General features: G+C 33.3%; 1 protein-coding gene and 1 non-coding gene across 2 annotated transcripts; one reads left to right on the top strand and one right to left on the bottom strand.

The window, feature by feature from the left end:
- Positions 1 to 1,205: 1,205 nt before the first annotated feature.
- Positions 1,206 to 1,309, bottom strand: LOC130937814 (small nucleolar RNA R71). Its single transcript, XR_009069012.1, has one exon. It is a non-coding gene; the product is annotated as a small nucleolar RNA R71 (small nucleolar RNA).
- A 27,670-nt stretch (positions 1,310 to 28,979) lies between these two features.
- LOC130933917 (cation/H(+) antiporter 15-like) lies at positions 28,980 to 32,441 on the top strand. The gene is made up of 3 exons (XM_057863518.1): positions 28,980 to 29,174; positions 29,486 to 30,490; positions 31,170 to 32,441. Exons 1-3 carry the CDS (start codon positions 28,980 to 28,982, stop codon positions 32,439 to 32,441), a joined length of 2,472 nt encoding a protein of 823 aa, XP_057719501.1.
- The last annotated feature ends 39,648 nt before the right edge of the window (positions 32,442 to 72,089 follow it).

The raw sequence follows: 72,089 nt of genomic DNA, 5'->3' as shown, positions 1-72,089 counted from the left end.
GATTCAAAAATTTGAAGTTTGTTACTTTCTTGTTAGGAAAGGTTTAATCTTTAAATTCTAGAATTTTATCTTTTAGTTTCTTGTTAGTTAAGTAATTTTAAAAATTAAATATTTTTCAAACATATCTTATCTTATCTTCTTATCTTATCTTTTTATCATATCTTTTTTTAAAATTTTATCTTTTTCAAAAATTTGATTTTAAAATATCTTATCTAACTTCTTATCTTCTTATCTTTTTAAATTTGATTTTAATATCTTTTTCAACTAACTATTTGACTTTGTGTTTGTTTCTTATCTTTTTCAAAATCACCTAACTACTTCTCCCTCTCTAATTTTCGAAAATATCTCACCCCTTTTTCAAAAATTCTTTTTAATCAATTAATTGTTTTAATTTTAATTCTATCTTATCTTTTATTTTCGAAATTACTAACACATTTTTTTAAAAAAAAATTATTATTTTCGAATTTCTCTCCCCCTCATCTCTTTCTATTTATTTTATTTATTTACTAACACTTCTCTTCATCTCTTATCACCTCCCCTATCCCTACTCTTTATACAGACTATTCATTCTTTTTCACTCTTCCCCCCTTTCTTCTTCTACTAACATAAAGGAATCTCTATACTGTGACATAGAGGATTCCTCATTCTTTTCTTGCTTTCTTCTCTTTCATATGAGCAGGAACAAGGAAAAAAACACTCTTGTTAAAATTGATCCAGAACCTGAAAGGACTCTGAAGAGAAAATTAAGAGAAGCTAAGTTACAACAATCTAAAGGTAACCTTTCAGAAATATTAGAGCAAGAGAAGGAGATGGCAGCCGAAAATAATAATAATGCAAGGAGAATGCTTGGTGACTTCACAAAGCCAACGTCCAAATTTGATGGAAGAAGCATCTCTATTCCTGCCATTGGAGCCAATAATTTTGAGCTTAAGCCTCAACTAGTTGCTTTAATGCAACAGAACTGCAAGTTTTATGGACTTCCATCTGAAGATCCTTATCAGTTTTTAACTGAGTTCTTGCAGATTTGTGAGACTGTTAAGACGAATGTAGTTGATCCTGAAGTCTACAGACTCATGCTTTTCCCTTTTGCTGTAAGAGACAGAGCTAGAATATGGTTGGATTCACAACCTAAGGATAGCCTGGACTCTTGGGATAAGCTGGTCACAGCCTTCTTGGATAAATTCTTTCCTCCTCAAAAGCTGAGCAAGCTTAGAGTGGATGTTCAGACCTTCAAACAAAAAGATGGTGAATCCCTCTATGAAGCTTGGGAAAGATACAAGCAGTTGACCAAAAGGTGTCCATCTGACATATTTTCAGAATGGACCATATTAGATATATTCTATTATGGTCTATCTGAGTTTTCGAAAATGTCATTGGACCATTCTGTAGGTTGATCTATTCACCTAAAGAAAATGCCTGAAGAGGCTCAAGAACTCATTGACATGGTTGCAAATAACCAGTTCATGTACACTTCTGAGAGGAATTCCATGAATAATGGGACACCTCAGAGGAAGGGAGTTCTTGAGATTGATGCTCTGAATGCCATATTGGCTCAGAACAAAGTGTTGACTCAGCAAGTCAACATGATCTCTCAAAATCTGAATGGATGGCAAAATGCATCCAACAGTACTAAAGAGGCAGCTTCTGAAGAAGCTTATGATCCTGAGAACCCTGCAATGGCAGAGGTCAATTACATGGGTGAACCTTATGGAAACACCTATAATTCATCATGGAGAAATCATCCAAATTTCTCATAGAAGGATCAACAAAAGCCTCAACAAGGCTTTAACAATGGTGGACGCAATAGGCTGAGCAATAGCAAGCCTTTTCCATCATCTTCTCAGCAACAGACAGAGAATTCTGAACAAAACACTTCTAATTTAGCCAATCTAGTCTCTGATCTGTCAAAGGCCACTTTCAGTTTTATGAGTGAAACAAGATCATCCATCAGAAATCTGGAGGCACAAGTGGGCCAGCTAAGTAAGAAAGTCATTAAAACTCCTCCCAGTATTCTCCCAAGCAATACAGAAGAGAATCCAAAAGGAGAGTGCAAGGCCATTGATATAATCAATAGGCCGAATGCACAAGGGAGGAGGAGGACGAAAATCCTAGTGAGAGAAAGCTCCTGGGACGTCCCTCAAGCAAGAAGGAGTTTCCTATTAAGGATCCAAAGGAATCTGAGGCTCATATAGAGACCATAGAGATTCCATTAAATCTCCTTCTGCCATTCATGAGCTCTGAAGACTATTCTTCCTCTGAAGAGGATGAAGATGTGACTGGAGAGCAAGTTGCTCAATATTTAGGAGCTATCATGAAGCTGAATGTCAAGTTGTTTGGTAATGAGACTTGGGAAAGTGAACCTCCCTTGCTCATTGGTGAACTAGACACCTGCATTCAGAAAATTTTACCTCAAAAGAGACAAGATCCTGGCATGTTCTTAATACCTTGTACCATAGGCACCATGACCTTTGAAAAAGCTCTATGTGATCTAGGGTCAGGGATAAATCTTATGCCACTCTCTGTAATGGAGAAGCTGGGGATCATTGAGGTACAACCTGCCTTGTTCTCATTATAATTGGCAGACAAGTCATTGAGACAAGCTTATGGAATAGTAGAGGACGTGTTAGTAAAGGTTGAAGGCCTTTACATCCCTGCTAATTTCATAATCTTAGACACTAGGAAGGAAGAGGATGAGTGTATCATCCTTGGAAGACCTTTCCTAGCCACAGCAGGAGCTGTGATAGATGTCAACAGAGGGGAATTAGTCCTTCAATTGAATGGGGACTACCTTGTGTTTAAGGCACAAGGCCATCCCTCTATGACAAAAGAGAGTAAGCATGAAGAGCTTCTCTCAGTTCAGAGTCAAGAAGAGCCCCCACAGTCAAACTCTAAGTTTGGTGTTGGGAGGCCACAACCAAACTCTAAGTTTGGTGTTAAGACCCCATATCCAAACTCTAAGTTTGGTGTTGGGACTATACAATATTGACCTGATCACCTTGTGGCTCCATGAGAGCCCACTGTCAAGCTATTGACATTAAAGAAGTGCTTGTTGGGAGGTAACCCAATTTTATTTATCTAATTTTTATTTTATTTTATTTTATTGTTATTTTGTGTTTTATTAGGTACATGATCATGTGGAGTCACGAAAAAAATATAAAAATTAAAAACAGAATCAAAAACAGCAGAAGAAAAATCACACCCTGGAGGAAGGACAGACTGGCGTTCAATGCCAGTAAGGAGCATCTGGCTGGCGTTCAACGCCAGAACAGAGCATGAATCTGGCGCTGAACGCCAGAAACAAGCAACATTCTGGCATTTGAACGCCAGGAATGTGCCTTGAGAAAAGCTGGCGCTGAACGCCAGTAACAAGCATGGAACTGGCGTTCAACGCCAGAAACATGCTACATATGGGCGTTGAACGCCCAGAACATGCTTTACATGGGCGTTGAACGCCCAGAACGTGCATCACCTCGGCGTTTAAACGCTAGAATGGTATGCAAAGGCATTTTACATGCCTATTTGGTGCCGGGATGGAATTCCTTGACACCTCAGGACCTGTGGACCCCACAGGATCACCTTAGGATCTGTGGACCCCACAGGATCCCCACCTAACATATTCCTACCTTACCTCCTAATCCTATTACACTCTCCCCCATGTCACATTTCCCAAAACCCTTCACCAATCACCTCAATCTCTCTTCCCCATCACCTCTTCACCACTCACATCCATCCACTCTTCCCCATAAACCCCACCTACCTTTAAAATTCAAAAACACTTTCCCACCCAAACCCACACTACAAGAAAAAGGCACATTTGTAACAAAAAATATTGATACAAAACGTCAAAATTTTGAAACAAAAGTTTTTTGTAACAAAAAAAGGGTCCATTGCAGTAAGTCCCGTTACAAAAACTTTTTGTAACGAAAAATGGAACTGTTACAATTCAATACCATATTTTGTAACAATTTTTTCTGATACAAAAAACCAGAAGCCGTTACAAAAGTGGTAACAAATTTTGATTTTGAAGGTATTTTTCGTGACGGTCAATTTTTTTCCTATCAAAAAATTTTGTTACAAAATGTAACATGATTTTGTAACATTTTTTTTCTTTAGTTATAAAAGCAAATTAATTATTTTATAATAACTTTTTTTATTACAAATTACATGCATAATTTACTAAATTATTTTTTAAATTAACTAATATATTAACGATTTTAATAAGCAAGTTTACATGTATATAATATGCAAAAACATACATAAGTCAAACAAGATCCTTTTAGCTAAAATTGTCTTGAAACAAAATAACATTAACTAGTGAGTACATTGATTAGTTCAACCAAAACATAAAAGTTCTAACATAAAAGTTCAACCAAAACATAAAAGTTCTAACATAGATTAGTGTCTCTATGCATCAAAACATTCTTGAGCCCTCAAAGTAGCATATGGTCACCATTTCAGCACTCCTGTAAATAAGAAAAACCGAAACAAAAAAGTTAGAAACAAGATATAACACTAATTATTATTTTTTCACTAAGTTTTATCTAAAATGTTTAGAAAAATTTCGGCAAAACCTCCCCTACAACTTGGATATTTCCACCGTCCACGGTTCCAACAAACACAACCAATTCACAACTTATGTCTCAGCCATACCCAACCAAATTTATCAAACCAAATAATAGGACATTTGTCATTTTTCAACCATGACACAAGTAAAATGTGATAAATAGATCCATATACAAATTAAAATATACTAATATAAAATGGGAATCATCTACGAAAATGTATTAAAACCATAAGCAACTTTAGGAGTACCTTTAAGGTCTAGTTTGTTTCATTGTCAAAGCATGCTATGAGAGAGTTCACAACAGCTTGTTGAGCTTCCAATTTAGCTTTCACTCGAGCTTATTCTTCCTTTTGGCGTGTTTGTTGCTTTTTAAGTTTTTCTTTGAGCACATCTATTTCCTTTGTTAGCTCCTCACGGTCTTGCATTGCCTCTTGAAGTTGTACTTGAATCCTTAACTTAGATTTCTAAGCCTTTATGCCATAACCTAGCATCACAGCGACTATCACTTTCAAAGGGCTCTATGTAAACTAAATTCCAAGGCGGTTCTCTATAACTCCACAATACAAACTATCCTAATTCAATGCATTGTAAAAAACACAAAATCAATAACAAAATTGAATTAATATTTCTATGTTAATAATGATGATGTAGTTACCTAAAAACACAAAAATTTAAGAAAACAAAAAGTATCAAAATCATCAAAAAAATACAAAAAATAGAATCAAAATAATAAGGCACTAGAGTAAATAATAAGGCACCATAGAATTGTCAACTTTCTGTTAAAACATAATTGAAACAACAGAAATTGAAAATTCCATCAGGCTTAAAAAATTGACTACTGATAGTAAATGCTCCGAGTGGTTCCAGAACCTTTTTCTGATTAATTATCAAAACGAAACATCAAATATTAAGTTTGGAGAAAGAGTCAAATGCACATTGCACTTCAGCATTAGGCCCATTGCCTACATCAACAACTATATGGAAACCACCTAATGGCTTCTCTGTCAGTAGACAATGCAATATAAAAGATTAGCAAATAGGATCAGAACATTCAAAAAAATGACAGAAGAAAAATTGTAAATGCTACAATAAAAATAATAACACATAATGTATCCCAATTAGAACTCCATTATTAACCACTTCATTTACCAAACAACTATTTATTATCATACCAATATCAAGCCATACCTATGCTTCCTGCTGCTTTGCGAACTGCCTTTACTAGGTTAGATGTATATACATTCATGTAATCAACTTGCTTAATAGATGATGAAGCCTTTCTCTCAGAATTTGCTAAACTTTCAGCTGTAAATTGATTGTATATATCAGCAGCTCGCTCTAATACGTCTTTGATATCAGTCTTTCCAAGTCCACCAGCATTTGTAAAAATTTTGAATGCATTCCGGTTGAAGGACAGATAACTCACTGTTCACATATAGAGATGTTTCATAAACAATTAGTGAGTTAAATATTCAAAATTTCATTTTATCCATGAGAAATTATTTTTCAATTACCAAAACCAAACTAAAATAACATAAAAGTGTCTGTCAAAACCCATGGATGTTAATTATTAACAAACAGGAAATAGTAAAAACAATTCATGACCACCAATACAATAACAAGCTAGTAAGGAAAACCACTCAGTCTAACAGCTAAGGGTTAAGGCATAAATAGTAGTTCCTTGACATAGTATACCAGGTTTCATGGCTAAGTGATTTTGTTTGAACCCTCCTTTTAACATTCTCCAAGATTCATTATAGTTTCACAAGAAGAAGCATGTGCAATACCAATCTCTACAGATAACTCAAAAGGGCTTTTGCATTAAAGAGCATGTTACAAACAAAATCTAAAGCTTTCAAACAACTATGATGTCTTACAGTTAGAAGAGTGACATTCAGCTACAACCTCATCATGTACCTGTTATCATAATGGATCCATCAACAGGACACAAGAATGCTTCATCCTTTGTGAGTGTGTTATTGAACATGGTTGGTGTTGATGCTAATCTGAAAAGAGCAAACAATGGTATTAACTGACTAGGCCATTAGAATGATCTTATCCATGGTGAAAACTACTAAATTAGGCAAGCAAAAGAAAGACAACCAATTAGTATCATGTCTGACCCAATGAACAAATAAGGAGAAAAAAAAAAACACACACACACACACACACATCATTTGCAGACATTGCTGCTGGGAACCTAGGACAAGGTGGAACTACAAAAAGCAAACACAGTTCAAGGCGCGGTCAACTCACTGTAAAAAGAAGAATGACAGAAGTGGAGCGGCGGCTCCGATGGCGACCTCCAGCAGCGGCGACGGAGACAGCTTCACAGACGGCGACGTGGTTTGGCGATGGGCGGACCCGCGGCGACAGATCTGATGCGCGTCTCCTCTCTCCGTGGCTGAGCTCCCTCGAGGTTCTGTTTCCTCCCTCGTGCATCCTTCTCTTGTGACGAACAGTGGCGGCGACGGCATGGAGCACGGTGCGGCGGTGGTGACGAGGCATGGTGAAAACCGGCAACGATAGTAACGACGCGACTGGCGGCGATGGCTTCACGGACTGCAATGGCTTCATGGACGGCGACGCGGCTGACGGCGTGACTCCCTCTCCTCGCGATTCTGGCGGTGGCAGCAGCGCGGCCCTCTCTCATCGTCGGATCTCCTTTCTTCTCTCTCCCCTTTCTCCCTCTTCGTGCTTCCCCTCTTCCCCTTTCTTTCTTTTATTTCTTTTCTAATTGTTGTTAGGTTTCTTTTTGTGTGTATTGAGTGTGAGTGTGTGACCGCAGGTGAGTGAGTGAGGGGTGTGGCTGCTGTGTGGCTGCTGTTTGTGTGTTAGAGGGTTAAGGTAGAAAATTAGGTTTAAGTAAAATTGGGATTAAGTTAGGGTTTAATGTTTTGGGAGTGTAAATTAAAATTTTATTTAGAGTAAAATTATTAATAAAATAATAAAATAAAGTAATAATTTAAAACTAAAAAATATAAAATAATTATCTTTGAAATGCCATTTAATTACTAACTTAAAATATATCTTCGAATAAATACTAATTTAATGAAAATTTATAATAATTAAATTAATTCTCTTTTATTTATAAAATAAGGTTAAAAATCTAAATATTTAAAAGTAAGATATATAAAATATTTATTATTTATTTATTTTCTTTTATAAAAAAATTATATAAACAAATTTTTTTAGCGTGTTTAACATTTTGAAAAAAAAATTGTTATAAAATATATTTATATTTTGTGATAAACAAATAATTTATTACAAATAATGTTAAATTTGTGACAAATTAATTTTTTGTTACAAAACAATTGGAGTTTTTGAAACAAAAAGATATTTTGTTACAAAATATTACGAATTTTTGTAACTTTTTTGTTTTTTGTTACAAAATATTATAATATTTCGTAACAAAACAAAGGTTCGTTACAAAAACTAACATAATTTGTAACAACAAAAGTTAGATTGTTACAAAATATTAGCATGTTTTATAACAACTTGTAATGTTATTACAAAAAATTATTCTTTTGTAACAATTACTAATTATTATTACAAAAAATTGTTTTTTTTGTAACAATTTTAAATTTGATACAAAATTTTTGTTACAAATGTTCCATTTTCTTGTAGTGCCACCCTAAAATGGCCGAACCTACCCTCTCCCCTTTCCCTATATAAACCCCTCCATTCCACTTCATTTTCACACAACACAACACCCTCTTCTATACCTTGGCCGAAACCCACCCTCCCCCTTCTCCTCAAGATTTTCTTCTTCTTCTACTTCTTCTCTTCTTTCGTCTCTTGCTCGAGGGCGAGCAATATTCTAAGTTTGGTGTGGTAAAAGCATAAGCTTTTTGTTCTTCCATTACCATCAAATGGCACCTAAGGCCGGAGAATCCTCTAGAAAAGGAAAAGGGAAGACAAAAGCTTCCACCTCCGAGTCATGGGAGATGGAAAGATTCATCTCCAAAAGCCATCAAGACCACTTCTATGATGTTGTGGCAAAGAAGAAGGTGATCCCTGAGGTCCCTTTCAAGCTCAAGAAAAATGAGTATCCGGAAATCCGACATGAGATCCGAAGAAGAGGTTGGGAAGTCCTAACCAACCCCATGCAACAAGTCGGAATCTTAATGGTTCAAGAGTTCTATGCCAATGCATGGATCACTAGGAACCATGATCAAAGTATGAACCCGAGTCCAAAGAATTATCTCACAATGGTTCGGGGGAAATACTTAGATTTTAGTCCGGAAAATGTGAGGTTGGCGTTCCACTTGCCCATGATGCAAGAAGATGTACGCCCCTACACTAGAAGGGTCAACTTCAATCAAAGGTTGGACCAAGTCCTTATGGACATATGTGTGGAAGGAGCTCAATGGAAAAGAGACTCCAAAGGCAAGCCAGTTCAACTAAGAAGACTGGACGTCAAGCCTGTGGCTAGAGGATGGTTGGAGTTCATTCAACGCTCCATCATTCCCACTAGCAACCGATCTGAAGTTACTGTGGATCGGGCCATCATGATTCATAGCATTATGATTGGAGAGGAAGTAGAAGTTCATGAAGTCATCTCCAATGAATTCTACAATATAGCCGAAAAGCCCTCCACCATGGCAAGGCTAGCTTTTCCTCACCTTATTTGCCATCTATGTTACTCAGCTGGAGTTATCATAGAAGGAGACATCTCCATTGAAGAGGATAAGCCCATCACCAAGAAGAGGATGGAGCAAGCAAGAGAGACCCTCCACGGTTCTCAAGAGATGCATGAGGAAGCTCATCATCAAGAAATCCCTGAGATGCCTCAAGGGATGCACTTTCCTCCCAACAACTATTGGGAACAACTCAACACTTCCTTAGAAGATTTGAACCACAATGTGGAACAATTAAGGGTGGAACATCATGAGCACTCCATCATTCTCCATGAAATAAGAGAAGATCAAAGAGCAATGAGGGAGGAGCAACAAAGGCAGGGAAGGGACATAGAAGAGCTTAAGGACATTGTTGGTCCTTCAAGAAGAAGACGCCACTAAGGTGGATTCATTCCTTGTTCTTATTTCTTTCTGTTTTTCGGTTTCTATGTTATGTTTATCTATATTTTGTGTCTCTACTTCATGATCATTAGTATGTAGTAACCATGTCTTAAAGCTATGAATAAAATCCATTAATCCTTCACCTCTCTTAAATAAAATATGCTTTAATTCAAAAGAACAAGAAGTACATGAATCTCGAATTTATCCTTGAATTTAGTTTAATTATATTGATGTGGTGACAATACTTTTTGTTTTCTGAATGAATGCTTAAACAGTGCATATTTTTGATCTTGTTGTTTATGAATGTTAAAATTGTTGGCTCTTGAAAGAATGATGAACAAAGAGAAATGTTATTGATGATCTGAAAAATCATGAAATTGATTTTTGAAGCAAGAAAAAGCAGTGAAAAACAGAAGCTTGCGAAAAAAAAGAAGAAGAGGTGGCGAAAAAAATATTGAAAGAAAAAGAAAAAGCAAGCAGAAAAAGCCAATAGCCCTTAAAACCAAAAGGCAAGGGTAAAAAGGATCCAAAGCAAAAGAGTGTGCTTAAGAGCTCTGGACACCTCTAACTGGGGACTCTAGCAAAGCTGAGTCACAATCTGAAAAGGTTCACCCAGTCATGTGTCTGTGGCATTTATGTATCCGGTGGTAATACTGGAAAACAAAATGCTTAGGGCCACGGCCAAGACTCATAAGTAGCTGTGTTCAAGAATCAACATGTTTAACTAGGAAACTCAATAACACTATCCGAAAATCTAAGTTCCTAGAGAAGCCAATCATTCTAAACTTCAAAGGAAAAAGTGAGATGCCAAAACTGTTCAGAAGCAAAAAGCTACAAGTCCCGCTCATCTAGTTATAATTAATATTCATTGATATTCTGGAATTTATAGTATATTCTTTTCTTTTTATCCTATTTGATTTTCAGTTGCTTGGGGACAAGCAACAATTTAAGTTTGGTGTTATGATGAGCGGATAATTTATACACTTTTTGGCATTGATTTTAGGTAATTTTTAGTAAGTTCAAGCTACTTTTAGGGATGTTTTCATTATTTTTTGTGTTAAATTCACATTTCTGGACTTTACTATGAGTTTGTGTGTTTTTCTGTGATTTCAGGTAATTTCTGGCTGAAATTGAGGGACTTGAGCAAAACTCTGAAAAAAGGCTGACAAAAGGACTGCTGATGCTGTTGGATTCTGACCTCCCTGCACTCGAAATGGATTTTATAAAGCTACAGAACTCCAAATGGCGCGCTCTCAACGGCGTTGGAAAGTAGACATCCAGAGCTTTCTAGAAATATATAATAGTCTATACTTTATTCGGAAATTGATAACGTAAAGTGGCGCTCAACGCCAAGTACATGCTGCTGTCTGGAGTTAAACGCCAGAAACACGTCATAACCCGGAGTTGAACGCCAGAAACACGCTATAACTCGACGTTCAACTCCAAGAAAAGTCTCAGCTCGTGGATAGATCAAGCTCAGCCCAAGCATACACCAAGTGGGCCCCGGAAGTGGATTTATGCATCAATTACTTACTCATGTAAACCCTAGTAGCTAGTCTAGTATATATAGGACTTTTAACTATTGTATTAGACGTCTTTTGACCACGTTACATCTTTGGTCTCAGTTTTGTTTTATTCTTCATCTTAAGAGGCTATTGATCACGTTTTAGGGGGCTGGCCATTCGGCCATGCCTGAACCTTTCACTTATGTATTTTCAACGGTGGAGTTTCTGCACACCATAGATTAAGGGTGTGGAGCTCTGCTGTACCTCAAATTTCAATACAATTACCATTACTTTCTATTCAATTCTCTTTTATTCTTATTCCAAGATATACGTTGCACTTCAACTTGATGAATGTGATGATCCGTGACACTCATCATCATTCTCACCTATGAACGCGCGTGATTGACAACCACTTCCGTTCTACTTTAGGCCGGGCACATATCTCTTAGATTCCCCAACAGAATCTTCGTGGTATAAGCTAGATGGATGGCGGCATTCATGGGGATCCGGAAAGTCTAACCTTGTCTGTGGTATTCCGAGTAGGATCCCGGGAATCCGGAAAGTCTAACCTTGTCTGTGGTATTCCGAGTAGGATTTCGGTATTGAATGACTGTGACGAGCTTCAAACTCCTGAAGGCTGAGCGTTAGTAACAGACGCAAAAGAATCAATGGATTCTATTCCAACCTGATTGAGAACCGACAGATGATTAGCCGTGCTGTGACATAGCATTTGGACCATTTTCACTGAGAGGATGGGATGTAGCCATCGGCAAGGGTGATGCCTCCAGACGATTAGCCATGCAGTGACAGTGCATAGGACCATTTTTCCGAGAGGATGAAAAGTAGCCATTGACAACGGTGATGCCCTACATACAGCTTGCCATGGAAAGGAGTAAGAAGGATTGGATGAATGTAATAAGAAAGTAGAAATACAAGAGGAGCACAGCATCTCCACACGCCTATCTGAAATTCCCACTATTGATTTACATAAGTATTTCTATCCCTTTTTATTTATCTTTATTTATCCAATCTAATCACATTTGACTTTATGAGTCCACTTAACTGGGATTTACAAGGTGACCATAGCTTGCTTCATACCAACAATCTCTGTGGGATCAACCCTTACTCACGTAAGGTATTACTTGGATGACCCAGTACACTTGCTGGTTAAGTTGAATGGAGTTGTGATCATAAATTCCAATAGAGCCAATTTTTAAATTCCATACAAGTACAAGGAGTACAACTTTAAGGATCACAATTTCGTCCACCAGACACTCTAATGCACAGTAGATGGTACAGCTCTAATTTCGTGAATCCAGTCCCAACCCAGTAAAGCATTATAACTTGCCCTCGAAGACACCACCAAAAAACAGTGTTTCGCTCAGAGGACCCCACTTTCACCCCCAAGGTAACCAGACCTTTCGCAGGAGTAGAAACACCACTAAAGTCTGTTATAGCAATGTTAGTGGGGACCAAATCATCAGGATACTTACCAACTTTCATCAGCATCCTCTCCGGTAAGAGATTTATTGCTGCTCCGCCATCAATTAAAACTTTATTTACTTTAATTCCGCTTAAAGTAGTAGTAATATGAAGTGGACGAAGATGAGATTTTTATTTTTTAGAAGGCCTCAGAAAATACCCTGGTTCATCCTCATATCGGATGAAAGAGAAAGCTTCTTCAGCATCCATGTCGTAATCTTCTTCAGGGTTGCCTTCATACTCACCCAAATATTTAGTTGGAATAATTGAAATAGTTACAACTATTTTATCATCTCCTTTTTCGAAATACTCTTCATCCACGTCGGCATCCCTGTCTTTGTCAGCTGCTGGAGTATGAGCTATCGCCTTGCCTTTATCCAACTTAGCAGGGGAAGAAAACCCTTTGGGCATGTTTCCCCATCAGAGGAAAAAATTATTCGGGAGTGCACCGAAGATGTTGCCCCCTTGCCTTTATCAGACTGAGGCTTCTTAATCTGAGGTAGACTCCTTCTTCTTCTACCCCTTGGGTATCCTCTGGCCCGACCACATTGATAGGGATATTGATTTCGAGGAGGCCCTCAATGTCCCCATTGTGGGTTCCGTCGGTATTGGGCATATCGACTCTGAAATTCTTGACAATTTCAAATCCATTGAACTCTTATAGCCTGAGAATGGCTCATCGATGTAATAGCATTCTACTAAGAAGCCCTGGAACTTTGTCACTCCACTCGTCTAATTGGTTGCTTTTGACGAGCCTGCTCCTCTCTATGAGCCAACTCCTTTTTCATCCTCTCTTTCTAAAAAATTGTTGTAGCTTCAGCATCAAACACAGTATTGCATCGAGGACACAGAGATACGTCCCGATCTTTAAGTTTTTGTTGCATAAGGAACTCTAATAATCCATCCCTTACACCAGGGTATACAGATCGGACTTGTGATTCGAAATCACCTAAAGCCACGTCAAAATCATAAGACATTCCAACCATATTTACTCCAAAATATGGTTAAACAAAACTAGCTTCAGCATCGAAAGGATCTGCATCAACTTTCATCTCTTTCTTTCCATCATCAAACTTCAAACGTCCTTCCATAATGGCCTCCTAAATCAGATCCCTGAAACGAACACAACTGTTAGTCGAACGAATGGTTGCTTGGTGAAATTTACAATAAGGTTTTTCTTTTAAATCTTTCACCGAAAGTAAAGTTCTCCCCTCAGGCAGAATTCACTGTTTATCTTTAAGCAACACATAAAAAATCTAATCAGATTCTGAGATATCAAAACTATATTTCTTTCCACTCTTTAGTTTTGAATCATTCTACTTTTCATTACTAGGGAGCTTTTTAAGTAAATAACAAACATATGGAGGACCTTTCTTAAGTTCATCCAAATCAACCTCCGCCTCAAAATCGAACTCCTCTTCCGAGGAATCCATGGCCTCATAAGTAACCTTTTCCTTTCGAGTAAAAGGTTTATTCTTTAACCTTTGTTCATTCTTATATTTCTCCTTTTCCTTCTTCATAAGTTCGACCTGACGAACTCTTTTAGCCAAATGGGCTAAGTCAGGTATATGCACATTAAGCAGTTTTCGACGCATATAGAATCCTAACCCCATAACTACTATTTTCACTACTTCACTCTCAGGTAATGACACATAACATCTACTTCTAGCATATTTTAAACGTATCATATTGATAAACCCCATTTGTAGGGATTATCTTGTGCTTGATTTAGGGGATTTTATAACCTTTTACCCACATTTATCCATTGAAATAGCATGGTTTTATAACTTCTCCTTTAATTGTGCTTAAGAGTGAAAACATACTTTTTAGGTCTTAAAATAGTTAAATTTAATTCACCTTGATTCCATTAGATGCCTTGATATGTTTATTAAGTAATTTAAGGTTTAGGAGGCAAAGATTGGATCAAGGAAATGAAGAAAGAAAGCATGAAAAGTTGGAGAACTCATGAAGAAATGAAAGAACCGGAAAGCTGTCAAGCCGACCTCTTCGCACTTAAACGACCATAACTTGAGCTACAGAGGTCCAAATGATACGGTTCCAGTTGGGTTGGAAAGCTAACATCCGGGGCTTCGAAAAGATATAAGATTTGCCATAGTTGCTACACGTATGGTGGCGCGCACACGCATAGCACGCGCACGCGCCGTTGCTGCCACCTGGTTCACTTAAAGCAAAACGTGGCCAGCGAATTCTAAAGCCTTGTGGGCCCAATCCAACTCATTTCTGATGCTATTTAACCCAAGGAGTGAAGAGGGAAACATATGTTAGTTACCATTAGTTTAGGATTAGTTGAGAAGTAGTTTCTAGAGAGAGAAGCTCTCACTTCTCTCTAGGATTAGGATTAGGATTAGTTCTTAGATCTAGGTTTTAATCTTTGCTTTCTTATACTTCTACCTTTCAATTCTTTGTTGTTACATTCATTCTTCTTCCATTCTTTTGTTGTAATTTCCTTTATGTTGTTCTTGTATTTTATTGTAGATCTACTTTTGTTTCTTCTACTCTCTTTCAATTCAATAAGAGGTAATTCATAATAATTGTGTTCATTTGATTTGTTGATGTTTAATTCCTTGCAATTGAGTAGTGTAGATTTACTTTTCTTACAATTTTACTATGCTTTCCTTTTATGCCTTCCAAGTGTTTGATGAAATGCTTGGTTGGATTTTAGAGTAGAATTTTATTGTCTTGGCTTGAAAAGGTAACTTAGGAACTCTTGAGTTACTAATATCCAAGTAATTGATGATTGGGACCCATTGACTCTAGTTATCACTAATTGAATTAGTGGAGAGTTAGGACTTATGTACTAGGATTGATATAGCTCATTTGACTTTCCTTTACTACTAGTTAGAGGATGATTTAATGAGATTAATCCTTGCCAATTCTCATATTGTGGTTAGTGATTAGGATAGAGATCCTTGACCACCAACCCTTGCCAAGACTTTTTTAGGCCTTAGTTTACTTTCTTGTCATTTATCTTTCATGCTTCTTATCAAAACCCCAAAATAACTCACAACCAATAACAAGACACTTTATTGTAATTCCTAGGAAGAACGACCCGAGGTTTGAATACTTCGGTTTATAAATTTTAGGGGTTTGTACTAGTGACAAACAACTTTTTGTATGAAAGGATTATTGATTGGTTTAGAAACTATACTTGCAACGAGAATTCATTTGTGAAATTCTATACCATCAAAAATCCCAGTCATCAAAATGGCACTGTTGCCGGGGATTTGCAATGGTGTTGTGTTATTGGTTATTGTATATATGTGAATATTGTGAATAGCTTGATTTTTTGATTGCTTGTTAGTTTTTGCTAGTCTTAGTATTTTGTTTCATTATTTCTTATTAGTTTTTATTTCTTATTTGCTCTTGCTATCATGAATTCTCACCTTGGCTATGAGTTTGGTTATAAAAATGTTGTAGGAAATGAGGACTATAATGAAGATGTGTATCAAGGATGGGACACTCAAAGGTGGGAGGAGCCATATGCTTATGATCAATCCTCATGGCAACAACCCCCACCAATGCACTATGAAGAAGAGCCATTGTATGATGTATATCAATCCAATGGCTATGGTGAATCACCTTATGACTTTCAAGAACCACCACCATATGCCTATGAACCATATCCTCAACATAACTCTCACCCACACTCACAAGCCTCTTCTCACCAAACACCTTCATATGACCCTAACCTATATCCATCCTACCAACAACTATATGAGCCATATGAACCACACATAGAGCCACTACCACTCCAACATCAATATTTTCAAGAGCCACTCCCTCCATATTATTACCAAGATGAACCACCTCTAATATATGAAAATTTCCAACCACAAGATGAATACTACTTTCCACCACAACCTCCCATGGAAGAATACTTATGTCCTTCAATCCAAGAGCCCTATGATCCTACTCATGACATGCAAGAGGAACAAGAGTCAAGGGATCATCTCAAGGAATCATTGGATCAATTTCAAGCAACGATGGAGTGTGTTGTGCAACAAGTGGAAAGAGTGGGAAACATTGAACCACCACAACTCTACCAAGAAGAACCACCTTCCTATTATGAACCCTTCCCCCAAAATGATGAACCCTTCCACCCACCCCAATCTCTAATGGATGAAACCCTTGGTGTTCTTGTTCAAGAGCAAGAAGAGATGAAAAGAGATGTGCAAAATTTCATGGCCGCCTTAGATGCGGTAACAAATCAATTAGCCTCCCAATGCTTGAACACTCAAGGAACTCCCATGGCTACATGTGGAGAATCAAATGAAGAACATAGCATGAAGGGGAGATTGGAAACTCCGGTGGGAAATGAGGGAAGTTGCTTTGTGTTAGAACAATTGGAGGAAGCTTTAATTGTTGAAGACAAGGAAGAAGTGGTAGAAGACTTAGGAGATGCGGAGCTTCCATGGGAACATAGAGTTGAAGAAAATCCCTCCAAGATGATTGAAATTGATGCTAGGGAGGAAAGTGCACACCTTCCAAGGCATATTCCATATGACGACTTGGATGGGATAGAGCAAGAATTGAGTTCCCATGGCAATGAAGAGTAAGCATCAAGTCCTAGTGGTGGAGAATCCTTTGAACTTGAAGAACCTTCTCCTAGTGCATTTGAAAATGTTGTGGAGGTAAACTTCTTTCACCCTCTCAATTATAGTTTGATTAAGGGAAAAGGCTTAGATAGTATTAATGAACAAAGGATTGAATTAGAGAAATCTTGTGAAGAGGTGGAAGTCTTTAGAAATAGAAGGATGGGAGTGGAATACGCTTTATCAAGATCGTTGGAAGCATCTTTGCCTAGGTTGTCATCTACTCCTTCACTTGAGTGGGTAAAATTCATTTCTATTAGCTTTATTGTCCCACTTGAGTATGGCTTGCTTGAAACGGATGGTCAACTTAGGATGCTTTGTGGGATGAAGCGTAAACGAAAGATGTTTCGTGGTTGGCGTTGCAAATCAAGGCTCATTTTGGTTGATACTTCAAGAGTTGAATACAAAGGTTGGAGTAGTGCTCAAATAGATGGGTTTAGGAGGATTGTTGGGCACTTCATAGAGAATTCTTCTTGTTCACCACCCGGATGGACTAATAATGATGATCAACCTCAAGACGGGTGTGAAAACAAAGTGTGGGATCCCGGATTAGAAAAAGAAGATCAACTTTGGGAGCCCCAAGCTTGTGAAGAACTCTATCAACACTTGGCTCAATCTATGAGAAATCTTGGGGCACAATGGAGAACCAAGCATTGGTGGGAGTTCCAAGATGAATTCAAGCACAAGCCACCTTGAGAGGAGCTCCCCATAAGTCCAACTTAAGGGCAATAAATAAAAGTGCTAGGTGGGAGACACCCCACCATGGTAACATCTTTTCATTTTCTTTCTTTGTAAATATTGGTAGAATTCGTTTAATTTCATGTTTTTATTGGTTTGTTAAGTTTAGTTAGAAGTATAATATGATAAATAAGGTTTTAGGGTGTTTTGGTATTGAAAGGGCTTGGATTGGTGTAAAAAAAAAAAACTTAAAAATTTTTTTTTTGAAAAACAGAACACCATCCACGCATGCGCGCACTTGACGCGTACGCGCACCTGAGCATTTTTCGACCATCCACGTGGACGCGCACTGTACGCGTATGCGTGGATGCAAAAAATTCGACCCCAGCCAAAAACCCGAGAGTCATGCTTGCACTGTGCGAACATTGGGCCTAGGGCACAAGTCTGTGCACGCGTGCGCGCACCTGGCGCGTACGCGCACATGATCTTAAATTCGCAATGCACGCGCACGCACACTGTGCGCGCGCACGTCGATTGCACAATCTGCACCCCCGGTACTTTTACCCGAGAGTTGTGCCACTTTTGGGCCAACATTATGCCTCCGGCCTAACTCGACGCACGCGTGCGTGTACCTGGCGCGTACGCGTCCTTTAACCAATATGCCCATTGACGCGTAAACGTGCATGACGCGCACGCGTCGGTAAAAAAAAAAGAGTTTTTTTCTCATCTTCCATTTTCTTTTGTTCATTACATTCGCATATTTCTACTCTTTCCATTTTCATTTTGTTTCTATAGCATGTTTTCAGTTTTTTTTTCTAAGTGTCATTTCAATAATGGTGTTGAATTCTTATACTCAAGTATTGAGACTCTCTTGCTTTATCTTGGGTCTTTGTGACCTGTTTAACATTAATTGAAATGTTTGTTCCACACACAAGATAGTGCTTTAGTCCTTCCTAACTCATTATCCTTTATTTTTGCGCTTCATCATTGAGTTAGGTTGGGACCATATGCCCTCATGCTTCTCACTAATCTTGTTTGTGTCAACTCTTATTTGATCTTAATGCTCAATATGTTTTTCATGCTTTGACTTTACTCTTGCATCAAGTATTAGTTGATATGCCCTTTGCTTATATTGTTCTCTCACTCACATGTTGTAGCTACCATGTAATAGAGAACCATACTCCTACTTGGCATTAACCCCCGCCTATGTTCTATTTGCTTTGATATCTTTGTCATAGGCTTAATATTCCTTTCCTTTTCTATCCTTTTAGGTTGGCCACCAAGGAGGGAGAAAGGAAAAGCTTTTAAAGGGGGCAACAAACAAGTCATCCGCACAACCTTTTGAAGGAGCTCATCAATTGTAGCAACCCATCCACCTTGCTCTTCTTTGAGTGCACCGAGGACGGTGCAAACTTTTAAGTGTGGGGAGGTCGTCCGACCGTTCAGCGATCTTGGGTGACAAGTTTCTAATCCCAACACTTTTGCATTTCATTCTAGGATTTTATGGTTTTTACTTGCATTTTCTTATTTTTGCATACATATACACAATAAGTTTAGTCAAAATAATGAAAATTTTCAAGATTTCTATCTATAGGGCACCTTAATTGATTTGAGTAAAAACTTTTCATAGAACTTTCTTGAAATATATATATTGTGGATCATATTTTTGAGCTAAGAACACAAGCAAGTGAGATTTGAGCCTAATGGTGTGGTTACATCCTATAACCACTTATTTTCCTTCTTGTGTGCATTATTCTCTTTCTATGAATGTAATCTTTGATTTGTTTGATTCTTTATGTCCATTATTTTGTGTATACATGCATTTATATGATTGAGGTCATCATTTCATTAGCTCACTTATCCAAATAGCCAACCCTTTTATATTCCTTTGTTAGCCAATTTGAGCCTACGATTAACCCACTTGTTCTTAATTTTAGCACATTAAAAGCCTTAAAGCGAAAAACAATAAATGTCCTTATTTGGATCTTTGATTAGCTTAGGCTAGAGTGTGTGAGTATCATTCAAGTGTGGGAACCTTGGGACATTGGGTGAATAAAAGGATAATTTTGTATTTGTGTTATTGAAAATATTGGGAATTGGGTACATACTCATGTATTGATCAAATGTAAAACCTTATGCATTGAGATTCTTGTATATAGAAAAAAAATGAGAAAAACAAAAGAAAAAGAAAAAAAATAATATGGAAAAGAAAAAAAATATAGAAAAAGAAAGAAAAAGAAGAAAAACAAAGAAAGGAATAAAAAGGGGACAAAATGCCCCAAATCAAAGTATAGTCCAATAAAATCAATGCATAGGTGTTGTGAAATTAAAAAGGAATACATGAGTATCTGAAAAAAGTGAAAAATGGGTAGTTAGATTAGAACTTAATTGAATAGGATGTCATAGGTTAGGTGGGAAGTCTAAGCTTATCAAAGATTCAAATTCCAAGCTCACTTAACCAAATATGCATCCTACCTTGACCCTAACCCCATTACAACCTATGAAAAGACCTCATGATATATGTATGCATGCATGAAATATTTGTTGATTGTTAGAAGAAGAACAAATCTTGGAAAGCATGATTAGGGGATAATTGAGAGAATCAACCCTAAACACTTGAGAGAATAGAGTGCAAATACATCCGGTGAGGGTTTGATACTCAATTACATGTTTCCACCAATGATCATCTCCTTTCATGCAAGTTTGTAAAAAATATTTAATAGCTCAATTCAATTGTGGTTTGGCATGGTTGTTAATACCTTTTGCCCTTGTGCTTATATATGCTTCTTGGGAATTAATTTATTTTGACCAAGCAATTGCACTCATGTAGATAGTTGCATATAGGTAGATTGCATTTAGTTAGTTTTCATTGAATAAATGTTGATCCCTTTGCTTTCTCTTGGTTTTAGCATGAGGACATGCTTGGTTTAAGTGTGGGGAGGTTGATAAACACCATTTGTAGGGATTATCTTGTGCTTGATTTAGGGGATTTTATAATCTTTTACCCACATTTATCCATTGAAATAGCATGGTTTTATAACTTCTCCTTTAATTGTGCTTAAGAGTGAAAACATACTTTTTAGGTCTTAAAATAGTTAAATTTAATTCACCTTGATTCCATTAGATGCCTTGATATGTTTGTTAAGTGATTTAAGGTTTAGGAGGCAAAGATTGGATCAAGGGAATGAAGAAAGAAAGCATGAAAAGTTGGAGAACTCATGAAGAAATGAAAGAACCGGAAAGCTGTCAAGCCGACCTCTTCGTACTTAAACAACCATAACTTGAGCTACAGAGGTCCAAATGATGCGGTTCCAGTTGGGTTGAAAAGCTAACATCCGGGGCTTCGAAACGATATAAGATTTGCCATATTTGCTACATGTATGGTGGCGCGCACGCGCATAGTACGCGCACGCGCAGTTGCTGCCACCTGGTTCACTTAAAGCAAAACGTGGCCAGCGAATTCTAAAGCCTTGTGGGCCCAATCCAACTCATTTCTGATGCTATTTAACCCAAGGAGTGAAGAGGAAAACATATGTTAGTTACCATTAGTTTAGGATTAGTTGAGAAGTAGTTTCTAGAGAGAGAAGCTCTCACTTCTCTCTAGGATTAGGATTAGGATTAGTTCTTAGATCTAGGTTTTAATCTTTGCTTTCTTCTACTTCTACCTTTCAATTCTTTGTTGTTACATTCATTCTTCTTCCATTCTTTTGTTGTAATTTCCTTTATGTTGTTCTTGTGTTTTGTTGTAGATCTACTTTTGTTTCTTCTACTCTCTTTCAATTCAATAAGAGGTAATTCATAATAATTGTGTTCATTTGATTTGTTGATGTTTAATTCCTTGCAATTGAGTAGTGTAGATTTACTTTTCTTGCAATTTTACTATGCTTTCCTTTTATGCCTTATAAGTGTTTGATGAAATGCTTGGTTGGATTTTAGAGTAGAATTTTATGTTCTTAGCTTGGAAAGGTAACTTAGGAACTCTTGAGTTACTAATGTCCAAGTAATTGATGATTGGGACCCATTGACTCTAGTTATCACTAATTGAATTAGTGGAGAGTTAGGACTTATGGACTAGGATTGATATAGCTCATTTGACTTTCCTTTACTACTAGTTAGAGGATGATTTAATGAGATTAATCCTTGCCAATTCTCATATTGTGGTTAGTGATTAGGATAGAGATCCTTGACCACCAACCCTTGCCAAGACTTTTTTAGGCCTTAGTTTACTTTCTTGTCATTTATCTTTTATGCTTCTTATCAAAACCCCAAAATAACTCACAACCAATAACAAGACACTTTATTGTAATTTCTAGGGAGAACGACCCGAGGTTTGAATACTTCGGTTTATAAATTTTAGGGGTTTGTACTAGTGACAAACAACTTTTTGTATGAAAGGATTATTGATTAGTTTAGAAACTATACTTACAATGAGAATTCATTTGTGAAATTCTATACCATCAAAAATCCCAATCATCACATATAATCAACAATGGTTTCACCATCCTCTCGTTTCAAAGCAACTAGATCAGTAACTACTACATTCAACTCACCTCGGTAAAATTGAGCATGAAAAGCAGTTTCCAACTGATTCCACGTTGTTATCAAATTTGGTCTAAGATTCGAAAACCAAGTAAACGCATTCTTCGTTAACGAAGAAGGAAAAAACATCATTTTCAAATTCTCATCATTGGTTAAATTCCCAATCTCGACCAAATATCGAGTGACGTGTTCAGTAGTCGACTCTCTAACTTCCCCTGCAAATTTTGTAATTATTTTTGGATTTTTCACCCCTCTTGATACTTCAGTCATTTGAACAATTTGAGAGAAAGCAGACACAAAATGGGGTCGGTTAATAAAACCAACGTTCAAACCAACTCGATTGAGTACCTCTTTCACAATTCTTGTGACTTGATAACGTTCACCACCATAATTAGCACGTAATCGGGCTAGAACATCATCTGCATTTTGACCACGGGGAATTATCTGAGGATTCTCTCCGTTTAAAACATTGTTTTCATTTTGAAATAGATTTTCGAATCTCTCATTGTTCCCCCTGACATCATGCCTTTCACCTTCATCATAATCAACGATTCGAGCAATCCGTTCAACTTACCTTGTAAGACATTCAAATTTCGATTCATGATCAGCCATCATAGGATTTAGAATTGTAGTCATTTGTTGAGTCAATAAGTTGACTAAATCATGATGACTTTTCTCTACATGTTGTCAAAATACTGCCAAGGAATTAGAAGCATTCGATGTAGAGCCCACATTATAATCACAAGAGAATTCGTAATGCTGTTGTAGGTTTTGAGAATTATTTACTCCATTTACACTCTCAAAACGAACAAAAGGAACAAAACCACTCATCGGTGGAGTATAATCGGGAGGGAGGCCATAAGGAGGCTAACCAGTAGTTACTAGAGGCTGGACTGGTGGTAAGTTACCACGTGGACGAATATTACGTCCGATATTTCCAGTTTGTACGCTAGTAACAAACGTACTTTCACTTACAACCAAACCTTCTGAACGTGAAGTAACATTCGAAGATTGCACAGTTACTGGTATGCTGTCATTGGTGGACGAACCACCGTTCACATTTGACACTACATCAGCCATGTGAATAATCCTTCCACTTCTCAATTGCATACACCAAATGACACCAAAAAATATTTTGACACACTTCAGTTTAAAATTGTCCCACCGGGCGTGCCGATTTATTTTGTCAATTTTTTTATCAAATCAATGGTGGTTCGATTCTAATGGTGTGGGAGCGAAACCTACTCCTCTTTTGCAGGTACCAGTTTTCTATAAGTGCATCAAAGGCTCTTGAATTAGACGAGCATTAAGATAGAAAATAAGTTCAAAAGGTGCAAAAGACTAAAAGAAATGTAAAATAAAAGATTCGAAAAGTAAAGCTGACTAAAATCGAAATGGTTTGCATTGAATTTTAAAGAAAGTGATTAAGATATCTTTGATTGAATCAAAGGACTTTAGACACAGAAATTAAAGGTGTTGAAATGTAAATTCAACATGGAAATTAAACAATGCTTGAAAGATAAATTTACTTAAAAAGTAAAGTTTGCAGAAAAGGTAAATTGAAAATATAAAAAACATGGAAGGAACCCTACAGAAAAGAAATTCGATCGCAGACTCAGAAATTTGCTGGGATATGAGTGTGCTTGAGTGTTTTTCTGAAGTAAAGTTCCAACTCCGATTTTCTAAGACTCACTAATATTTATAACTCACTTCCATAACTGACTATTAATTGTACGATGCTGCTTTGTATGCGAATTTCTGGGTAACTGTTCCCACTCTTTTGCCCATGAGCGTTACCAACAAATTCCTAACTCAGAAAAGGCCTTCAAAATTGCCGCTCGAGTAACCGTCCAATTCTTCGTTCAAGAAATCGCTCGATTGTCCATTTTGAATAACTGTTCGATTGATTAAAGTGTCAAAATCAAGTCTGTGTCAAATATTTTTCACTTAACACTGGCACGTGTATCTTTCGACCTCTACTTCCCTTCTGACACTTTACCAATATTTTGAATCAGATTAATTTTTTGAAAGTAAATATTTCAATTAACAGTGTTATTGTTGGTACTACTATTGTTGTTGCCGTTGGTGTTACTATTATTATTTGTCTATTATTGATTTATTGTTATTATTATTGTTCTTGTTCTTATTATTGTTGTTATTAGTGTTGTTAGCTGGTTATTTTGTTGTTGCTAGCTCTACTTGTGATTTCGCTAAAAATTTTATAGTAATTAAAAATTGAGACGACAACAACAACAATAAAGTCATTTAAAAAAATATATATTAAATTAAAAAATAAAAATAAATAATTTTGTTAAGAAGTTAATAATTGAACTTAACTATATGATTAATTTAACGTAGATAATATATTATCTTATTTTCTTAAAACATATTAGAGTATGTTATTCTCAAATTAGTGTGAGAGTAACAAATTCGCTCCCGTGTTAGTATATAGAAAGAAAAAGTCTTGGGAGTTAATATTGTATAAATAACATTGCAATCAACAATTAATATAAGGGAAAAAAAATTAAATTCTTAAAAATAATAACATATGACACTCAACTATAAAAAATATTCGAAATTCAAACCTAACAAAAACTTATTTTTAGTTTTATAATGAATTTGTTTAACAAGTTACTATCATTTTAGTTGAAATTGACTGATATAGTATTATTTTCTAACATTACTTATATAAAAGTTACTATTATTTGAGTGATATATAAAGTTTATTTATTTTGAAAATTGTATGAAATTACTGAAATTATTTAGAGCACTTCGGATTTAAGTTTCAAACTTTAAAAGTCACTAAAAGTGGATACGAATGAAAAATTGCATCCCTAAAAATTTAGCTACTAAATGATCATAAAATTCACATGTATAAGGGTTAATAAGAGGTTAGAAAACTGATCTTAATCCTATGGAACAAAGGTGTGAAAGTAAAAAGGTGTTATGGTCATTTTTGGATAAAAAGAGAATTAAAAATGTAATTTAATTGAAAGATAAGTAAAATTCTGAATCTAGTGTCATCAAAGATAAATTAGTAATTATATAAATTAATTGGGTCAAAATTATAATTGCAATAAAGTTTCGGGCCTAAATAAAAGTTTTAGAAAAAAATTAGAAGTAAAATGGTAAAAAGCAGTAACTAGAATAAGTAATAAATTAATAAAGGATAAAATGATATTTTAGGTCCTTAAGGATAGAATTGGCATTAATTAAAAATATTATGGATAATTTGGTCATAGTAAAATATTAGGATTAATCCGGTAATATTTTGACGTAAATCAGGTTAAACGGTAAAACTAGAGTACTTAGGGACATATTAGTAATTTTAGGCATAAAAGTCAAAATTAAAAATTACTAATTATCTTAATGAAGGGTGAGAAGGTCTTTTAGAAAAAAATATGAGGGTAAAATGGCAAAGTCTTAGACTTAGACTGCGGAACCCCTTAAGTTTTCTTGTGTAGTACCCTACTGAGAACCTTAGGTTCTCACCCCTTACTTTCTCATTTTGCAGATGCAAATCGACGAGATCTTCTTTGAATTTCTAGCCTTGGGACTAGTGAGCAGCAGTAGCATTACCGGAGGGTCAGAGCGACTTCTTTTACTTTCATACAGCACTTCCATATTTTTTCAGCTACCAGGGATCGATTTATAATAGTAGCAGCAGTAGTAGTAGTCTTTGCCCTTACTCTGTATAGACTTTTAGAGGGTTAGGTACTTTTGTAAATATCTATAAAAACAAGTTAGAACGGGTCCCAGATTATGGTGACTCTTGTGAGTTGAGGCGTGTTAGTATAAATATGGAGTCTGTAAATATTTTCATGAATAAGCAACGACGTAACCCGGTATGAATTATGATGTACTAATTGAGCTTTCGGGCTTGTATGTATGATATTGTTATGTTTTCTGTATTTTCTATGCTTCATGTATATATATCATCTATTTAACTATTATCTATTTCATTATATCTATATATCTGACACGCGATCTCAACTAGCGCTACAGGCTCACATGTATATATTTAATATAAGGTTTAGAGTCTCTAGGAAAAGCCGTGTAGTAGCGGTTGACGGCTAACATTGGTCATGACGTAGTAGAATTTGGATCGTTACGATATGTCATTATGGAAAGAGGCCATTTCAATACTTTTCATCTTGTTTAGCTTCATTAAATTGAAAGCATCATTGATTTGTTATTTCTTTATGCATTTGTATGAACAAGTAAAATTTATACTTTTTTATTGTACTCATAATTATATTTTTGTCATAGGAATTTGATCAAGAGAATGAGATTCTATCACTAAAAGAGTTAGGAAGTGGGTCTTCTGGAGCGAGCAATAGGGAAGCATACTTTTGCATGAGATATTTTATGTATTAAGGATCATATGTTAAGACGTATTATTGAAAAATGTTATCTTTGATACTTTATTTTTGGATTATGACTTTTGATTTTCGGTGACTATGTTTGAATTAAAAATCATGTTATGATGTTTGATTTATGGCTATGTCTTTTGGTTATTACGAGATTTTAAAGTTTGAGTTTCGAAAATGACACATCAAATAGGTAGTTTCAATCTCATTTAAAAAGCATAAAGTTGTCATCATAATTAGGTAAAAATGGCAGTTAAAAAATATCATTTTAAACGAAAATGATGCCATTATATCCTGATAAAAATGGCAGATAGAAACTGCCATTTTAAACGAAATGATACCATTATACCCTGGTAAAAACAGTAGTTAGAAACTGCCATTTTAAACGAAAAGATGCCATTATATCCCGGTAAAAATAGCAGTTAAAAACCGACATTTTAAACCAAAATGTTGCCATTATACCATGGTAAAAATGGCGGTTACAACTGTCATTTTAAACAAAAATGATGCCATTATACTCTGGTAAAAACGACGGTTATAACTGCTATTTTAATCAGTTAAAAACCACCATTTTATTTAGAAATGATGGCGGTTCAAACTACCGTTTCAACCTATTCAAAAACTGCTATTTTAACCTTGGTAATTATGACAGTTTTTTAAAAACTACCGTAATAACCTGAATGGCGCCCAGAATAACGATGTTTCTTAAAGGCGCCATTTTTTAATAATAATGCCGGTTTAAACTGCCGTAATTTCTAAAAAAAACGGCCATTGTACCCTTTTTTTTTGTAGTGTATGTTATTAGTCTTAAGGTGATGTTGTTATTAGTGTTATTGTTGGTACTACTATTGTTGTTGTCGTTGGTGTTACTATTATTATTTGTCTGTTATTGATTTGCTGTTATTATTATTGTTCTTGTTATTGTTGTTATTAGTGATGTTAGTTGGTACTATTATTGTTGTTGTTATTATTCTGTCGTTGCTAGCTCTAGCTCTACTTGTGTTATCGCTAAAAAATTTATAGTAGTTAAAAATTGAGACGACAACAACAATAACAATAGAGTTATTTAAAAAAATATATTAAATTAAAAAATATAAAAAAAATAATTTTGTTAGGAAGTTAATAATTAAACTTAGCTATATGATTAATTTAATGTATATAATATATTATCTTTTTTTCTTAAAATATATTAGAGTATGTTATTCTCAAATTAGTGTGAGAGTAACAAATTCGCTCCCGTGTTAGTATATAAAAAGAAAAAGTTTGGGAGCTAATATTGTATAAATAACATTGTAATCAATATTTAATATAAGGGAAAAAAATTAAAATTCTTAAAAATAATAACATATGAAACTCAACTAGAAAAAAAAAATTCGAAATTCAAACCTAACAGAAACTTATTTTTAGTGAGTTTTTATAATGAATTTGTTCAACAACTTACTATCATTTTAGTTGAAATTGGCTGATATAGTATTATTTTCTAACATTACTTATATAAAAGTTACTAATTATTTATTAAATTAATTAGAGTAATGGTTGTTCCAAAGTAAACTAGAGTAATGATAAATAATATCAATAAAGCAAGGGTATAATCTTGAAGTTATTGTTTGTAAAAGTTGTGAATTTTTTTCTAATAAATGTTTTCAAAATTTAAAATTATTTAATTGATAACTTTATCACGTAGTATAAATTGCACAACTTTACTATAGATAGGATAAGTTTTCCTAATGATGGTGTATTATGTTTTAACATATGACGGTCTATATTACAATACTTAACTACTTGACTAGTAAGATTTTTTAAAACGCATATAACTGTCTCTGTTACACTTGGTGTCTAACGATTTATCTTTTAAACTTTACTTTTTATTTATTTATTTTGCTATTTTGAGATAACCAATGTGTACAAGACAACTGTGTAACTATAAGACAGCTATACGCCTAACTTCCTTTTCAATGTGTAGAGCAATATTTTACCTTGTGAAAATTATCTCTGTTTTTCAACCAAAAAAACAAAACCACCAAAACAAAACAAAATATCCCTTCCCTTAAAATAGGAGAATATATGTGGGAATTGAAAACTTGAATAAGGGAAATGCTACTTTAAATGGAGACGTATTGAAATACAACGTTAATACTTCATTTCTGTTTGGCCAAAATAGAGAGATTCTAAAGGGGAAACGAATTGAATACTTGAAGAAGAAAACTATGGGAGATTTCTTGCCACCTGCATGTTTTAACATGTTTGTATCCGATGAACATCGAATGTGGCAAACAAGTAATATCCTAGAAACAGAGCTTCCTATGCTTGCATTTCAAATTTTCTTCACTGTATTAGTGGGTCGTCTTCTCTTCAATGCATTCAGACCTCTCCATCAACCTCGCATCATTTCATTTGTCTTTGTAAGTTTATGTACGAGTATCTGCTAGTTTTAATTTTTCATAAATTAGATATTAACAATTTAATGTTTAATCAATGAAATTATGCATATTTTTCAACAATTTATTTAATAACTACACATTTGAAATTTTTCTTCGGATACAGGATATTTTAATATGAAAATGTTCGGTAACCAAATAAAATTAATCAAAAAAGCCATAACTTACCTTATTTAACATTCATTAATTATTATGATAATTAATGTTAAATAAGATAAATTCTGATCTTCCTAACCGATTCTAATAATAGTTTTCGGTTTTGAAATTTATGACAGGTTGGTTTCTTACTGACTCCACCACTATTGGGGAACATTCCAGAAGTATTCGGCTTCATTTATCCTGTAAACGGAATACTCAATGTTGAAGTTGCTTCACATTTTGGCCTCATTTACTACGCTTTCCTCAATGGCCTGGAAATGAACCTAGACACAATTCTAAAATCCAAGAAAGAAGCTACAAGCATTGCAGCCATGGGAATCATCTTTCCCATTCTAACAGGACCAGGATTATATGCTCTGCATCGAAAATTCTATATCAATAATACGTTCAAGCTTGAACAAGTTTCAAGTCATGCGTATTTAATTTGGACTTTAGTTCTCACAGTTACAGGTTTTCCAAACCTAGTTGAAATCCTTTCTGAGCTCAAGCTTCATTACACCAGCCTAGGCAAAGTTGCATTAACCGCCGGCATGATTAGTGATACTTACAACTGGATTCTCTTCACATTATTGGTGCCATTTTCAATTGATAGCTCCAATGCAATTTATTCAGTGCTATGCACAGTTTTGTTCCTTACTGTGTGCATCTTTTTGGTCCGCCCTTTACTTAAAAAGATTATTGAACGCAAGACAGAAAATGATGAATGGGATGAGTACCAACTCCTTTTTGTGGTGATGGGAGCTTTTGCATGTTCATATGTTACAGACATTCTTGGAACACATGCCATTGTTGGTGCTTTTGTGTACGGACTAATTTTGCCTCACGGGAAATTTGCTGACTTGGTTATGTCGGTTTCTGATGACTTTGGTGGAGGGTTTCTGGCGCCACTTTACTTTTCAGGCAATGGAATGAGACTTATAATAAAATCCGTTTTTTCTCATGCAAATTGGCCATTGACCTTGCTGGTTCTAATCTTACTGTGTGTCACAAAGATATTGGGAACTTTATTTGCCACCTCCTTATCTGGTAAGTCTGCTAGAGATGGTTTTGCCATAGGATTGCTTCTCAACACCAAAGGAGCTTTAGCGCTCATAATGCTAAGCATTGTTTGGGATAAGATGGTAATTTTCTTATTCTCGAATCACACTATTTACTCTTTTTAGTAGACAATCAATTTAGCTTTTGAAAAACTATAATATTATCAATTTGCTACCTAATCCATAGAAGTCTAACCAATAACAAATTAACAAGTGTTTTTTAAATTGCACTCGATACAAAATTAATAATTATTAATTGTAGTTATTTAAAATTAGCTAGTTAAGAATTGTTTATCCATATTTTTTTAATATTGATATTTTAATATTTAAAAAAAATATACGTGTCTCTCTTTAAAGATAAATAACAGTTAATAAATTATCTTCAAAGTTTAAGTAGAAATACGAGCATTATGATTGATTATTTATTAAATATTGTTAGTTTTTAGAGGATGAAGAATATATTTTTTTCGTTTGAGAAATAAATTGTCAATTTTATAATTTTTTAAAATAATTGTTATGATGCCTAAAAAATAATATCTAATTTGTTAAAAAATATTAAAAATTAATATTTAATTTAAAAAGTATAAAAATAAATTTTTAAATATTTAAAATTTATCATAAAAAATAAATTAAGCAAAAATTAGTGATCAAATAATAAGAAACATAAAATTTACTGTTTTAAAGGGTAATGTAGCTGTTTACTTTCTTTTTTATGCGTACAATAGAAATTTATTTAATTGATTGTTGAAATTTGTGGGCGTAGATCTTTTTTGCACCAACATATGCTGTCCTCACTGCTGCCGTTCTTCTGATGACCATGGTAGTTTCACCAATGATTAACTTCATGTTCAAGCCAAGAAAGCGATTTGAACAGAACAAGCTAAGGACCATACAAAAGCTAAGAGCGAATGCAGAGCTCCGAATTTTGGCATGTGTCCACAATAATCACCATGCTACGAGCATGATCAACATCCTTGAACTATTCAATGCTACTAGACTTTCCCCAATACATGTCTTCGGCTTGTACCTTGTCGAAATTACACAACGTGCTGCCGCACTTGTTGTTGCTCATATGGAGCCAAGTACCCAGCTTGGAGTGCAAAGTAATCTCACCCAGTCTCAAGTTGAGTCAGAAAACATTGCTTTTACCTTCAAGGCCCTTGGAAATAACGGAGATGGAAATGGAAATGACGCTTTTAGAGTCGAGACCACGAGCGTGGTCTCGTCCTATGAAACCATTCATCAGGATATATACATCTCTGCAAGAGAAAGAGGCACGAGCTTGATTCTTCTTCCCTTCCACCAGCAATTAAGTTCAGATGGTAACTTACTAGAAACAACCAATGTCGTATACAGAGATATAAACAAGAATGTAATGCAAGACGCGCCTTGTTCTGTGGGAATATTCATAGACCGTGGTCTTGTAACTTTCTCTCAAACATGTCTTCATATTCTTATGATCTTTGTTGGAGGCCCGGATGACCGTGAAGCGTTAGCAATTGCGTGGAAGATGGCAGGGCATCCGAGGGTTCAACTATCAATGGTTCGACTCTGTTTGTTAGATGAAGCTGCTGCTGCTGCAGAAGAAGCATCTCATCATTCTGAAGAAGCAGAGGGGATATTGTCCAATGCGATGGATAACGATAAGCAGAAGGAGTTGGATGATGAATATATAAGTAAATTTAGATACACTGCGGTGAATAATGAGGATTATATATCTTATTCAGAGGCTGATATTCGTGCAGGTGAAGATATCCCTAGAGTGTTGAAAGCACTTGACCAAAGAGGGTGTGATTTATACGTAGTTGGACAAGGAAATTGCAGGAACTCCATACTCTTCTCAAACTTACTAGAATGGTGTGATTGTTTGGAATTAGGTGTTATTGGGGATATTTTAGCTTCAAATATTTTTGGTACAAACTCATCTATTTTAGTTGTTCAACAGTATGGTTTTGGAGGGATGAAACTCGAGAGGAAACAAGACCATATGGCTAATAATAGTCGCTTTGGATCGCTAATTGTGAAGGCAGAATAAGAGTACATTCGGATTGACCTTTTTTTTTTTTTCCAAAATAGTACTTTAAAATTTAAAGTTTTAGCCTTTTAGGTATGGTTATAAAAATTAAACCAAACCGGGTTAGAATCTAATTCACCGATTTAGGATAAGACCCAATTCATCGGTTTAGGATTTAAAATTTAATCTTTGGTCCGTCCAGTCCGAAGCCAGTGCTTGTAATTTTGGAATTTTTCCAAAATGTGTGAGTGAGTTCAAACCCTTCACCAAGCTATGTAGTGCTTCTTTATTATATATGCTAATTAGTAATTATAGTAAAAAGCTTCCAGAGCCTTGTCATTTACAAGCGTGCCTGCTTTCCAACTGGCCCAGGTTATATCACTCTTTAATTTTTATTATTATGTATGCTAATATCATATATCACATAAATCCTCTATTAAATAGTTTATATTTATTTTATTTATTTTGGTTTTAATTTAAATTTACTTATTCTTAAGTTAACTAGATTTTTAGTTAACTATAAATTTTATTAAATATTTATAAATTAAAAATACAAACAAAAAATCTTTTATTAATGAGAACTTATTTTTTCTTTATATGATTATATAATATCTATTAATATTATTTTTCAATAAATATTTGTAGTATATTATTAATATAATAAGTATAAATTAATTAATAAATTATTAAAATCTGAAAATAATTATTTTAATATAAAAACAAAATTAAAAATACCTATGAAGTTATAATAGAGAATAATAAAATTTTATATAATTATTTGATTATATTGATCAACCAGTTTAATTAATAATCCAACGCTTGAATTAATAATCCAGTGATTCAGTATTCTAAAATTTAATTTTAATAACTATGCTTTTAGGTGATTGAATTGGGTATTCTATAACGAAAAATTACTTGTCATTAAAAACAGAAGGAATGTTTAATAAATTAAAATTATTTTTTAAATTTTAAAGTTCGATTTTGACTCATTTTTCATGTATAATTTATATTTTAATATATATTTTATATAAAAATATTTGCTATGGTGCCTAATTGCCAAAAAGATTAAATAGTTAATATTTAATATAAAAGTATAAATATTTAAAATTTACTATCAAATGTGAGTTGAGCAAATAGAAAAAAATTATGTAATCCAGTATCATAGTTAATTGATATGTTATTTTTATATGGATTTTAATTTTTTTATTTTAAATAAAAAATTTGACCTCAGATTTGAAGTGAAATAAATTTTTTTATTGTAAAATAAATCGGAGAGTCCAATTAGTATGTTTAAAAAATTTTTAACATTAAAATATAAATCTAAGAATCAGATTTATATATTTAAAAAACTTTTAAATAAAAAAATCTCACTCTCAAATTTGTATATTTAAAAAAAATTAAAAATTACAAATCTAAATCTAATTCTCAAATTTATAGTATCTACGAAAAAAAAGATTTATAGAATTTTCATATTATTAGAAAATACTATTAGAACTACAATACTAAAATTAAAAAGCAACATATAGTAGTATGGTTAAAAATTAATTAACAAAATATTAAATTATTTTATCAGTTCTTATAATTTTATCAAGTTTTTTATTAAAGTTTTATAATTTTAAAACTTTTAGCTAAATTCTTATACAGTTTTAAATTTTGTAATTAAATATTTGTCAAATTAAAAATATTAGAATAAAATTTGATAAAATTATAAAAGTTGACAGATTAATTTAACTTTAAGAAAATTAATTAATGCGATTGATTTTTTAATAAAAAGGAGGTAACATTCATGCAATTTTGTCTAAGAAATGATAATCACCAAAGACGACCGCCACTAAGACAAATATCTCCATATTTTTGAGATGTTTGTTCTTTTATGTCATGTTGGATTTTTTATTTAAATGATTTAAAATTTTATTTATTAAAATATGTAATATAGAAAAAATTTACGGTTTTATATACATATTATACATTTTGAGTACAAAGGAAAATAACTAAACACAGAGTTTGGGTACTGTATATCCGAAATATATTATATGTTTTTTTTTTTTAAAATAACACGGTTATATAGTGTAAAATTATATAATGTAAAATAAAGAATAATTTTGTCCAGAATGTTCGAGACATGTGTAAAATTATATAGTATCTTTTTATTTTAGCATAAAAAAAAAAGTTAAAAACCATCAGAATTATCAATAGAATCAACCAAAAAATTCGACGATAATATTATTATCATAAAAAATAATATGATGATATAAACAACCAAAAAATTCGACGATAATATTATTATCATAAAAAATAATTTAATGATATAAACATTGTTGGTAATATTTTACTATTAGATTTTGTCTTTTCGACGCTAATTACTGTTAAAAAAATTTAAAATAAACGTTGTGAAATGACCAATTTTTAAGTTACACAGAGCTAATAATTATATTTCACACTATGATTACTTTTAGAAATTTTTATTGATAATTTTAACGGTTGTATTTTTTTAGAATTTAAAATTAAAAAATAAAATAAATAGTATCAAATATATTCGACAAAAAAATTGATGATATTATTTTTTGAATTAAAATTAAATTTTATTTAATCTTTTTTATCATAATTATAAGATGTTTAAAATTAAATAAAAATTAATGAAAACTGAATATGTTTAAAATAAAAAACTATAGTGTAATAAAGTAATCTCGTCAAAAGAAAACTATATACTAATCAAAACACTAGACTTTATGGTCCTTGTAGTCGTCGTCCTCCTCCTTCTTCGAAAGGTCTCGCTACTGGTCCCACCGCAACGAAGCTATTGTGTGTGATGGTGTTTAGGCTCGTGTACGTGCAAATGAGGATGTGTTGCCTCTAGCATTCGTGCCCACTGCACGCATCTGCTCATAGTAGATGATCATGTGTCATCGCTTACGCTAGATGTGCTGCAGCTCCTCTAAGAGCTTCTACCGCAAGGAATCTGATTCCAGATCCCGAGCATCCTTTGCTGCCATGTATGCAAGAACTCGTCGTACCTCTGCTCAGTCAAATGGAGCTGTTGACCCTGATCCTACAAGCTTTGAGTCAGGTTTTGGACCTGCTCACACAAATCCACTACGCCCTGTGGATATGCAGGGTTGGTGGCCGAGGAAACCATGAAGGTGGACGTGCGTAGGTTGCTGGTGAAGAACGACTAGACTCTGAATATGTGGTTTTTCTGCTGCTTGGATGTGGTCTAGTGGCACACCGCATTAAGATCCACCACTGATCCGCTCGATGGGTTGTCGTCGTTTACCGCCTGCTGAGAATGCTGTGTTGCAACCTTCAATTTCTGGGTGTATAAATTCTATTACATTCAATGTTAATGTCAATATAAGAAGTGATATGATAATGTGTTGTTAAATTTTATAAGAAGTCGATAACTCCAAAAAACTCCACAGACTGCTGATCGGCAATCCTCTCCCTATTCTCCTTGAGGGTGTGGGTTTGCTTGAAGACCTCTAGCATCGAAACAGGATGATTCAGGGTCTTTACTTGCACATATTGAAAAAGCATATTACAAAAGTTGACATCAACTAATTAAAGTAACAATGATAAAATAAGCTAACCATATGTAAAGAAGTTATGTCATTGATGCGTGAGCATCTTATACCCTTTTTTTTCTAGCATTTTCTAGTTGTTTTTAGTTAGACTTTATTTAGTTTTACTTAATTTTAGTTCAAAAATCTCTTTTGGAAACTACTTTGAGTTGTTTTGGTGTTTTTATGATTTTAGGTGAATTTCGAAGCAATTTGGCGAAGTTTGGAGCAAAAAGAAAGAAAGCATGCAGCACCCTCCCTAGGCGCTAAATGCTAACAGAGGACCACAGCCAGCACGCCATTACCCCCCTTAGGGCGTTTCACACCAGCAGCCAGTTCGAACCACACTCAGTTGGCCTTCTCAAATGGATTTAGCACTTCTTAATTTTATTTTATTTTCTTTTTGTAATTTTTATTTACAAACAATATCTTTTAGGTTTAGAATTTATTATTTCATTTTTATTTTCATTTGAAATTAGGTTAGTATTTAAAGAAAAAGATCACTTAGGTCTATGATCTTCCTTCCGCATGTTTTTAGAACCGTAGTTTCTCCATGAGCAACGAAACCTCCTAGTTAAGGTTAGGAGCTATGTTTATTTCTATGGATTAGAACTACTATTCTTCTATTTTAATTAATGTTTTGATTCAATTCTAAGGATTATTTTCATTTTTAATCCTATGAACTGGGTGGAACGAGAGTATGACCCTTTTCTACATGAGTTTTGTGATTCTCGAGAGAGTTATCTCGCTTGATCTATAGCTTGAAAACAAATTCCTCTTAAATCGATAATTGCATAAACTAATTTGGATATGTGACATATAATCTTGTTAGTCTCGGGTAATTAGGATTTTCGTGGCGCTAAACTAGTTTTCTGAACTTCACCCTCTAATCGGAATCAAGTAATCATGAGAGTGGCGATTGATAAAGGTTAGAGGAAGCTAAATCACTAAGAGATTAGAGTTTAGACATTTAAAGTTTTCCATAGAATGAATCATTCATTGTTAAAATAGTTGGTAAGAAATTTTAATCCAGAAAGATAAATATCTCTGAAGCCTTAACTGTCTTCTCATATTGTTTTCACACTAATTCTTATTTGCTTTCTTTAATTGCTTATTTATTGTTCTATGTGATTTCAACTCACTAAACCCCTTTTTTGATTCACTTGACTAAGTCCAATCAGACAACCATTGCTTGCTTAGTCCGACAATCCTCGTGGGATCGACCCTCACTCACCTGAGGTATTACTTGGATGACCTGGTGCACATGCCAGTTAAGTTGTGGAAAATTCAAATTCCTACACCAGCCATCGCCTATCTTCGTAATTGTGGCCAAAACTCCTATTTACCTTGACGCTCTGGCCAATGCCCTGTTGGTCCTATTTGTGGCCTGACAATGTTTGAAGTCCTCATCTATCACACATACAGAAACTTCTTAATGTTGGGTCGAAGCCACATTGTCAAGTGGTCCCTTATCACCTGCACGTCTTCTAACTTTTGTTAAAGATGCTTTGCCATGCAGTGGTGGAATATCTTCTTAATCACCTGATTGTGGGCCTCATCCCACGTAAATTTTTCCTGTACAATCAAATAATAGATGGTTAAAAACTAAGATAAAAGTAATTAAAACCATATTTGAAAAGTAATAACGTTGAATAACTTATTGCCCACTTGTCAAACACTTACCAAACTATCTCTCTCTGACCGCAGCAGAAACCTTCTTGTAAGTGGGCTAGGGCTGGTTGTACAACAATTTGATAATATTTACACACTCTTGTATACAAGCGTTATTATTCAATGCAAATCAATGATTGGATAATTTACACTTATTAAAAAATATGCATTAAAGAGAAATCAAATGTAAATAGAATATATGAATTAAAGAAAAGGTCGTGTTTACCCGGTCATGCTAGAAGGCCAAATCATTATCTTAGTAATCTGTGATGCTGTGGGATTCGCCTGGGATCCATGGGAGAAAGTTGGCACTATTGTGGGATCGGCCACAGGAGGTGGAGGCAGTGGAGGATTCCACTATGGCTGACGAGTGCTAAGTACTGGCTTAAAAATTTCACAAGTTAAAAAGCTCACGTTAGTCATAGCTCTAAATCAGAATTCAACACTCTCAAAGTTTAGTTTAAAATGTCACAATTCAAAATAATAACTGAAAATTTAATCCCAAAGTGTTCTCACTTGGAATCATAATCGAGTGCATAATCATTGGCTATGGAAAAATCGGGGTATTAGTGGCAATTGACAGAAATTTGAATAGCTGGAAATAAAAAAAGCAAGTATTGAGTAAATGTCAAGAGAATTTAAAGTAAGATCAAGTAAGACAATTAACTAGTGAAGGAAAGTAAATTCAAATGCTAAAAAGATCTTAGCAAGGGTTGAGGGTTAAGGATCATTATCCTTGTCACTAGCCACAACATGATAACTACAAAGAGAAAACTCAATTCATCAACCTCTAAAGAGTGTTAGTACCCCTTACTTCCTCTTTCATTAATGTATAGCATGAGGACATCCGTTTGTCTAAGTGTAGGAGAGTTAATAAATTCATATTTATGATGATTTTTAGATTGAAAAGAGTGGTATTTATCAACTTAACTTGCACATATTCCTTGAAATGCATGCTTTTGTAAAATTTCTCCTAATTGTGCTTAATTGATTGAAACATGCTTTTTAGACCTTTAAAAATAATTAATTTTACTTTTATTCTATTCGATTTTTTGATATGTTTCTTTAAGTTGTTTAAGGTTTAGAAAGTAAGGATGGCTTGAAAAAAAGAAAGAAAAGCATGTGGAAGTGGAGATTTCACAAAGAAACGAAGGAGGAAGGGATATGATTCAGATTGGTGCGCATGCACCCACCTGTATGCACGCACATATGGAGATCTTTGCTTTAGTCTGCGCACACTCACTTGTACGCACGTACAAGTCTGGCCGCGTGCTTCATTAAAAATGGCACGTGACTCACGATTTGGGGCCATTTTGGCCTATTTCAGACTATTTGGGAGGCCATATTTGAAGCAATTTATGAAGGGGACTAACATACATATTCACATACACTCATTTTTTTCTTATTTTTTAGGTTTTAGGACTCCTTAAATTCTAGAGAGAAAATTTCCAACTTATCTCTAGAATTCAAGGATTTTAGGTTTTAGTTTATTTTATTGTAGTTGTTAGTTTATAATTACTTGTTTTGCTACTCTAGTGTCTTAGAATTTTTTATTACTTCTATTTTGTTATTTTTAGTTTATAACTCTTTTCGAATTTATGTTTTTCATGAATGAAGTTGTTGTTTTATGCTTTATGGTTGCTTACTTGAGTAAACGTTATTGCATTCTTGAATTGAGTAATTATAGCTTTTATTATTCTTGTAATATATGATTCTTTATTTTTATACACACTAAGTGTTTGATAAAATATTTATATTAGTGATATAGTAGATTTTATATTTTTGGCTTGGGGTTGAGAAATTGGGTGACCTTGAGTTATTAATGTCTAAGTTGATTGATAATTTAAAGATGTTAATTAATCTTGTTTCTACTAACGCTAATCTTTTACTAATTCAATACAGTAAGTCGGTTAAAACTTGTATATTAGGAATTTTCAAGAACACATAAGAGCATATAGGGCCAAAAGCAATATAGCAATCAATTCAATCCCATTAATCAATTTGAGTTCTAAAAGAACAAACAAACTCGCAAGATAAGATTTTCATGAGAAGGGAGAACTTAGATTGAGCAATCGAACCCTCACCGAATGTGTTTACTCTCTTATCACTCTAGTGTTTAGGGTTCAATCTCTTAATTCTCTTCTAACCTTGCTTTTCAAGACGTGTTCTCCTTCTAACAATTAACAAATATTCAATGCATACATACAAATAGCAAGAGTACTTTAGAGGGTTGTAATAGGGCTAGGGACAAGGTGAGGATGTATTTAGTTAGGTAGACTAAAAATTTAAACTTTTGATTAGCCTAAACTTCTACTTAACCTACAACATCCTATTTAACTCTAATGCAAAATCCTACCACTTATTATATTTTGTCTTTTACTTTTCATGCACACCCATGTATTCTAATTAATTCACATCATATACGCACTTATTACTCTTAAGAATGTCATATTAAACAATATTTATTACTTTAAATTTTTTCATATACAATTTTTTTTTCGAATAAATGCATATACTTTCACAATACAATGCATGTATGTGCTTACTCAATTTCCAAAATTTTCAATCAAAACATCTTTTCTCTCCACCAATATTTTTCTTTTCTCCCATATTTGAATGATGGAACATCCACTAGTCTAAGCTAATCAAAGATAAAATTAGGAACATTCATGGTTTTTTGCTTCGGGGAGTATTATGCTAATATTTAAGAATAAAGGGGAATACATTAGGCTCAAAAATGGTTAACAATGATAGATTGATAAGGTAAGACTCTTTGGACAAGTGAGTTCATATGAACAATGGACTCAATCATATAAATGCATGCATATACAAAATATTGGACATCAAGAATCAAACAAGTCAAAGATTGCAATTATAAATAGAACAACACACACAAGAATAAAATAGTAGTTTAAAGTATGCAACCACACATTTTAGGCTCAAATCTCATTAGGTTATGTGTTCTAGCTCTAATCAATGTTCCATAATCCTTGTTCAAGCAAGTTCAATAAAAAGTTCCAACTCAAGTTAATGGGAAGCCCTAAAAAAAGATTTTTTTTTGAAATCTTATTATTCTAACCAAGTATCCTAGAGAGTTAAACTTTTTTTTGTTATTTTGATGAATAAATAAAATTCTGAGTTTCTTCTCTATTCTCTACTATTCTCGATTTAACACAATCACATAGGAAAAAACCTAGGTCCTATTATCCACAATCATCCAAACACAATAAAAGATAAAAATAAAAAATATATGTACCAACCATATTATCAAAACTAAATTAAATCCCTAAATTATATACAACCCAAAGCAAAATGCAAAATAAACTAAAAGAAAACTTCAGGTAACAAAATTGTTAACGTAAAACTTAAAAGATAATTTAATAACAAAAAATGAAAGGTGAAAGTATTTGCAAAAAAATCTTTACAACCAAAAGTCGCTCTAATCCTCCCCCACACTTGAATTTCGCATAGTCCACTGTGTGCTTGCTACAAAATGGGGTCGGAAGCTTCACCAACAACTATTCATCACGAGCATCCGTCGCATCTGTATCCATGGCCTGACTGTCATCCTCGGTGTCCTCTTCAACAGCTCTAGCGAGTCATTAGGGGCAGGTCCAGATCTCCACCTTCAAGCTTCGCCGCAATCTACTGAAATCGCCACGAATTGTGGCGCTCATTTTGTCAAACCTCCTGAAGCAGCTCCTGAACCATGTAGTATAATGGCTGGACAGGAGGTGCTGCTACTAGTGGTGGTATAGATGAAGAAGTCTCACCGACATTCTTCCTTTTCAAATCTTGTGGTTCTGACATTACCCGTTTGCCATGCAGAATAAATTTCTTTCTGTCCAGGACACGAACCATGACATCATTTTGCCTCCTAAACTCTCCGATTACATTTTCTAGGTTCATGATGAAGGATGAGAAGGAAAGATTATATTTCTGTAGCTAATTTACCTTCCACATGGACTCCTGCAGCAGTCGTAGAATGTAGACTTTCGTCCCCTCTAAGATCACCTCCAACCGAATATGTGTCCCATGGGTGCTTGGCAATATATAGTTACACACTATCTGTTGTCACACCCATTCTTCAAGGATCAAATTTCTCTTTGCTATGTTTGCTGGTACAGGTGTGTTCCCAGCATTTAGAACCCATTGTTCAACCGTTTAGCAATCCTCTTCTACACCCTACCTAGTTAGATACTTTCTTGTCTGTAATCTGTTAGTATCTTCTGGTAGGCATCTTGATTTGGCAGAAAATGTGGAATGTCCAAGAAAGCTTCAATTGCCCTCGAGAAGATATCCAATTGCTTCTCCCTAAGGAATACTATCTCTAGGGTGTTGTGGTTAAAGTTTCGATAAAATTCTCGAACTATAGACTCGTTAACCTCCACCGAGTTGCTATCCAGAAACTTTCACCGATAAAAGGCAATTCAATTATGCACGAAGAATGACAAGTGCTCTAGAATGTTCAACTTCCTCTCGCTATGCATGAATTTTGATAGGAGCCACTCATAGAAGTCTTCTACCTTCTAGTTGCAGAAGGTGGTCGGATCGCTACTCGGGTGAACACTAGAAGTTAAATGGCCAGTGACTACGGGTGCGGATGAAGAAACAATGGACTCTTTCCCTTTGCGACTCATCCTAAACATGCAAAAGATAATATGTGAAAACACAAACACAAATTAAGCAGGCAAAATGAGTAAATTCTAAGACAAGAAAATTATAATTGAAAAGGAGAGCATAACCTGATAACAAATTTACTCCTTAATTATTTCTAAACAGCAAATATCTTAGAATAAAGCGATTTCAACCATAATGTGTCTTAGTGAATCTAAATCAAATACAAAGTGTGGAAAACACTTCAATTAAGCAGGCCACACTTAAGGTAAAAATCAACTCAAAGGGAAGTGAAGATATAATACACTAAAGTGAGGTGAATTGTATAATGTTGTGACATGAAAGAAAAAAATGTGTGTATTTTAAGTATGCCGCAGTTTAGAATACACACATTGGTCACTTAAAAGCATTATGCCACAAACAACCAATCAAGTATTCAATTCCCTCGTATTAGCGTGCCTAAGATGTTTTAAAGAGAACTTGAAAGTTAAAGCAAATAAACAAGCCAAAAGAGCACAAAAACAGTTGGCCACTAAAAGAATTGATGCAATTGTGATGAATTATGCAAAAAAAGAATTTTAGAGTGTGTTGTTGTAATAGAAATTCAAAATCTCAATGAAACCAACATGGTATTTATACACAACATACATACTCAAAACTCAATTAACAAATAATTTTTAGCATATTAAAATCCAATATCACAATGAGACTTAATGAATTAGGCCAAGAAAAATCAAACTTTCTAAATCACATGGTAGTTACTACATGCAATTTAAAATGAACAATATGCAATTTAGAACAAACAAGCATTCTAATAACACCAATTCACACAAAATTAGCAGCAATATCCATCAATTCAGTCAATTTTCAACACTTGCAGTAATATATCACAAACTAATAATCTTAAAAATAATCTATCTTAACCACCTAAATCCACTAAAATAAAAAAATTTAAACGAACTAAATTAAATTAACTAACTAACAAACTAACACAAAAGAAGTAAAAAGCATTGAACATTACCTAGGTCGAAGAAGTAAGAACTAAAAATGCAGAGAAGGAAAGGACGTTGCACGAGTACTATGATGTTGCCGAAGCCAGAGGCAAAAGACGAGTGATTATCAGAGCAAGAAGGTTTACTGAAAAAGGAGAAAACAGGGGTGCCCTGTTTCAATGCTTGAGAGAGAGGGAGGTTGGGGGTTGAGGGGCATAAGGGGAGAAAGACGAAGAAGATAGCCACGACGGCGTTGGGTGGTCGGCAGCGAGAAGAGAATGGGGGGAAGAAAGAGAGAGCGCGCTTCGCGGTGATGGTGAGAAGAGAAAAAGAAGAAAATAAGAAGAAGGGTAGTGGTCGGTGGTTCGCACAGCAACAATGGTGTAATGGTGATGGAGGTGAGATGATGAAGCTCAACGATGATGTGGGCTAAATAGAAGGAAGAAGAAGTTGAAAGAGAAAAAAAGGTGAGAAAAAAAGAGGAAGAGCTCACCGGCGGTGATGATGGAGGGAAAAGGTGGAAGATGGTGGTGGTGGTGAGAGGAGAGGGGCGAGGAAGTGGCACGGCTAAAAGGGAAAAGTGAGCTGCGCGAGAGAGAGAAGGAAGAGAGAAGAAAAAAGAGGCTAGAATTTCTTTCAAACCCACGAAGGACGTGCAGCTGGTGAGCACGCACAACTCAAGAGGTTCAACACTTGTGGTGCATGCACACACAGTGATGCGCATGCACAAGAAGCTTTTTTTTCTAGGGAGGGGTGCGTACGCACAAGGGATTGTGCATGCATGACTCAGGAGCCCTGTAAACATGTATGCGCACGCACATGAAACCTATTTTTGAGCATATTAGAACTCTAAAGTCACCAAATATGACATCCAACATGATTTTTAACCTCCAAAAACTATTTTTATCATTTAAATATAAAATTGCGACTAAAAATCTATCAAACTAAGCTAACCAAAAAGAAATTTAATCACAAAAGTTGCTAAAAATAAGTGGAGTTAGAAAAGTTTTACCATGGTGGGGTGTCTCCCACCTAATATGTTTGTTTATTATCTTTAAGTTAAACGGCTGGTGAGGATCTTGTCATGACGGTTTATGCTTGAGTTCATCCTTGAATTCCCACCAACATTTTGACTTCATATATTCTTCGAGATCCCAAATTACTAGCAACAAGCCTCTAATGATTTCAAGAAAAGAAAAGAGTCCCCCAGGACCCCAAATTTTTTATGTCTAGCCGCTTTCTTATTAATCTTCACACTTCTATTTAAGTGACAAAAATTTCAAATTCTCTTTTAAACTCCAAGTCCTCATTCGAAATCAAACAAATTGAGCCTTGCACCACCTTTGGACTCCAAGTGTTGATATTCTACCTTTAGTGAACCTTGATTCATATTGCCACCTGACATCCAATTTCTTATCACTTAGCACTCCAAGAAGAGTTCTAAGTTGATCATTTGTTTCTAAGAAAGTATGTTGATGTGGACAAAGAAAATTAAAGAATGAGATTTTTACCCACTCAAATTGTGTTAGATGGTGACTTAGCAAGGGATATTCCTAAAGGATTTGGCAATGTCATTCCCGCTCCATTTGACTCTTCTGTGATAACCTCCACCTCTTGATTGTCGACTTTTTCCACATCATCTTCATTGGTCAAATTGTATTTTGAAGGTTGTCTACATTTCTCTTCAACATCATTTTCATACCCAATGGAAGAAGGTTTAAAAAGATCATCGAGGTCATTGGTTGATACAAAAGTATCCTTAATGATGGAATTCATCTTTTGCTTAATTCCTAGCTTTTCAACTACTCCTTCCGATTCAATGCACTCAACATCCTCCACTTGTTTCACCCTACTCTTCGGCTCCTCATATTTCACTTTAGATTTCAAACTTTCTTCTATACCACTCTCTTTGGCTGACTCTATTTTTGCGCATTCGTCTAATGGTAGTACAAGAAAAGAGAGTGTAGGTAGGCTTGTAGAAATTTAGTCCATCAATTCATTGATTTGGTTTAGTTTCTCATATTTTCCTTTGATGAAGATTGAAGCTCTTTTTATTCTTGGATCAATGGTTGAAAATATTTTTCTATGAAGGGTTGTGAGGGAAAAAAAAGGTTGGTCATGTTGAAGAAAGTCATGGTGTATAAGAAGTAGTGTCTTAAGAGGACTATAAGAGTAAGAATTTTGGAATAACTATAGTTCAAAGGGTGGTTGTTCATAAGGCTCATAAGGGTGGTGGTGGTAAGGTGGATATCTATTTGGATACCATGGAAGTAATTGATGGTGGTGGAATGTGGTTTGAGAGTATTGCGATTGAGGATAATGTTGAGGTTGAAAATCATATGAATATGATGGTTGAGGTTCATAATTATAGCAAGGACCACCATAGTCATTGGGTTGATATGCACCATAGCATGAATTGTGATCATGGTAGTGTGAAAGAGGTTGATGCCATGAAACTTGATCTTGAATGTAAGTCTCTCCTGTCATTTGGTTATTGATTCCTTGGTGACAATCATCATTAAATTACAATTTCCTATAATATTTTCACAACCATACAACTAAAAATAACAAGGATTAGAATTCATAGGAAAAGAGCAAATAGAAACAAAAGATATCAAGGAGAAAAACAAATCAAACACCTAACTACTAGCAAAGACAAGAAAACAAGAAAAAAGCAAGCTATTCATGCTATTCACATATTAATAATAGCCAATAACAAGCATAAATTGTAATTTTCCAACAATGGCATAAAAATTTTGACGCGTGCTAAACACCGATTTAGAAAATTCACAAGTTAAAAAATTCAAGTTCGTTCGAGCTCTATATCAGAATTTAACACTCTCAAAGTTTAGTTTAAAATGTCACAATTCAAAATAATAATTGGGAGTTCAATCCAGGATCGTTCTTCTTTTGAATCACAATCGAGTGCATAATCAATGGCTATGGAAAAATCAGGGTATTGATGGCAATTGACGGAAATTTAAATAGCTAGAAATAAAAAAAGCAAGCAATGAGTAAATGTCAAGAGAATTTAAAGTAAGAGCATTTAAGACAATTAACTATTAAAAGAAAGTAAATTCAAATGCTAAAAAGATCTTGGCAAGGGTTGAGGGTTAAGGATCACTATTCTTGTCACTAACCACAACATGATAATTATAAAGAGCAAACCCAATTTGTTAACCTCTATAAATTGAGAAAAGTCAATTAGGCTTAATTAATCCTAATCTATAAGTCTTAACCAACTTACTAATTGAATTAGTAAAAGATTAGCGTTAGTAGAAACAAGATTAATTAACATCTCTAAATTATCAATCAACTTAGATATTATTAACTCAAGGTCACCCAATTTCTTAACCCCAAACCAAGAATGTAAAATCTATTCTATCAGTAATGTAAATATTTTATCAAACACTTAGTGTGCGTAAAAATAAAGCATCATAAATTGTAAGAATAATAAAAACTATAACTACTCAATTTAAGAATGCAATAATATTTACTCAAGTAAGCAACCATAAAGCAAAAAATATCAAATTTATTCATTAAAAACATAAATTCAACAAGAGTTCATAAACTAAAAGTAACAAAATAGAAGAAGTAACAAGAAATTCTAAGATACTAGAGTAGCAAAACAAGAAATTATAAACTAAGAACTACAATTAAAAAAGCTAAAACCTAAAATTCTTGAATGATAAAGAGAAGTTGGAGCTTCTCTTTACAATTCAAGGTCCTAAAACCTAAAAAAAAGAAAAAATTGAGTGTATGTAAATGTGTATGTTAGTCCCTTTCATGCATTGATTCAAATATGGCTCCAAGGGGTCTGAAATGGGCCAAAATGACTCCTAAATTGCGAGTACGTGCCAATTTTAATGATGCATGTGACCAGACTTGTGCGTTCGCACAGGTGGGTGCACGTGCACCGGTCTGAATCCCTTCCTCCTTTGTTTCTTTGCGAAATTTCCACTTTCGTATGCTTTTCTTCCATTTTTTCGATCCATCCTTGCTTCTTAAATCTAAAGAACTTAAACAAATATATCAAGGTATCGAATGGAACAAAAGTGAAATTAATTTAACAATTTTTAAAGGTCTAAAAAATATGTTTCAATCAATTAAGCACAATTAAGTGAAAATTCACAAAAGCATGCATTTACAAGAAATATGTGTAAGTTAAGTTGGTAAATCACACTTTTTTAATCAAAAAATCACATAAAATATGAATTTATCAATGACTCAGATGGAGATGGAGCAGCAACTGCAGAATCCCTATAATTCGGGGTCGGGACCATATGAAAGGCTGTTCCACTAGAGCATGTGCCTGTAAACATAATTAAACAATTCTCAGTTTTCATTGTTTAAACAATTGCAGGTATCAAACAACCAACACATGTTTTTAAATTCTTTGAAAATTTTGGCATATTTTCGGCTTTAATTAGCGACTTCCACCAAATATAATTTTCAACTTTTACAAACTAAATATAATTTTAAAAAATTATAACAAAATGTCAGCAAAATTTTTCTGTAGTTTAAAGAACTCCACCACAAAAATTTTTCAGTTTTCATAACTTAAACAGTTGCAATCATATATTAAAGCAAAGAAACATTCAACCAAACATAAAATCCTAGCCCTTCTAATGCGCATTTCCTTATTACTTTGCAATTTTTTAACAAATAAGAGTTTCGAGAGGGCACCACTAGACAATCTTCTCCGACTTTCGTCCTAAAACTCTATCCTAAAAAAGGTAAATCTAACAAAAAAACTTTAACAATTTAACTTGTTTAGAGACGACAAATCAATCTTGGTTCTGCATGAACAATCCACGTGTATAACTAGCACGAATAACTCATGATAATGATGAGCGGATAATTTGTACGCTTTTTGGCATTGTTTTTAGTATATTTTTAGTATGATTTAGTTAGTTTTTAGTATATTTTTATTAGTTTTTAGTTAAAATTCACTTTTCTGGACTTTACTATGAGTTTGTGTGTTTTTCTGTGATTTCAGGTATTTTCTGGCTGAAATTGAGGGATCTGAGCAAAAATCTGATCCAGAGACTCAAAAGGACTGCAGATGCTGTTGGATTCTGACCTCCCTGCACTCAAAGTGGATTTTCTAGAGCTACAGAAGCCCAATTGGCGCGCTCTTAACGGCGTTGGAAAGTAGACATCCTGGGCTTTCCAGCAATATATGATAGTCCATACTTTGCTCAAGATTTGATGGCCCAAACCGGCGTCCAAAGTCACCTCAAGAAATTCCAGCGTTAAACGCCGGAACTGGCACCTAAATGGGAGTTAAACGCCCAAACTGGCATAAAAGCTGGCGTTTAACTCCAAGAAGAGTCTCTACACGAAAAATGCTTCATTGCTCAGCCCAAGCACACACCAAGTGGGCCCGGAAGTGGATTTTTATGTCTTTTACTCACCTTTGTACACCTTAGGCTACTAGTTTTCTATAAGTAGGACCTTTTACTATTGTATTAGACATCTGGGGATTATTTTAGATCCTTTGATCATTGGGAGGCTGGCCTCACGGCCATGCCTAGACCTTGTTCTTATGTATTTTCAACGGTGGAGTTTCTACACACCATAGATTAAGGTGTGGAGCTCTGCTGTACCTCGAGTATTAATGCAATTACTATTGTTCTTCTATTCAATTCCGCTTGTTCTTGTTCCAAGATATCACCTGTTCTTCAACTTGATGAATGTGATGATCCGTGACACTCATCATCATTCTCACTCATGAACAAAGTGACTGACAACCACTCTTGTTCTACAAGCACACGAGGCTTAGTGAATATCTCTTGGATTTCTGATACACGATGCATGGTTGATCGCCTGACAAACGAGTGCTCGCCTGACAAACGAGCCAGCCATTCCGTGAGATCAGAGTCTTCGTGGTATAGGCGAGAACTGATGGCGGCATTCAAGAGAATCCGGAAGGTCTAACCTTGTCTGTGGTATTCTGAGTAGGATTCAATGATTGAATGACTGTGACGTGCTTCAAACTCCTAGCAGGCGGGGCGTTAGTGACAGACGCAAAAGGATCGATGGATTTTATTCCGGCCTGACCGAGAACCGACAGCTGATTAGCCATATGCTGTGACAGAGCATGGGAACATTTTCACTGAGAGGATGGGAGGTAGCCACTGACAACGGTGAAACCCTACATGAGCTTGCCATGGAAAGGAGTAAGAAGGATTGGATGAAGACTGTAGGAAAGCAGAGAGACGGAAGGGAAGGCATCTTCATACACTTATCTGAAGCTCTCACCAATGATATACATAAGTATCTCTATCTTTATTTTTATGCCTTATTCGTTTATCACTATACCCAATTGAGTCTGCCTGACTGAGATTTACAAGGTGACCATAGCTTGCTTCATACCAACAATCTCCGTGGGATCGACCCTTACTCGCGTAAGGTATTACTTGGACGACCCAGTGCAGTTGCTGGTTAGTTGTGCGAAGTTGTGTTTATGCCATGGTATTGAGCACCAAGTCTTTGGAGCCATTACTAGGGATTATTTCGTGTATTAAAAAGTAGTGATCACAATTTCGTGCACCAGATAACTTCATACAAAGATAAAAAAAAATCTTAAAACAAAGACAAAATTAATAAAAGTTAAAACTTAATATACAAAATTAATAATCAAAACTAATGAAATTCTTGAAAATAAATGGTAAACCGATAAATCTACATAATTAACTACTTAATGTTAATTGAAAATTCTAATTAACATAACTTTATCGTAAACTAAATTCAACTTTATTTAATGAAAATCAATAAAAAAACTAATTTATCTACACAATTATCTTAGTTGACAAATTTAGAGTGCCTAACCCTATTTAATTTCTAATTAGACTAAAATAATATAACAAATAACTCAATGTAACATAATCACGCATTTAATAAAAAATTGAATACAAAATTTAATAAAAATTTTAATAAAATTCTAAATTTTAATGAAAATTAAAAAATAATTTTTCTACATAATTATATTAATTGAAAAATTTAGAGTGTCTAACCCTATTTAATTTTTAATTAGACTAAAATAATATAATAAGCACACAATAAAATATTTAATAAAACTCTATTAAAAAAATTTAAAGAAAACTAATTTATTAACTTAACTTAAAATTTACCTAATCTAAATTTACTTTTAAACATTGATAAATTAAATAAAGTTATAACAATACCATAAGTTAGAAAAAAATTCTATAAAAATTAAGATTGAATGAAAATTTATCTCCGATGGTGGCAAAATTTGTTTTGGTGTAAAATTTGATGTAAAGTTTTTTCTTGTGAAAACTAAACAAAATGAAGACAATACTTACCTCTAGTTCGGTGGACGACAACAACGGTGAGTAGAGATGCGGGAGATAGTTTCTGTGTGACTCCCACAAAAATGACGACCACCAAATGAAGTGCGATGACAACGAAGAATAACTTGTGACGCCAACAGACGTGGGCTTCAAAGGAGAGGAGGAGGAAAAAGAAGAGAAAAGAGGAGAAGAGAGATTGGATTCGTAGAATAACGGAAAAGTGGCTCACATTTCAAATTTACTGTCGGATTTACGAGTAAAAGAATCCAATGGTAATAAGCTACCAGTAACCAAAACGACGCATTTCATTTTTTAGGGTTGCCATTGAATTTTTTGCTTGTAAATCCAACGGTAATGTTGGCGCCAATAAATTATTCCTTCGTACCAGAACTTGCCGGCGGATTTTGGAGGGGGTTACAAAATCTGACGATAACATTTTAGCCAGACAAAAATATTCACCAACTTTCACGCAAAATCCGATGATAAATTTGTCGGAACAGTTTCAAGCAGAACTCAATGGTAAATTTGATAGTAATCAGCAAATTTCTTGTAGTGTAGATAATTACATCAAAAAAAATTTCTTATATAAGGAGTTTGAAGCCTCCAAAGTTGATCACAATACATTCATGCCACTACTCTATGTTCTTCTTCATAAAAATATAGTAATAATTTTTTATGAGTAGTTGTTTATCCCAATGGGATCATAAAAAATGATGAGGATAGAATGATATTTAAGTACAATTCACCTATAATGTTGTGCACTTGCTATTTTATTTTTCTAGATGTGCTAAAGAATGTCATCTTGCACAATATAGTGGCAATAGATTCCAAAAGAGTTGGGAGAGTTGTCTATATATTCTTATCAACATCAATAGGTAACACAATAATGAACTTGTATTAAGCTTGTGTGTTAAAGTTTAACATATATCTTGATCACTGAATTGAATAAATACACAATTACGTATTAACATATATATATATATATATATATATATATATATATATATATATATATATATATATATATATATATATATATATACTGAACTAGGAAAAACTGAATTAATTTGGTGTATCTCAAATATTTGTTTATATTATATGGTATTGCAGCGTATATGTTATACCAGAACTAACAAATTCTTATGAAATAAAAAAATATTAATCCTGTGAAAATGAAGGGAAGAGCACAAGAGCAATAAATCGGAATGTGTGAAGTGTATTAAAAGTATGAATGATGAATCTCATCATCTACCAAAGCTACGGCTAGTGTTTTATATACATACATGAATACAAGTATACGAAACTTCTAGATCAAGTTAACTAAATAACTGATAAAATTAACAAGCAAGCTCTTAAAACATTCACTCTTTCTGAGACGCCATATAAAAAATGAAATGAACATGACCATACGCATCAGATAATACTTCCTACATCTTAGGTGCCGACTTACAATATTCAAGATAGATCTATAGCTTGAACTCCTCATCATCCGTACAATGCTGAGTGTAACCAACATAATAATTAAAACCAATTATGATAGTTATAAAGGCTCAATGTAAGTTTTGAGAAAGCTAAATTTTCATGATTCAGTTTTTATGATTCAATAACCTAGTAATGATGGCACTTGTTTGAACAAGTAGAAACTCAACAAGGATCAACATATGAATGTTAAAATGTATATATAGATTATAGAAAAGGCAAGGGCTAGAAAAACTTAGTGATTTAAAGGGTGTTTTCATTTATACTGAACTTCTTAGAGTTATCATAATTTATTAGCTCTATCATACATACAAGACTATAAAGAAATATAGTTCTGAAGTATTAGAAATAGGATCCTGTGGACAAAGAAATAAAAATAGATATTTATTAATAATAACATGAATATTTTACATAATTAGTAGAAATAGATTGGAAAAAAAATTGATCGCAAAGTAACTTATAAACTGTACCAAACTAGTGAAGACATTCTTAAAAGTTTTGTTCAATACCATCTATTCTTAATATATAAAAGTAGGTACATAGGTTTACTCACATTACTTCTAAGTTATTTTTCTTTTTCTATTAACACCATGTCAGCACTATTGCTTACTTAGCAAAATTTTAGAATCCACCACTCAAATCTTGCCAAATCAACTTTTGTTTTCAAGTAAAAAAAATACACAAAAAATAACTAAAAAATACAATAAAAACTAACAACTTAACTTTTTTCCAAATCAATCCTTATTTCAAAAACAACAAAAATACAAATTAACATTTACCCAAAAAAAGCTTTGAAAACCAAAGAGCTTATTACATTTCTCATACTTCTCGAAACCCTCTTCCTCTTGGCACCTCTCCGTACCAAGATCTTATTTTCTCCACCCTCTTCCGGTCTCATGAGCTATTGTTTTTTCTTCAAAATAATTTGTCCATCACGATGTCCATCTCCGGTGGAGCCGCATTGCATAAATTGCAGAAACCAGGACAAACTCCATTCCTCCTGTTGCAGTTTTTCTGTCGGAGCTCGATTCTGGGTCTCAGACCAACGTCACCATTCGGCGCCGCCAACGTAGGAAATTCGTCTCAGATATCTTCCTAAAGATTTTTAACTTTGCCGTTTACTCTTCTCATTCTATTGTTTAATATAATTTTCAATAGCCCTATTTATTTGTTATAAATAATAACATTTTAATTGTGAACTCATTGCAAGTAGCACAGGTTTATATATTCCTCTTTTTTAAACAGTTCTGTCTAACAGTCACAACCAAAATTAGGTTTACCCACATTACTTCTAAGTTATTTCTCTTCTTCTACTAACGTCATGTCAGCACCATTGCTTACTTGGCAAAATTTTAGAATCCACCAATCAAATCTTGCCAAATCTATCTATCTATCTATCTATTTAAGCTTATACTAATTTTCTCCACAATGAGTTTAAGCCATCTTTTATTTGCTAATGATGCCACTTTTAATATTTGTTTATTGTATTTAATTAGTACTTGATGTTTCAATTGATTAATAATAGATAAGAGTTTTTTGTTTTAATTTTTTTAAAATATTTTACTAAATAGTGATTAGTTGATTTTCATCTTTTGCCAAGTCAATAGAATTGCTGATGTGGTATCATTAGTAAAAAAAAAAAGATAGCTTAAACTCATTGTGGAGAAAGTTGGTATCAGCTTTTATATATTACTAGATGTTTTAAAAAAATTAAAACAAAAAACTCTTATCTATTATAATTCAAGTACTAATTAAATGCAATAAACATACATTAAAAGTGTCATAATAATAATTATTATAAAAAATTTCAGTTACAAATATTCAAATTCTACAACTTATACATATTAAGACTCTTACTACTCTTCATTTCTTAATCTCTCATACTAATTGTCAAAAATTTCTTAAATTTAATTTAACATTTTTATAATTTATAAAAGCTGATACTAACTTTCTCCACAATGAGTTTAAGCCATCTTTTTTTGCTAATGATGCCACATCAGCAATTCTAATGACTTGGTAAAAGATGAAAATCAACCAATCACTATTTAGTAAAATGTTTTAAAAAAATTAAAACAAAAAACTCTTATCTATTATTATTCAATTGAAACATCAAGTACTAATTAAATGCAATAAACATACATTAAAAGTGTTATAATAATAATTATTATAAAAAATTTCAGTTACAAATATTCAAATTCTACAACTTATACATATTAAGACTTTTACTACTCTTTATTTCTTAATCTCTCATACTAATTGTAAAAAATTTCTTAAATTTAATTTAACATTTTTATATATTTTTCATTCTCATTCATTCATTTTTTTAATTATTTACAAACAAAAAAAAACGCAAAAAAAGACAGTATAGCAATTAATGCAAATCAAAAAATGAAAAAAAATAAAAATGCAGTTTTATATAACACTAATATAAATAATCTGTCTTTTTAAAAAAAATAAATTCAAAATCTAGTTATAATATGTTCTCTAAAATATTTTTAATATAACATTATTAAAATATATTTATAATATAAGTAACATACCTCTCTGCGCATTGCGCGGGTCTCAATCTAGTTAATTGTAAAACATGTAAGCCTTTATAGGACATGATTGTTCATTGTCTCCAACTTTCCTTAATGTTAAATGTGTTTAAGTGATGAATGGGATGTAGCAAAACTTTTATCTTGTTCCTAGAGAATCAAATCGTTTTGTGCTATGGTTATACATGTTATTAGTTAGATAAGCAGACAGATCAACAGTATTAATTGAGCAGGGCACGAAGAGCTAGAAAATTAAATATTTTCTTTTCTCTTTTCTTTCTTTCAGGTCATGAGTGTTAAAGCAATTAGAATTGCTATAAAACTTACATTAGAAGGTGTAAATCAGCTTGTTTACTATCAGACTTGGATCTTTTTTATAGTTGTTGTTTCCTGCATCATTACTCAATTAAATTATCTTAACATGGTTAGTATCACTATTGATTTTGTTTCCTTTAAAACGTGAACATAATTTTTGGGATTTGAAATAAAAACTTAGAGCCACATAGTTTGTATTCCTTTTGTAAGAAATGATATGCTTTCATGTTTAGACTTTCTATTATATGTCATCTGCTTAATATGACGAAACACCTCTCTTTGTTGGAGGGGATTATAGTTTTATGGACTAAAGTCCAGTTTATTTTTCTTTGATCACCACTTATTTTCATTCTTATATTTCTTTCTGTTCCATGTTCATACTGAAACTTTTAGCTAAAGTCACTTTCTAATTGAAGAAATGATTTGAAAGTTAAGAGCTAATCTAGAAGTTCAATGTGTAACCCTCTAACCCAAATAACATCCATGTCATGCTTAACCTAGACTAACAATTAATGATCTAGAAAGATGGAATTAAATTTTTTATTTCCCATAAGGTGTTTGCATCATTTGCGTGGAGTTATATGGTGACAAACACTTTCATATTTGCAGGTGTTGGATACATTTAACATTGTGGTTGTGTCTCCAATCTATAATGTCTTGTTCATATCTTTTACAATATTAGCTAGTGCAATCATGTTTAAGGTTGTATTAACTAAAACAAAATGAAAATGTTCCCTAAAAGAATGAGTTATCTCACACATCAAGTGTTTAACTATCTGTCGTAATCTTCTACCCACTTTTTCTTATTAGTACTATTCTGGTCAAAGTATAAGCATCATTGCATCAGAGCTATGTGGTTTCATCACGGTGTTATCTGGCACAGAAGTATTGCATAGTACAAGAGAGTCAGACAGGTAATGCCTCATTGTTTCCTATTTTCTTGTAATGTTTCAGTTAAGAAACTTCTGCTTTTTCTGAAAATGATCATTGCCTAATTACCTTTTCTATATAGATTTGTTTAGTCCGTTGTCTTCGAAAGTAACATGGTATATCCAAGGCAATGATGAGTCTTGGAAACAGAAGGAAGAAGACGGGTCACCACCTTTTAACTTAATTACGGTTGTACAACAAGATCATTTCACGTGATATTGGATTATTAAATGGTAGAACTGCAAATTAGAATTACCTAATGCTACCGTTGAGTTAGACACAGCCCCCATACTCCAATGACATTTTTCTTTAGTTTATTCTACATTAAGATACATAAATGTGGCAGTGTTACTCTGTGACTCCATCTATCTAGTTTTGCAACAAGTTTCAAGAGGCTCCTATTACATTGTTTTGGTAGATAAGCCGTGCTTCCTTTTTTCAGAGGATATTTGTTTCCGTGGCAGAGTGTGAAATGAAAGCTCGTGCGCATAATCACCAAAAATTTCTAGTTGGTTTTTCTCCTAGTTTGTAGTTTTTGTTGTATTGTTATTATTTTGCATTATTTTTACCCTCTTGTGCTCTTTTTCTAAGTTGAACCCTTTAGTTCTTAGCTGATTTTTTTGTTCATATTCTGGTGTTTCTCTTATTGTGGGAGCTAATCCATGTAAATTAATTAGTGTAATTTTAATTATTTAACTAGTTATCATTGAAAACTTATAAATGTCTATATATATTACAATTTTGATTCATCTATGGTTCAACACCATTAAGATTCTAAACAAAAGTAAAGATACTCACTCAGCCTTTAATTATTTGATCTGAGTTGAGCTAGGTCTTAGAGATAGGTCAATGAACTTGCTTGGCCATCTATACAAGAACATTTATTCAATTATGGAAAATTGTTGTACACCAAAAAAAATATGGAAAATACTTCGAAATATCATCTTAATTAGTATTGATGGCATTTTGAATCTTAGTTTAAATTCTAAAATTGTGGTTTGGATGAAAGTTACTTTGGTTATAAAAGTGATAGTTGTATATCACAAGCATAGTGTGTTATCCGGCCAAGATATTTCTAATTCTGAACTTGAAGAGAAAATGGTTGCCAGAGTTACACTTATTCTACTTTGAATTAATATATGACTAATTTAGTAACGAATTTTTAGTATGTATATAATATTTTTGATAAATGTTAAAAATATTCTATATTCTATCACAAAATGCTTTCAAAGAGTTCTAAATTAAATTACTATATTTAAAATTAATAATTGTTTAAAAAAATACCTTGTTCCCACCCAAAGTTCCTTCGGCAAAGCCATCGAGACCTTAGATAAGACCTAGCCCACCACTCTTTCGGCATTGCCATCAGAGCAAGAGAGTTAGGGGATCAAATATTACTATATCTACACTATTGTTGGATCAAATATTCCTATATCTACACTATTGTTCCATACATACGTATATTCCTACACAATTGACCAAGCTAAACTATATGCTACCCTCTAATAATGCCTTTAAAATCGGCATACATTCATATTTTAGAAAAAAAATTAAGGTAACAATAAAACCAAACTAAATATACTAAAACAAATATTCAATCTATTTTTTTGTGTGTTTTTCTTGCTTGAGTAGTCTCCTCCTCTTTTCGTAAATTCTCTTTGGTCCAATAAAACACACATATTATGTTATAATTCTTTCATAAAATATTAATTAAAACAGGATAACTACCATGATTAAATCATTCAAAGAGTTTAGAGTAACAAATTAAATAATTTTTAGATTAATGAAGAATCCACGTACGATAGTCAGCTATGTCATGCATACTCTTTCCTCTTAGCTTTTCTCCTCTAGCTATTTTCTCCTGGCGTTCAAAGAATTTTTGAGTACAACTTGTTGATAAGTTCTTGTTTTAACATATTTGTTTGAAATCCTTGACCATTGTCTTCCTAATTCTTCATACCCTTGGAAACCTTCCCAAAACTATTTTGATATAATGAATTATTAGCAGATTTTATAGGAAAGTTCTTTCTATCTGACCTTTAAACGACAAACATATATAATACTATTAATTAATACTTACTTGTACTCTTGTAAAGTCCAATGAACTATTTTTTGGATTAAGTTTCTGTTGGAATGTCGGTTTTATTCTCTTGTTGCCCCTGGCATGGCTGATGACGGTAATGTAATATGCATTCGCACTGCCATGTCTGTCGTGGTCGCCATTGCCTCCATCCTACCATGATAATATTACCAGAATGTATTTATATAATTGACAAACAGAGTATCTATACATCTTTATGGGAAAAAAATAAATAAAGAAATAAAAAGAGAGTGATAATATTTAAAGTAGCCACCCGTGATGTTGATGATGAGTCCAATAAGGCGGCAGTGGTAATGGTGTTGCATTGACGATGGGGATGGAGAGAGGGCTGTGTTCCAATGGGGTAGCAGGATCCAGTATCATGATGATCATGTTCTCAGGATAACCATTTTTTATGGTATTAACGTCGATCATCAGCTTCAAGAAGCACTCTTGCAGCTGTGCCGGAGTCTTTCCAGGGATGCAAGCAGCCACGATCTCCCAGCGGTTGTGTATAGCATCCTGGAAATAATTGACGATAACCGACTCAAAAGCTTTGTTCTCCTCTCAAGTCCAGACTTAAGGTTGAGGTTGATAATGAAGTGGTTGATGACCATCCACTTCGGCAATCAGCTCTAACGGTGGTTGATAACCCCAAATGTCAGCAAAAAACTGATCCGTCATGTTGCTTATATCTGTTTGCGACTTGGGTTAATGTTGAGACTGAACCCGAGGTTGAGGCAGAGGCTGGGACCAAGGTTGAGGCAGGGATTCTAGGTGAGGTGGTTGACTAACATGGACGTTAGTAGCACATTGCTCTTCTATGTTCGTTGTATGCGGGTGGAGCTGAGGCTGAGGTTGAGGCTGAGAATGCTTGGTAGCTTCTGTCTCCTCCCGGTTCTCCATAGCTTCCGACAAACACTCATCATCAAGAACCATCTTAAACTGTTTGTTGTCATCCTAAGAATGCGGTGGTTGATTATCCTTCGTGTCTATTATTAAAAGAGGATTTAGTTCCTCTTCCATTCTTACGTTATCCTTCATATCCATCTTTGAAAGGGTGTCATCCCAAAAATGCAGTGGTTGACTATCATCCAAGGCAAGCAGATCTTCGATCACCTTAGTATCCATCATTAAAAGAGCATCTAGCTCCTCTTCAAAGACCTCCGCCCCAAAAATTTCTCAGTTTTCACAACTTAAACAGTTGCAATCATATATTAAAACAAAAAAACATTCAACCAAACATAAAATTCTAGCCCTTCTAATGCGCATTTCCTTATTACTCCGTAATTTTTTAACAAATAAAGGTTTCGAGAGGGCACCACTAGACAACCTTCTCCCACTTTCGTCCTAAAACTATATCCTAAAAAAGGTAAATCTAGCAAAAAATTTTAACAATTTAACTTGTTTAGAAACGAAAAATCAATCTTGGTTCTGCATGAACAATCCACGTGTATAACTAGCACGAATAACCCATGATAACTTCATACAAAGATAAAAAAAAATCTTAAAATAGAGACAAAATTAATAAAAGTTAAAACTTAATATACAAAATTAATAATCAAAACTAATAAAAATTTTGAAAATAAATAGTAAACCGATAAATCAACATAATTAACTACTTAATGTTAATCAAAATCCTAATTAACATAACTTCAATCGTAAACTAAATTCAACTTTATTTAATGAAAATCAATAAAAAAAACTAATTTATCTATATAATTATCTTAGTTGACAAATTTAGAGTGCCTAACCCTATTTAATTTCTAATTAGACTAAAATAATATAACAAATAACTCAATATAACATAATCACACATTTAATAAAAAATTAAATACAAAATTTAATAAAAATTTTAATAAATTTCTAAATTTTAATAAAAATTAAAAAATAATTTATCTTCATAATTATATTAATTGAAAAATTTAGAGTGTCTAACCCTATTTAATTTTTAATTAGACTAAAATAATATAATAAACACACAATGAAACCCTATTCACCATTTAATAAAAAATTTAATAAAACTCTATTAAACAAATTTAAAGAAAACTAATTTATTAACTTAACTTAAAATTTACCTAATCTAACTTTACTTTAAAACCCTAATCACACATGTCAAAATTAAATAAAGTTACAATAATACCTTAAGCTAGAAAAAAAAACTCTGTAAAAATTAAGGTTAATGAAAATTTACCTCCGATGGTGGCAAAATTTGTTACTGTGCAAATTTTTATGTAAAGTTTTTTTTTTTGTGAAAACTAAATAAAATGAAGACAATACTTACCTCTAGTTCGGTGGATCACAACAACGGTGGGTAGAGATGCAGGAGACAGTTTCTATGTGACTCCCACAGAAATAATGACCACCAAATGAAGTGCGATGACAACGAAGGATAACTTGTGACGCCGACAAAGGTAGGCTTCATGGGAGAGGAGAAGGAAAGAGAAGAGAAAAGAGGATAAGAGAGACTAGATTCGCCGAATGAGGGAGAAATGGATCACATTTCAAATTTATCCCAAATTTACTATCGGATTTACGAGTAAAAAAATTCAATGGTAACAAGCTGCTAGTAACCAAAACGACGCATTTCATTTTTAGGGTTGCCATTGAATTTCTTGCTTGTAAATCCAACGGTAATGTTGGCACCAATAAATTAGTCCTTCTTACCAGAACTTGCCGGCGGATTTTGGAGGGGGTTACAAAATTCGACGATAACGTTTTAGCCAGACAAAAATATTCACCAAATTTCACGCAAAATCCGACGATAAATTCGTCGGAACAGTTCCACGCAGAACTCAACAGTAAATTTGATAGTAATAAGCAAATTTCTTGTAGTGTAGATAATTACATTAAAAGAAATTTCTTATATAAGGAGTTTGAAGCCTCCAAAGCTGACCACAATACATTCATACCACTACTCTCTATTCTTCTTCATAGATATAGATAGTAATAAGTTTTTCTGTGTAGTTGTTTATCCCAATGAGATCATAAAAAATGATGAGGATAGAGTGATATTTAAGTGTAATTCATCTATAATGTTGCGCACTTGCTATTTTGCTTTTCTAGATGTGCTAAAGAATGTAATCTTACACAATATAGTGGCAATAGGTTCCAAAAGAGTTTGGAGAGTTGTCTATAGATTCTTATCAACATCAATAGGTAACACAACAATGAACTTGTATTAAGCTTGTGTGTTAAGCTTTAACATATATCTTGATCACTGAATTGAATAAATACATAATTACGTATTAACATATAGACAAAGAGAGAGAGAGAGAGAGAGAGAGAGAGAGAGAGAGAGAGAGATACTAAACAAGAAAAAACTGAATTAATTCGGTGCATCTCAAATATTTGTTTATACTATATGGTATTGCAGTGTATATATTTCACCAGAACTAACAAATTCTTATGAAATAAAAAATCATTGATCTTATGAAAATGGAGGAAAGAGCACAAGAGCAATAAATTGGAATGTGTGAAGTGTATTAAAAGTATGAATGATGAATCTCATCATCTACCAAAACTACGGCTAGTGTTTTATATACATACATGAATACATGTATACAAAATTTCTAGATCAAGTTAACTAAATAACTGATAAAGTTAACAAGTAAGCTCTTAAAACCTTCACTCTTTCTGAGACTCCATGTAAAAAATGAAATGAACATGACTATACGCATCAGATAACACTTCCTATATTTTAGGTGCCTGCTTACAATATTCAGGATAGATCCATGGCTTGAACGCCTCATCATCCGCACAATGCTAAGTGTAACCAACATAATAATCAAAACCAATTATGATAGTTATAAAGGCTCAATGTAAGTTTTGGGAAAGCTAAATTTTCTTGATTCAATAGTCTAGTGATGATGGCACTTGTTTGAACAAGTAGAAACTCAACAAGGATCAACATATGAATGTCAACATGTATATATAGATTATAGAAAGGACAAGGACTATAGAAAACTTAGTGATTTAAAGGGTGCTTTCAGCTATACTTAATCTCTTAAAGTTATCATAATTTATTAGCTCTATCATACATGCAAGACTATAAAGAAATATAGTTTTGAAGTATTAGAAATAGGATCATGTGGACAAAGAAATAAAAACAGATATTTATTAATAATAAGATGAATATTTTACATAATTAGTAGAAATAGATTGGAAAAGAAAAATTGATAGCAAAGTAACTTATAAACTATTCCAAACTAGTGAATATATTCTTGAAAGTTTTGTTTAATACCATTAATTGTAAAACATGTGAGCCTTTATAGGACATGATTGTTCATTGTCTCTAACTTTTCTCAATGCTAAATGTGTTTAAGTGATGAATGGCATGTAGCAAAACTTCTATCTTATTCCTAGAGAATCTAATTATTTCGCGCTACGGTTATACATGTTATTAGGTAGATCAGCAAACAGATCAATATTATTAGTTGTATAGGGTACGAAGAGCTAGAAAATTATATGTTTTCTTTTCTCTTTTCTTTCTTTCAGAGTGTTAAAGCAATTGAAATTGCTATAAAACTTACATTAGAAGGTACACATCAGCTCGTCTACTATCAGACATGGATCTTTTTTATAATCGCTGTTTCCTGCATCATTACTCAATTAAATTATCTTAACATGATTAGTATCACTATTGATTTTGTTTCCTTTAAAACGTGAACATAATTTTTGGCATTTGAAATAAAAATTTAGAGCCACATAGTTTGTATTCCTTTTGTAAGAAATGATATGCTTTCATGTTTAGACTTTCTAATATATGTCATCTACTTAATATAAGGAAACACCTCTCTTTGTTGGAGGTGATTATAGTTTTATGGACTACAAGTCCAGTTTATTTTTCTTTGATCATCACTTATTATCATTCTTGCATTTCTTTCTATTCCAAATTTATATTAAAGATTTTAGCTAAAGTAACTTTTCAATTGAAGAAATGATTTAAAAGCTAAGACCTAATCTAAAAGGTCAACGTGTAACCCTCTAACCCAAATAACATCCATGTCATGCTTGACCTAGACTAACAATTGATGATCTAGAAGGCTGGATTTGAAATTTTTATTTCTCATAAGGTGTTTGCATCGTTTGTATGGAGTTATATGGTAACAAACACTTTCATGTTAGCAAGCATTGGATACATTTAATGCTGCAGTTGTGTCTCCAATTTATTATGCCTTGTTCACATCTTTTACAATATTAGCTACTGCAATCATGTTTAAGGTTAGTATTCACTAAAATAAAACGAAAATGTACCCTAAAAAATAAGTTATCTCTCACATCAAGTGCTTAACTATCTGTTGTAATCCTCTATCTTCTTTTTCTTATTAGGACTATTCTGGTCAAAGTATAAGCAGCACTGCATCAGAGCTATATGGTTTTATCACTGTGTTATCTGGCACAGTAGTATTGCATAGTACAAGAAAGCTAGATCCTCCAGTCAATACAGGTAATGCCTCATTGTTTCCTATTTTCTTGTAATGTTTCAGTTAAGAAACTTCTGCTATTTCTGGAAATGATCATTGCCTAATTACCCTTCCTGTACAGATTTGTATAGTCCGTTGTCCCCGAAAGTAACATGGTATATCCAAGGCAATGGTGAGTCTTGGAAATAGAAGGAAGAAGATGGGTCACCACCTTTTAACTTAATTACGGTATTACGGCAAGATCATTTCACGTGACACTGGATTATTAAGTGATAGAACTGCAAATTAGAATTATCTAATATTGCCATTAAGTTAGACACAGCCCCCATACTCCAATGACATTTTTCTTTAGTTTATTCGATATCAAGCTGCGTAAATGTGGCAGTGTTACTCTGTGACTCCATCTATTTGGTTTTGGAACAAGTTTCAAGAGGCTCCTATCACATTGTTTTGGTAGATAAGTCGTGCTTCCTTTTTTTGGAGGATGTTTGTTTCCGTGGCAGCTTGTGAAATGAAAGCTCATGTGCACAATCACCAAAAATTTCTGGATGGTTTTTCTCTTATTTTGTATTTTTTTGTTGTATTGTTATTATTTTACATTATTTTTACCCTCTTGTGATCTTTTTTCAAGTTGTACCTCCAGTTCTTAGCTTATTTTTGTGTTCATATTCTGGTGTTTCTCTGATTGTGGGAGCTAATCCATGTAAATTAATTAGTGTAATTTTAATTATTTAACTTGTTATCATTGGAAACTTATGAATGTCTATATATATTACAATTTTGATTCATCTATGGTTCAACACCATTAAAATTATAAACAAAAGTAAAGCTACTCACTCAGCTTTTAATTGTTTGATCTGAGTTGAGCTAGGTCTTAGAGATAGGTCAATAAATTTGCTTGGCCATCTATACAAGAACATTTATTCAATTATGAAAAATTATAGTACACCAAAAAAATATGAAAAATTCTTCAAAATATCATCTTAATTAGTATTGATGGCATTTTGAATATTAGTTTAAATTCTAAAATTGTGGTTTGGATGAAAGTTACTTTAGTTATAAAAGTGATAGTTGTATATCACAAGCATAGTGTGTTATCCGGCCATGATATTTCTAATTCTGAACTTGAAGAGAAAATGGTTGCCAGAGTTACACTTATTCTACTTTGAATTAATATATGACTAATTTAGTAACTAATTTTTAGTATGTATATAATATTTTTGATAAAATTTACATAAAAATATTCTATATTCTATCATAAAATGCTTTCAAAGAGTTCTAAATTAAATTAATATATTTTAAATTAATAATTATTTAAAAAATACCTTATTCCCACGCAAAGTCCCTTCGACAAAGTCATCGAGACCTTAGATAAGACCTAGCCCACCACTCTTTTGGCATTGCCATCAGAGCAAGAGAGATATGGGATCAAATATTCCTATATCTATCCTATTATTCCATATATACGTATATTCCTACACCATTGACCAAGCTAAACTATATGCTACCCTCTAATAATGCCTTTAAAATTGGTATGCATTCATATTTCAGAAAAAAAAATTAAGGTAATAATTAAATCAAACTAAATATACTAAAATAAATATTCAATCTATTTTTTGTGTGTTTTCTTGCTTGAGTAGTCGCCTCTTCTTTTCGTAAATTCTATTTGGTCCAATAAAATACACATATTATGTTATAGTTCCTACATAGAACATTAATTAAAATAGGATAACTACCATGATTAAATAATTCAAAGAGTTTAGAGTAACAAATTAAATAATTTTTAGATTAATGAAGAAACCACGTACGATAGTCAACTATGTCATGCATACTCTTTCCTCCTAGCTTTTCTCCTCTAACTATTTTCTCCTGGCATTCAAAGAATTTTTTAGAACAACTTGTTGATAAGTTCTTGTTTTAACATATTCATTTGAAATCCATGACCATTGTCTTCCTAATTCTTCAAACTCTTGGAGAAACAACCTGCCAAAAAAATTTTGATATAATGAATGATTAGCATATTTTATAGGAAAGTTCTTTCTATCTGACCTTTAAATGACAAACATATATAATACTATTAATTAATACGTACTTGTGCTCTTGTAAAGTCCAATGAACTATTTTTTGGATTAAGTTGCTATTGGCATGTCGGTTTTGTTCTCTTGTTTGCCCTGGCATGGCTGTTGACGGTAACGTAATATGCATTGGCACTGCCATGTCTGTCGCGGCTGCCATTGCCTCCATCTTACCATGATAATATTACCAAGATGAATTTACATAATAGAGAAACAAAGTATTCATATATTTATATGGGCAAAAAATTAAATAAATAAAGAAATAAAAAGAGAATGAAAATATTTTAGAGTAGCCACCTGTGATGTTGATGATAAGTTCAATGAGGTGGCGGTGGTGGTGGTGGTGGTGGTGGTGGTGGTGTTGCATTGACGATGGGATGGAGAGAGGGCTATGTTCCAATAGGGTAGCAGGATCTGGTATCATGATGATCATGTTCTTAGGATAACCGTTTTTTATGGCATTAACGTCGGTAATCAGCTTCAAGAAGCGCTCTTGCACCTGTGCCAGAGTCTTTCCAGGGAGGCGAGCAACCATGGTCTCCCAGCGGATGTGTATAGCATCCTAGAAACAATTGGCGATAACCGACTCAAAATCTTTATTCTCCTCCCAAGTCCAGACCTGAAGTTAGGTTGAGATTGAAGTGGTTGATGACCACCCACTTCGGCAATCAACTCTAATGGTGGTTGATAACCCCAAGTGTCAGTGAAAAACTGATCCGTCATGTTGCTTATATCCGTCTACGACTTGGGTTGATGCTGAAACTGAACCCGAGGTTGAGGTAGAGGCTGGGACCAAGGCTGAAGCGGAGATTCTAGCTGAGGTGGTTGACTAACATAGACGTCAATAGCACATTGCTCTTCCATGTTCGTTGTATGTGGGTAGACCTGAGGCTGAGGTTGAGACTGAGAATGCTTGGTAGCTTCTATCTCCTCCCGGTTCTCTATAGCTTCTGGAAAACTCTCATCAACAAGAACTATCTCAAACTATTTGTTGTCATCCCAAGAATGGGGTGGTTGATTATCCTTTGTGTCCATCATTAAAAGAGCATTTAGTTCCTCTTCCATTCCTGCGTTATCCTTTATATCCATCTTTGAAAGAGTGTCATCCCAAGAATACAGTGGTTGATTATCGTCCAAGGCAAGCAAATCTTCAATCACCTTGGTATCCATCATTAAAAGAGCATCTAGCTCCTTTTCAGTCATTCCTGCATCATCCTTTATATCCATCTTTAAAAGAGCATCATCTATTTCCTCTGCAATCATTCCTGTGTTCTGTAAGTCTTCGCTCATTCTTCTTCTCTTCTTTGTTTCCTGGTCAGTTTCTTGGTTTGGTTTCTTCTTCCTAGTTTCTTGGTCAATTATTTTGTTTAATTTTTTGTTTGGTTTAATTCTTAAATAACACATTTATAGAAACTTCACTTTAGATTAGAGTATTTTAGATTACATTAAATTAAGGGGACTTCCAGAAAGATTTCATTTCATTCCAAGATTTTTTCTCTTCAGATTTAATATAAGATTCACTTTTTAAATTAAAGTGGTTTAGATTATATTTAGATTATGGATAAAATCTAGAAAGATTTCATCTTCAAAATTTCATTTCAGAATCTTTAAATTTTTCTATAATGTAAATTTGGAAAATTTTAACTAAATAAAGAAACTATTCTAATAGGATGTCGAGCTTCTTTCCTAGCTTGATGAAGTGAAGTTAATCGCAGCAACTCTTCGAACCCAAAAGAGATGAAAGACAATGGAAAAAGTGTATGAGTTAAGGCTTGATGAACCGTTCCATTCTTGACAGCTATGAATTTAAAGAATGATAATGTGGGATTTCTTGTCTTTGGTAGTTATTTTTTAGTTCCTTGATTTGATTATGAAACAAGCTCTTCCACGACTGCCTGCCTTCTAATAAAATATTTATTAAAATTTTTGTTTTTTAAAAGATATATTTCTCAATGTAAAACAAAATTTAAAGTCGATATTTTATTAGAGAAATCACATTATTAACTATTTCTTTTGTTTAAATAAATAAAAAAGTGAGAAAATAAATAAATCTTAAAATAATTTAATTTTTATGTACGTATTTTTTTATTCAATTAGGATTTGTTATTACAAGAAAATCACTCATTCAGCAACTCTTAAAAAGTATAGCTAAAAATGAAAAAACAATATGCCATTGGCAAAGGCTACGCTTTTTTTATTTTGGAGACACTTTAGTAGAAAATGCCTATTCAACTTTATCAATTCTCAAAGACTATGCTTTTTTAATTTATATATATATATATATAATATTTTAATAATATTTTTTTTAAAATCAAATATTTAGTTATATAATTATATATATAATTCTGTATTTTTAATTAAATTAATCAAATATTATAAAATAAAAATAAATGTATAATACAGAATGGGGTTACAAACAAGCTCTTCTGCCTAACTCTCCCCCTCCTCCCCCTCCCCTCCTCCTATTGTGTTTGTACTAAAAATTTACAAAGACAATTTAATAGAGGTTTTGCGAGCAAATAGCCATTTGATCAGTTGAGGGACTGAGTCCATGGCTGAGACAAATCCTCTAATTCGGTAACAAGGTCAAGAGTCGCGTGAATTGGTTTTGGTGCAATGATTGCAGTGCCTTGACTTCTAAGCATAGATGTATTAGTCACTGATGGTGTACTAAGATGAGGAACACCCGTAAGTGGAAAAAAGAAAACAATATCAGGTTTAGCATAAGTCAGATCATCATGGAGATTGAGATTCTTCTTATCTTGATAATGAATATAATCTACTTTTGTCAAGCTATGCTTAGCCAATTGGCTCATTATCCTAAAATAAATTATCCTATTGGAGCAGTCATCAGCATATATAAAAGAAATAATATCAAACAATAAAAAATAACTCGATCAATTGAGAAGTTATAGAGTGCAAAAGGACAAAGTCAAAGTGCATCCAAATCCAACCTTTTTTTTATCAAGGATCATTTCAAGATATGATTTAGTGATCCAAGGTCCATTGATACCAGGCCTCATTGCTTCTGTTCAGTCTGCAGAAAATTATTTTTCCATCTTTTGGATAAGTAACTCAACATATTATTAATAAAAAATAACCCAGACTAAGGAGAGAAGAGAATTAAAGAGGAGAAGGATGAGAAATCCTTGTAAAAGCTTCCAACTATGAACAATATAAATAATTTCCAATACAAAACACAATTCAGGCATCTAAAGTGTGGAAACAATACTACAGCTCACAAATGATTCAAAAGACACAAATATGAAACCATTACTGTGTACATTCTATCTATTTCAATTAGCAAAGAAGAGAATAGTGGAACCAAAAGAAATAGCACTATGAGTATTAATAACCAGACTTGAAAAATACTAGACTTTCCTCAATACCCATGGCCTCTAGATCAATTGCCATACAAACAGTACTACTCCAAGGATGCTAAAAGTGAAACCAATTAAAATATATAACACTAATAAGTAATGAAGAAGAACACATGGTTCATGGAATTAATAAACAAACATAAAATATAGCTGAAGCAAGTTTGACCATCAAAACTAGGGCATTCATTCATTTATATATACCACATAAATCTCAAATCCAACATTTAATTATATATAAAATGCAGTTAAATATACCTTCTCGAAAAATTAGAACCTAGAACCCTAACAATAAGAAACAATCGAAAACATACCTTCTCTAACAATCAGAACCTAGAACCCTAACAACCAGAAATAATACACATTCAAAAGCTAAACCCCCAAAATTAAAAACCCTATAATCATAGAACCTCCCCAATTCACAGAACCAAATTTGGGAAAAATAAAACATACCATCTCCGTCTCGTTTGGCCATTGTTGTTCATCATCATTATAGCCACACGCACCTTCTTCGACACTGAAACCGGAGAAGAAGTGAGGTAATCAGCGAGAAAGAGAAGATAGAGAGTGAATTAGAGAATGATCATCTAGTGAGTGCACGATGATGAGCAACGAGACGATGATGTGAGCCCACAAGGCTTGCGACGATTTGGAGCAGCGACGGTGAGCGCGCAAGATGACGATTATGAGCTGCGATGGTGAGCTCATGAAACAACGATGGTGAGCAAACGAGACGGCGATGGTGAGTGGCGGCGACGGTGAGAGACGAAGGAAGGTGAATTCGAATGGCGGGTAAGTTCAGTAACTTGAAAACTTGGCCTTGAAAATTTTTCATTAAACGCGCACTAAGCATAGGAAACACTTTTGAAAAACGTTTTTTTAGTAAGAAAAGCACAGTTGTCAGAACCGAACCGGTCAGACTTTTGAGTTATTGGTTCAACCGGTGAGTCACTGATTGAATCAGTTAACCCGATCCTATGTAAATAGAAAATAAAAAAATAATAAAAATTTAAAATTAAAATTTAAAATACATATTTTCACTAACATTTTAAAAATATTTAGCTATTCTAAAACAATATGGAACAGGAACAATAAGTATTTTATTAATTCTACTCTATCATAAATATTTTATTTTATTTTTATATTAAAATAACTATTATTTTCAAATTTTAATAATTTATTAATTAATTTATATCTATTATACTATATATACTACAAATATTTATTAAAAAATGATATGAATAGATATTACATAATTATAAAAAGAAAAAATAAGTGAATTTATAATTATTGTTACATAAAAATATAATTAATTTAAAAATAAGTGAGTTTATAACTAAAATTAAAATAAATTAAATAGAAATAAATTATTTGATGAAAGATATCTATGTATATTATAATTTGCAAATAAATTGAGGATAAGGGTTCGAAATCCACCTCAAGCATTTTGAAAAAATTTTAACTTCCAACAGTTTGGTTGGACTGGTTTCACTGTGTTTGACCGATTTTCACCGATTCTTTGCCTTATTTAGTTCAAGCATCGGACCGGACCAATATAGAGTCTAGTTTATCGGTTTTTAGTCAAATCAGTCAGTCCGATTCGGTTTTAATAACTATGAAGAACTGTATATTCATATATATTAAAATAACGTTCTATTTTTATAAGTGATCTTTTTAATATTTAAGAAAATATTTTTTAAATGATGTCATAACTATATTTTTTATTTTACTATAAAAAGGTAATATAGAAAAAAAATAATCTATTCTATAAATAGATTATGCTTTTTAAATATAATTTAAATTGTTAAATGTGTGATTTTTTTTTTAATATTATAAAAGTTATAAAATATTTTTTTATAAAATAATAGATATGACAATTAAGGAAATAAATTAAAAATCAGAAATAACAATAACAAAAAATTCATTGAACAAAATATTTACAAAAATTAAAATATAAAAGAACAATAAAAAATATTTTTGTAATTATAAAATACTATTATATTAAAAATTGGAAGTATGATTTTTTTCATATAAACAAATATATATAATTTAAAATTATTAAAAAAATCATAATCATTTGATGTCTTCAAGATATGCATTTGAAAGTTGGAACAATAATAAATTCATAATCAATATATAATTTTTTTAGCAAACTTTAAATAAGAATATATAGTTGATTAAGGAAAAAACAATAAAACAATGCTAACAAGAGGAGTAACCATAGAGATATAACTAACTAATTCTAAGATTTGAATCTGAAATCTTGAAGTCGAGCAAATTTTTAACTACTTTTAAGAAAGAAAAATAGGACATGTTATATCAACGCTGAGTGAAAGATTAGAAGTTCTTTGACTTCATCAGAAACTCATAATTTTCTTTGAAGTTTTCTCATTTTAGCAATTTTTATGGGAATTTATACCATTTGAGATGCACCAAACCCAACAATCCGAATCATATGTGTAGATTTTAGATCAAATCAAACCTATATCGAATATCAGCCTTATATTGTTCCCGCCTATTTTTGAAGATGGATATAGTTGAATGGAAAAATCATCATAAACAGACTGAGTTGTGTTCTGCATTTTGCAAGTTTACAACCTAGCAAAAATGCAACGTACCCTCAAAATGTTTACGATGATTTAGCCCATCCAATTGTTCCATCTTCCTTAAACAAAAATTATACAATTATATTACAGTGTCAAGCATACCATATGCTTTTTGCACCAAAATTCACATCACAACAATGAACTTGTACTAAGCTTGTGTGTTAAGCTTTAACATATATCTTGATTACTAAATTGAATAAACACACAATTACACGGGAAGAGAGAGTATATACTGAACTAGGAAAAACTGAATTAATTCGATGCATCTCAAATATTTGTTTATACTATATGGTGTTGCAACATAAATGTTTCACCAGAACTAACAAAATCTTATGAAATAAAAAATCATTGATCCTGTGAAAATGGAAGGAAGAGCATAAGAACAATAAATCGGAATGTATGAAGTGTATTAAAAATATGAATGATGAATCTCATCATCTACCAAAGCTACAGCTAGTGTTTTATATACATACATGAATACATGTATACGAAACTTCTAGGTCAAGTTAACTAAATAACTGATAAAGTTAATAAGCAAGCTCTTCAAACCTTCACTCTTTCTGAGACGCCATGTAAAACATGAAATGAACATGATCATACGCATCAGATAACACTTCCTACATCTTAGGTGCCGACATACAATATTCAGGATAGATCCATGGCTTGAACGACTCACCATCCGCACAATACT

Source organism: Arachis stenosperma, chromosome 6 (assembly GCF_014773155.1).
Source record: "Arachis stenosperma cultivar V10309 chromosome 6, arast.V10309.gnm1.PFL2, whole genome shotgun sequence".
Taxonomy (NCBI): domain Eukaryota; kingdom Viridiplantae; phylum Streptophyta; class Magnoliopsida; order Fabales; family Fabaceae; genus Arachis; species Arachis stenosperma.
The sequence above is the reverse complement of the archived record's forward strand: the minus strand, read 5'-3'. Positions and strand labels throughout refer to the sequence as shown.

Excerpts from the sequence above, each read along its gene's own strand:
- LOC130933917 (XM_057863518.1), top strand. The coding sequence starts at position 28,980 with ATGGGAGATTTCTTGCCACCTGCATGTTTTAACATGTTTGTATCCGAT. Across the intron at positions 29,175-29,485 it reads GCATCATTTCATTTGTCTTT|GTTGGTTTCTTACTGACTCC; the intron begins GTAAGTTTATGT and ends AATTTATGACAG. Across the intron at positions 30,491-31,169 it reads GCATTGTTTGGGATAAGATG|ATCTTTTTTGCACCAACATA; the intron begins GTAATTTTCTTA and ends TTGTGGGCGTAG.